The following is a 70,815-nucleotide window of genomic DNA, read 5'->3' on the forward strand; positions in this document are numbered from 1 at the left end:
TGTTCATCATATAGTTTAGTTAGTGTGACTGCAGATATTTGTTTTCATCATTGTTCGTCACAAATAAATTGTCTTCACAATTTCAAGTACAATAGGAGGAAAAAGCAAACTGTGTCTTTACATTTAGAAAACAAAAGACCAGTTGAGACATGTGGAGCACACAGTGGAGATCAATAGAGCCTCCACCGTTTGTTCTGCAATCCTTACATTGACACCTCATGTAAAGGGGCTCATGCTGGGTGGGGACATTAAATATAAACTGGTGTAAGTAACTTTCCATTAACAGATTGGATTAATCAAACCTTAGTGTATTAACATGTATTTTAGTCCACTAGAATCAGCAGATTTCTGACTTTGCTCCCCCAGTGGTAATGTGACAAGAGACTCTCTGCAGACAGCAGTACACACCACCAGACTTCCCTTCACAAATATGTTATTAGCTGCTAAGTTGAACAAAGACTTCTGTCAAAACCTCAAAGCAGAAGTCCACCGAAGACCAACGCAGCAAACACACCATCTAACACCAGCGACACTTTGCAGCTTGAGACTTTCCTTAAAACCGTCACACAGGACTGAAACAGGATTTTAAACATTTGTTCAAGATGAACAGAAAACCACTGAAGGCAACTGGCACTTTAAACAATTCTACTGTTCAACTATCTGCAGGTAAGATATTTTCTACTACTAAGTATTTTTGTGGTGTTTTTCTACCATGTATTATGCTTCTGGTTGTTGACAACAGCTGAGCACCAGATGGTTTTAAAATGGTCAAATTCATTTCCAGTTGCATCTTTTGCATTATGATTATTCCACTCTGCTCAACACATTAGAAATATTAACATTTAATATTTTTTTCTCTGAGAAAAATTGAGGAAGAAGCTGCCTCCCGTAACAGCACTGTAAAAAGAATGACAGCCAACTGAAGTACATTGCAAATGACTTATTATTATTAACAGAATTATTTTTAATGACTTATTAAAGAAAAGGCAAGTTGTGTATTTTTAAAAGGATTTCTGTTTGTTTATTGGGTCTTCTGTTTTCAGGAAAGATATTTGATTATGATAAAAAGTCAGTGTTGAGAAGCTGCTGATGAAAGGTGAACTTCAGTGTTAGAAGAAGCTGCAGACAAACAGGGCGGCTTAAAACTTATGAGGTGAAGGCTTCCTTGTAAATTCCTTGAGAACCTTGAAAATTTTCAATTTATTAGAGAGCACCTTGCCTATAAACATTACATTTTCAAAGGTAACAGGCAGATACTTTCTGGATTATGGATGGAATCTTTTACATCCAGGGTGCTCAACATATTAGTGAATCTGTAAAAACATTCAGTTTAAACATTTAACATTTGTGTTTGATCTGTATAACTTTCAGATGTAATCGAGGAAGAAGCTGACTATGTTAATGCAGCAGTAGGTGCTGTGGATAGAATGGCCGTCACTTCAGGTGCATTATGAACACAACACATTTCACAAATATTATGTTGTTAAGCATGAAATTTATTTCTCAACCATGATGTAAGAAAATGTGATGAAGGTTAAAAATGTGGAAGCTTAATGGTTCCATTTTAAAAGTATTCAAAGCACCTTTGACTGTTAAATCATGTTTTTGTGTTTCAACTAAATTCTTATTTTTCTGTCAGATCAGAAGTTTCTCTCCTTCACTCCGTCTTTTCCAGCAGTGGCAGTGTGCTGGGTGATTCTGTCAGTGATCATGGCCCTTCGTATCTACTGTGAGTACCTTCTATTAAAATGTCAGTTAGAATCTAAGTTTTTTTTTTCTTCTTAGCTTGTTGTTTGAGTCCTTATTTAAAATGTTTTTAGTCCATTTTAAAACAATAATCAGGCGCCCATTATGTACACCGAAGCAGATTCTGGTTGGTGTCATTCTTCCTCTTTTTCATACTGGACTTGTGTAAAAATGGATTCCAATGTTAATTTGTAGCTGATATGAGGCTTCAGCAGTGTGAGTTAGAGAAATAAAGTGTGTATCAGCCTTTCGCTTCACTGCTGGGGAGGGAGGGGCACGAGGGGTTGGGGGTGGCGAGCTGGCCTGGGCTGGGTGGCCTTGCTTCCTTGGTGTGGGTGGGGCTGCCGGTCTGGGCCATAGGGGCCGTTAGGCCTTTCTGTCCCCTGGGGGGGTCCTCGCCCCTCTGGGGCCTATAACCTCTTTTACCTCCCCCCTTTCGGTCATGTCTCACTACATACACCCTTAGGACTCTGGGGGGCAGGCAGGCTGCAGGGCGTTTGGTGGGTGGGGCTGCTTTATTGTGGCCTCACCCTCCTTCTTCCTCCTCCACTGGCTGCCCCTTAATTTTAATTGCACATTAGACACAGAGGGCTTGGGGGGTGGGAGGGGTACATTGGGGGGCTCCTACCTGTCAGTTGTGGGGTGCCTGCGTCGCAACTACCCTCCATTTTTAATTGCACCTTAGTTACCACACACCTTATCTTCACTCCATCATACATACTTCACCGTCCATGACATGCATCCAACACAATACATTTACAGAGGCAGGCGGGGGGTGTTGAAGGTGTGTGGGGGGTCTCATTGGCCTCATGTGGGTGTCGGGGGGGCGCCGTGGGGTAGGTGTCTGCCTTTCCTGGCCTGGGGTGTGTTGAGGGGGGACGTGGCTCCCCTGGTGTGGGGGCCCACTCTGGTCCCGGGAGTCCAGAGCCTCTGGCTCTTGCTCATGTCTGGGACGGGTGGCGTGTCACTGAGATTTTTGATCCATTGCCGGTGCCCTCTTCGGTAGGGGTGGGGCTCCCGCTGCTTCCCCCTGCTGGCTCCTTCACAATGAGGGCGTGCGGTTGTCTCGGGGGCACATGGCCGGTGTTGTCGGGGGGGATTTTGGCCCTCTTCCTTGGGGGTGGCTGCCTTGGGAGGCTGGGCCCCCATCCGGGGTCATGCCGGCTGGGCTGGGGGATTGTCCGCCCTGCTTCTCCCACATTCTCTCTCTCTGGCAGCGGGGAGCTCCCCGGCATGGCTCTCTGCTGTTCTCCCTTGGGGCGAGCCGTGACTTTCCCCGGGACACGTGATCTCGGGTCCTTTGCACTGTGGGGGGTCGCGAGGTGCCCTGGCTGCTGGGGGTTTTGCCTGCCTGACGCTGGGGTCGGTGCGCCGTGGTTGTGGTGTCCCACTCTCACTAACAACTACATTCTGTAACAGGCTTATACACACAAACACATATACACACACACGCTATCACATGTAGACACACACACATACAGACAGACACATAGGCACAGAAACACATTTAGGCTGACCCTGGTTATCACAGGAAGAACTTTTCTTTATGCTGTTTATTGCTGCTGTTCGGCTGGTTGTCTTTGTTTTTGTTTTTTTTATAAACATGTGACCCTGTCTTTTTAATATTATTTATGGTCATATAAGCACTTCTTTAATAGTGATTTTGTATAAAATGTATTATTATAAGTATGTGTATGTCTCACAGTCCAACACCTTCCTCTGTCTGTCACTGTAGTTACTTCTGTCATTTCTGAACATAACGCAAAGCTGACTACAGAAAACCAGATCCTGACATCACAAAACCAGGAGCTGAAGACAAAGTGGAATGAGCTCAACGTCAGTCGAGCTCAGTGGAGCATTGATGCCTACTGCCCAAAAGAAAACCAAAGTATGTTCAGATCCCATTAATAAAGTTCAAAAATAACCGACAATGATAAGAACTATATCACAATGCAGTAATGTTGTTTATTGGTTTGTCTCTGTTGTTTCAGACAGAACGTGTAAAGCTTGTCAGAAAGGTTGGATACTCTCAGAATCCAGCTGCTATATGATTAATAACCCTGATGTTCCTGGTCAGAAAACCTGGGAAGAAGCTCGAGAAGACTGCAGAGGAAAGATTTCAGATCTGGTTGTTAAACTTGATCAAAAGGAGAAGGTAATGAGAACACTGAACATTTTTATTACAGCCTATATGAAATGAAAATGTATTTTCTGTCTGAACACACTGAGTCTGTAGGCCACAGTGTGTTTAAGTACAGAGTTTAAATATCTGATAACTGTCTCTCTGTTAATAAACAAACAAAACGGGCAAATCTATTTGATTATGATAAAAATGACTGTCTGTTGATGAAAGGTGAAATGCAGCAGTGTGAGAACAAACAGTGTGGCTTAAAACCACTAAAGTAGAAAACTTACCATCAACTCAGCATTCACCACTAACTAAACAACAACTGTCAAATCTTCAAAGCAGAACTAAAAACCATTCTCTTCTCTGTGAAATATAACATTGGTACACTGTAAACCTTGTTCTTTTGGTCAGAGTGATTTTTAAAAGTTTAAACTTTTATTTCTCCCCCTGAGATGCAATCTAATTAATTATAATTGAAAATGATATATATTATAAAAAAAATGAAAACACTAAATAAAAATGTATGTATTTCTTAACACAGCTGGAATGTACTTGAAATTTTCATGCATGATAAATGTGAACTCTACTGATCAAAACTATAGGGTGATAATCCTGCACAGGAGAACCTCAGACAAACCTTGATAACACTAGAGATATACAGTACATGTGTCAAATGTATTTTCTGTGTATATGATGAAAAAAGGATGGAGATCAATGTGTGGATTATTTAGCTGATTTAGAGGGTTTAGAAAAGAAGCTGCATGAAGTCAGAAACAGTTAAAGACACAGAGTGTTTTGTCAGTACAGTGGTTAAACATGATAAACTGATATTGTCTTTCTGTGAATATCAGAAATATGTCAACTTTAACTGGGGCAGTTATGGCTACTGGATTGGCCAGAGAGCTGAAGCTGGAAATTGGACGTGGATCAATGGAACTTTTCTAAAGACTCAAGAGTAAGATGATTTTCTAAACACCATGAATAATAAAATGTGTCAGCTGGGATCTAACCATCACGTTCTTTCCTCAGCTACTTGACAGGACACCTTCTGGTGAAGCTCATTGTGTGATTTCTGTCGGAGGGACACCTTCCAAGAGCTGGAAAGCTGTGAAGTGTGATGAGAAACATCGATGGATCTGTGAGAAGAAAGCTTTATCTGTTTAAGATCTGTAATCAGAACTGAAGAGATTACTGGATAGTCATCAGCTGGCTTGTAAAAAAGAAAATGTGTAAAAATTTCTACTTCAGAATTTGTTGAATTTAATTTCAAATCTGAATGTATAAGGGGTTTTATTTTTCAAATATACTTGCATATAATAAATAAATAAATAAATAATAAAGTAATGTATTTGTGTCTGCATGTGTGTGTATCAAAAAAAAGACAAACAGATTTAAATGTGTATATATGTGTAATACAGTTTTGGATTATTGATACTGGGAGTCTGACTATTGACCAGTACTTAGTAACATACAGTGCTAATAACATCAAATATGGATTCCTTCTACTTTGATGAAGCCACAGTAATGAAATGTTGAATATCAGGATATGATGAGATCCAACAGAGGAACCTACAAACTTTTCAAAGTCTCCATAAAGCCTGTATTTTGTAATTGTAACATCTGAATTGTTGCTATTGATCAGCCAACAGGGAGTGATGTCAAACTCTACAAAATGTTTCCAGGTCTGTTTTCATAATCATCTGTATTTTGATGATGACAGTATATGTGTATGTAGAGGTGACAGGTTTGATGTTCTCTATCTATCTTGTGTTTTTATCTTAAAGCAGCTTTTTATTTAGTGAATAAATTTGTTACGCTGTGACCTGTTTAAGAAGCAGATCTTACCTCAGTGTGTTTGCTCCATTCGAGTGTTAATCTCATTAATCTGTTACACTATCATCATCAGCACAGCACAGCAAGTCTCAGTAATTAAGGAAGAATCATATTGTGGGTTTTAGAAAGAGGAATTCTATAGGTTTTCTTCTCCCTCATGTTTCTGGTCTGTTTAAAAGAACTGAAATAAAGTAGACAAAAGTCACCATGAGAAGTGTCAGTGCTCAGGGAGTGCAGGAGAAATGATTTGTTGATAGATCTAATCTAATCTAGATCTGAATTCATCACATTCTGTACCTGGTTCACTCTCTAACACTGCAGCTGCTCTCAGAGCTTCTCCCGCTGAAGCTCTCTGAAGCAAGAGAGGCCATTTTTCGTTAACTTACAGTCAGTAATCATCCAGACACAGTTTATGTGTAGACCTATTTACATTGACTGTAAGATTCAGAATCAATTAACAAATGTCAAAAAATCGATTATTTAAATGTTAACTGATTACGTAATGTTGACCAACGAAGGTTGAGGTCAAGGGCAACTGGACTTGGTTGAAGAAACTAGAAGACATTTCGTCCCTCATCCAAGGGACTTCTTCAGTTCTGACTGACTGGTGAGGAAACTCAGCTATTTAACTTCTGTGGGATCGTTAGCTAGGATCGTCGATACCGCTGGTTCGTTAGTGCTCCTGGCTGTGGTAACGACAGTCGTCATGGTCGTTAGAGCCACCCGTTGTCATGAGTTGTAGTTTTTGCCATTTGTTTCTGGTGTCCTTCTGTTTACCTGTTCTTCTTGTTTCCTTGTCCTTAGTGTTTATGTCTTGTCTGGTGTTCTAGCTCGTAGTCCTGTGTTGATTTGATTTTGGTTTGGTAGTCTACTTGTTATATTGTTTCTTAGTCACTGCCTTAACTCTTGTTCCTGCGTTTTAGTTCTTTGTCCTTGTTCCCAGTCCTGTACCTTAGTTCATGTTAAGTGTTCACTCTGGTCTGTTTTGTGTTCAGTAACCTGTGTTCCGTCTGTTCCCCCGGTTGTCACTCTGCCTGCATGTCAGTCTCTCTCTCTCTCTCTCTCTCTCCTTGTGAGATTTCGGCAGTGTAGACGTTTATGAGCGTATTACTGCCCTCCACAGGTCAAAGTTTGAACTAAATTCTTACATACAGTCCTGTGTCATGCAAGAATTGAAGGACTGCCTTGGAGATCAGTTTATGCTCGTCACTGTGCCCAAACAAAGATAAAACAGAAAAAGTCTCAACTCCATACCTGACAGTTTATTAACGAGTACATTTCTTTCTGCCCTATACTTTCTGCATTCCAGGAAAACATGCCCTATTGTCTCAGGACTCCCACATTCACACAAGCCTGAAACATGCTTCCCTACAATGCACAAAGAATAATTTAATCCACATTGCCCCAACCTCAATCTGCAGGACAAAATGTTACATAAACATCTCTTCCTAACTTTGGGTTGTATAGAAAAGTAGTGTCTGCCTCTAATTTAGTTTTCCCACCCTCTCTGCCATTCTTTTATTAAGCCCTCTTTAATTATTTCTCTCAATTCCACTCTCCCTAATGATACATGGACATCTACTTCTCTTCCTAAGCTCTCTTTTGCAATATTATCCACTCGTTCGTTCCCCCTCACCCCAACGTGCCCGGGAACCCACCCAAAAACTGATGTTGCAGATAAACCTAGTTCTAAAAACCACATTCAAGATGTCCTTTACAATGTCAGGTCGGGCTTTAGATTTTCCTACTTTCAAATTTTCTAGAGCACCTGTAGAATCAGAGCAGATAATGACTTCTCTAGGTTTGACTTCCTCAATAGAGCCCATAAAATTGCCATTAATTCAGCAGTGAGGACAGAGCTTCCATTAGAAATACGCCGACCAATTTCCAACCCTAACTGCTCCACATACACCCCAAATCCAGCTCTCCCACTAACTGGATCTCTGGATTCCTCTATTTTTGGTGCCACTTCCCACTTATCTTTTCCCTGAAGAAAACCAAGCTCGATATTTATTTCAGGCATCACCCAATATGGTATTGGTGACCAACTTATATGCTCTACAGTACCTCCCTGATCCATGCACATCTTACCTGCCCACTGATTTACTATGTCAAAAAATGTTTTGTATCTATTAGCTCCTGCAACCTCTTGCAAGAGACACCTTGCTGGGAAGGTACGATTACACCCACTAAGTTTGACCCAGTATTGTAACCCTAACTTAATGCGTCTTAACCATAAGGGCATTTCTCCCATTTCAATGAGTAGGGCAGGGACTGCGGAGGTTCTAAAGGCCCCACAGCAAAGCCTCAAAGCCCTTGCCTGCACCACATCTAACCTATCCAGAACAGTTTTGGAAGCAGATCCATACACAAAGCTGCCATAATCTAGAGCAGATCTAATCATGGCCTGAAAAATTAGCAGCATCGTCTCCCTATTAGCCCCCCACTCACACCCAGCCAGACTTCTCATTACATTTACATTCAGGACATTTAACCCCTAGTTGCTCCAGAGGCGTGCAACCTCTGTCATGTATAGCAATTGGAAGTCGCTTTGGATAAAAGCGTCAGATAAATGTAATGTAAATGTACAGAAGCTAGTTAGCTAATGCCAGCTGCAACAATTGTGTTCCCAGCTGTCTAGGGCACAAGCGATTTCGGAGCTGGCTCATAGGAGGCGATTTAATAAGACACCAGTCAATCACTCACAGTCCATATCAGTCGCGGACAAAATGTAGCCGATAGAAATGTTGAGGGAGGGAAAAAAAGTTGCTGGAGGCCGGAGCAGAAAAGTGCCTCAATATTACAGACTTTTCTTTGTGCTGCTGTTACTTGAGATAGAGAGAGAGAAAATATGGTGGATAAAATAGTTCTGTTTGGGTTTTACACATGACGCACAGCTTCCTCTGTATGTAGATTTACCTGCTTCAACAACGTGCTGCTCTCGTGTTACTGCCACAATATTTCTTTGCGTTGTGAAAATTATTTAGATGCTTCAGGAATAATCAGATTGTTTTGGCAGCCTGTGCTACTGCAAAGCAAGCGGTTTGGTTGGCTACATCTCCATAATAAAAGGCACAGGTACCAAAAGTTGGCTGGGCAGCAAAAGTGATATTTTAAAGTGATCTTATCAACTCCTTCATGGAGATTTAAAAAGGAAAATAATTGTATAAATAGCTAAATTAGAGATAATCATCTTCTTCACTGCATTTGCAGCAATATTTTAATGGGCTACTTAAAAAAATAAACTCATCAAGTTGCCTAGTCTAGACATTTTTACTCTGAAAGCCTATCTTGACCTTTCCTCATGTGGACACATAGGGGCTGTGATCCTGCACAACAAAACATGAAAGAATTAAATCACCACACTACCATGGATAGTGGTGGTGCAACGGGTTGCAGAATCCGCGATATGGATCCCTTCCACACGGTGCGGCACGCAGGTGGACCGCGGATTGATTACGAAGTTTATGATGATTTATCCTGTTTGACCTCTCAAAATATTCCTTTATTCTGGAAATGTCAGAGAACCCAGATAGATTCTGAATGTGCAGAACTTTGAACATGAGCAGAAAACCTGGTGAAACACAGGAGCTATTAAGTCCAGGAGTTTATAACTGAATTAAAATGATTTAATTTATTATTGATGAGGTATAAAGGTACCACATGGACATTTAAAGAGGTTACCGCAATCAGTCACGCCTGTCTGTGTGTTGATTCAGCAGTGATGATATTAAAAGTTGATCTACAGGAGAAACATATCTGAAAGCTAAGAGCTGCTCTGCATTATATTCTGTTACAGTTTTAGATTTTAGATTGTTTTATGTTCTGAAATATTCACCATAATTGACCAACACCTGAATTTCGTGTGTCCATTTACATAAATAATTTCCACAATAAATTGATGCAGAAAAGGCAGAAATTGGTGCAGATGATCAGTAATATTGTTTTCTATTTCTTTTACAGCCTTCATCTTACCTGAAGACAAGAACCCCCCCGCCCCAATCCCTGTTCCACTGACAAAACCCTTGCACATTTTCCAATAATTTATTCAGTTGATGTGATTGTTGTAATGTGGCATGAATTAGCAGACTGGGAACAATTTAGAGATGACAAATTATAATACTTTTCCCTTTTGTGTTTTTTTCCTTTATGTTTTAGTTTTCATGGAATTGTTGTAGATCTATAATTAAATAAAAAACATTTTTTAAATCACACAAGATTTGTTTGGATTGTTTTCAGAAGAGTTATTATAGATACACAAACAGAAAAGTAACTTTTCTATTTGCTGTATATTGACTTAATCCATCTGTTTTATTTTTACTGTAGGAAAACCAAAAATGAACAGAAAAGTTTCATTTTTTAATTACGGGACAAAGTCTGGGTAATGAGCTGCCAGTCCATTTTCTGTTATTTTACAGATTTATTTCTTAGAGTGTAGTGTTGTAACACTTCTGCAGTTTCGCTTTTAGAAGAAAATGTAAAGATTCTGAAAAAACTAATAAGCAGCTTAAGTATAAGACTATTGGCAGCAGATTTCCATAACACACAAGAGAGAAAGTATACATGACATTCCATCAAACTCATTTTTGACAGCTATTTCCGGTCCCACCACCCCCACCGGATGTCTGTATGTAACTGATAAGAGGGGGTGCATCCTGTCCCACCCCAACCGGAAATATGTCTGTATGTAACTGATAAGAGGGGGTGCATCCGGTCCCGCCCCAACCGGAAATATGTCTGTATGTAACTGATAAGAGGGTTGCGTACATCCTTCCATTGTGTGTGTTTTTCATTGATTTAAAGACTTTATTAAGTAATACAACTTGAATGAATTAACTAGGAGGTGTTTGTGACAATAAATTTATCATTAAAAAAGTATAGCAGTGAGTTATAAGTAAAGGAGGAATCTCCGGGGCCAGCAAAGGATCACTAGGAGGTTTCTTTGGAATCAAGTCAGTCTTTATTATTAAACAAGTGAAGAATAAATTGAAATAATGACAGTAAAGCAGTAAAATGGTATAACGGTGAGTAAAAATTAAACAGCATTATAAATTACCTTCAACAGCATGCAGCAAAATAAGAGTGAGTTCCAAAATTAAACTTTGTAAAATCTTTGCTAAAGCTTTGTGTGACAAACTTACCATCATTAAAGAACTAAAGAATAAGATGAAATAATTACAGTAAAATAGTATAACAGTGAGTTAAAATTAAACAGCATTTTTTAATTACCTTCAAAATCTTTGCTAAAGCTTTGTGTGACAAACTTACCATCATTAAACAAGTGAAGAATAAATTGAAATAATGACAGTAAAGCAGTAAAATGGTATAACGGTGAGTAAAAATTAAACAGCATTACAAATTACCTTCAACAGCATGCAGCAAAATAAGAGAGTGTTCCAAATTACTTTGCTATTGCTTTGTCTTACAAACTTGCCATCATTATCACTCCAAAGCTGTAGCCTAGAGTTTCCATGAGCCAATGACAAGAGACTAGGAGGGGTTACCATAGGCCAATGATGGGAGTCTGTGAAAATAAAAGGAGTCCATTTAGTCATTCAGAAACATATAACGAAACTATTCCAAAACAACCTAAACATGAGCAAGAGAGCAGTCAATTCGAAGATGATCAGCCAGACACCTGTAACGAGTTATCAAAACTCAACCCCAGGAGGAGCCCCAAAGAAACGAGTGTTGTACTTGAGTCGGATCCAGACGCCGCCACCCGATACACTTCATGAGGAATGGAATTTAGATTCAGGACGTGTCTGGGGGTATGCATTCAATTATGATGTAAACGAACTTTGTTTTTACCAGTTGGAGAAAGGTGAAACATTTGGACCCCTCACAGCAAAAGCAACGCTCACATCAACGGACTGGGCTGTGCTGACTCTGTTGGTTTTAAACAATCTGAAAGCCGCGACGTCCGAGGAACCTGCTACAAAAGACAAGGAGACTCAAACAACTGTGAGAATCAAGCAGGAAGTTCCACCCGTGTTTGTTCCTAAAAAAATTGTTTCCTGTAGTGTTTGGGAGACAAAAAGCTCAGCTTCTGGTAGATGGTTCTACCGTGCAAGCCATCAGAAGAGTGAAGGAGATGAAGCCTTGGATGAATTTGTCTTGCAGTATTTCAATACTGAATGTGGCGTGTTTCAGACGTCATTAAGGATACCTGTCGAGGTTTGGATGGAAATGATGTTTGAAAAAGCAGAAAAGCTAAAAGATCTCTTCAAAAAAAGTCAGACCTCCTGGGAGATTCTGCAAATGAAAAAGACTCTAACGTTCACAGAAGACTCCTCCTCCAACAACGCCCCCTAAGCCTGCCCGTAAGAAAACACAATTTAAAGGAGGACTAAATCTGAAATACCATGTCTTCGAGCCAGCAGACTCATAGAAAAAGCAACTCTCTACCTCTTCTACCACATCCAGGGTCAGAGGAGACAGCTACCCCTTCTACAACACATCTGGTGATGACCCATTTTAGCATGAGCAATATGCCTACTTGGTGGTGTACGGATTGAGAGCATGAGAGCCTCGATACTAATCCTGCATCAGCAGCAGCAACACAGCAGGCCCGGGGCACCACTTCTAGTCCCTCTGCTTCACCACCACCACTAGCAGGGCTGCCAGGGACCCCTTTCATGCTAGACACGGACTCTGGTTGCATCTCCCCTCTTTCACCACCTCCATCACCCTTCTGGCCCTCTTCTCCTTCTTCGACATCCTCGCCTCCGAGCGCATCACCACCTGACTCTCCCAAAAGAGCAGATGAGCCTGACGGGGTGCTCTCCGCCGTGTTTGTGAACACAGTGAAAACTGTGGTGCTTCGACTGCTGAAGAAAGTTCTATTTAGATATAGAAGTTCCATTTGTAACCGTTGTAAAACGGGCCACCCGAGCCAGATGCAACACGAGTGTCTGTTTGACATGCCTGACTACTTCCTCCGGCGGCATTATGATGAGGTGTTAAAGCGGCTCTGGACGGATCGTTTCATTGCTACCATTCAACGGGCGCTTCATGCGCGAAACATCCAAGTGTCTGTATACAGGGTCCATGGTGCTACCGAGGCCTTTCTTCACAACCTCAAAATGACACGACGCATCGGTGAGAAAATTGACAAATTGTACGACATGTTGATCGGAGAAGATGAGGCCAAGATCAAGGAGATGAATGAAGTTGCGGACTTTTGGAAGGGAAAATTAATTCATAATGGGTAATTATTGTAGAAAATATGTTACATATTGTTGATTTTGTGAGTTATTGTGTAAAAAAAAAAATTAAAAAATGAATAAAAATTACCTTGACTGAAGTGATAAGATTGCATAATAATATTTACCATATTGTAGGAGGGAGTTTATTGAAATTAACATTGACTGTGTTGAGAGGATGATGTTTGTGAAAACTAATAATAATAAAAAATCATAAAGACCCTTGTATCCCGTTGTTGTTTTCAAATACCCTCAAAGAGAGCAGCAGGAAACATGTCTGAAAAACGAATTATGAAAAAAGTGTATTATAATCCATCACATCCGGCTAGTTTTGGCGGAGTAGACAGACTCCATAGAGCGTTACAGGATGAAATGGGAAAAAAAGTAAATGTAGAATGCGTCAAAGATTTTTTATCTGAGCAGGATTCATATACTTTGCATAAACCTGCCAGGATACATTTTGTAAGAAATAGAGTTTTTGTACCACGACCCCTAAATCAGTTTCAGGCGGATCTTTGCGATATGCAGGCTTTGGCTGAACACAATGATGGCTTTAATTATTTATTAACAGTAATTGATGTTTTTTCCAAACGGGCATATGCTAGACCCTTGAAGAAAAAAACAGGGGTGGAGGTCTCTAAGGCATTTGAGTCTATTTTAAAAGACAGCCGGATCCCTGAAAAGTTACAAACGGATGCGGGTAAAGAATTCTTTAACAAGATTTTTGAAAGATTAATGACAAAACAAGGTATTAATCATTTTGCAACGGCCAGTGACTTAAAAGCGTCAGTGGTTGAAAGGTTTAACCGTACGCTAAAAACGCGAATGTGGAGGTTTTTTACAGCTACAAACACCCGTAGATACTTGGATGTCTTACAGAAATTGCTTGAAAGCTATAATAATAGCTATCATAAAAGTATAAAAATGACGTGAAAATGAAGTGTTTGAAAACCTGTACGGTACATTTCCTATTCGGCGCAAAAATGATTTAAAGATGAAATTTAATGTAGGGGATTTGGTAAGAATATCAAAACTGAGAGGAGTGTTTGATAAAAAATATCAACAGAGTTATACAGATGAACTTTTTACAGTGACAGAATGCATTCCTCGTCAACCCCCCGTTTATAAACTGAATGATTATGACGGAGAGCCTATACAGGGTACATTCTATGAAGCGGAATTGCAGAAAGTTTTGATTTCTAAGGACAAAGCATTTCCGGTTGCAGAAATCTTAGAGGAACGTAGTATCAGGGGGAGAAAAGAAATGCTGGTGCGCTGGAAAAACTGGCCTGAGAAGTTTAACAGCTGGGTCAAAGCAAGAGACCTAAAAAATATATAAAAAACAGATACATTGGATTTGTAGTCATTACAACATGGATCAAGCCTCCGGAGAGGGGTTTTACGTGACTTTACCTTCCAACGCCAGTCTCGAAGTATTTAAAAATAATACGAGCTCTAGCTACCATGTAGATTTAGCACAGCATCTTAATTTACAGGGATGGTGGCAAGTGGCCTTGACAGAGATTTCATATCCGCATACCTGGTTTAACATATCTAATGGGGATGCCTACTTTGATTGGAGGAATAAACCCTCAGAAGGAGAGTCAGACAGTGAGGTCCACCGTCAGAGGTTTAGGGGAGGATATTATCACAACATAGAACAGCTCAGGCTCGAGCTGCATGCATTTCTTAGAAAAATTGGCTCTGATATTTATTTTCTCTTTAGTACCATTCAAAAGAGATTTGAATTTCAGGCAGGGGGGCAATTTCACCTCCGTTTTTATCCTCCTGTTGCTTACATGTTGGGGTTTGAACCGGGGAAATGGTTACAGTTCAATCAGAGGATGGCACCCTACCCAGCAGATATAAAAGCTGGTATGTCCCATCTATATGTCTACAGTGATCTGGTTCGACATCAGCTGGTTGGCGATACATACGCTCCGCTCTTGAGAACGATCGATATACAAGGAACATACGGGGACGTCATCACACAATATTTTAATCCCCCCTGCTACCTTCCAGTGATCAAGAATCACATTGAAAACATTCACATAGAGATTAAAACGGATCAAAATACACCGGTGAAGTTTACTTTTGGAAAGACTATTGTGAAACTCCATTTTAGACCTTCAAAAAGCTTTGCATCTTCTGTGACAAAATGATACATCATACCCGCGATCCTCACCGTTTTGTGAGCTATTATGAAAATCAAGTAGGGGGTGCTCTCCCTGGTTTTAGCGGGGCTCCCGTGATGTACGGGAGAGGCATAGGGTCTATATTCTCAAAATTATTTCGTTTTGTTGCACCGCTGATGAAAAGAGGTTTTGCCATTGCTAAGCCTCATCTTAAATCAGCCGCTAAAAACATAGCCTCAGAGGTGATAACCCACGCCGTTGGTAAATTAGGTGATCGCTCGGCCCAAGGTGTTCAAGAAGGGTCAGGCAGCATGATGGTGTTGGCTCGAAGAGCAAGGAAGAGACCGCCAGGGCGGCGTGTAAAAGCAGGGCATACAAAAAGAAAAAGATCAGTTGAAAAAAGTAAGACCAAGAGGAAGCACACTAGCAGAAGGGCCTCTGATATATTTTAGAAAAGATGGCTCTTTTACATCACAAATCGGCCGAATGCACTATGGGGGAATTGGATTTATTTTCAGCTCCTATGACACAGCTCTCCATCGATGAAAAGATTTACACAGAAGTCATGCCTCTGTCAGCCATTACTGATGGAGGTCCCGTTGAATTCTTTATCCCCGGTGACGGGGAAAAATATTTGGATTTGAACGACACCCTGTTACACCTGCGTTTGAAAATTACGAATGCGGATGGATCAGACCTGGCTGATGATGCCTCTGTGGGTCTCATCAATTATCCCCTAAATACAATCTTCAGCCAATGCGACGTTATTTTGGGAGATAGACTGATTTCACAGTCCAGCGCTACGCACCCCTACAGAGCAATGATCGAAACCCTGCTCAACTATTCTGAAGATACTCTAAAAAGCCAGTTCACTGCCGGATTATTTTACAAAGACACAGCGGGGTCTATGGACTCAGTGGTGATAGATGATGGGCCAAACAAAGGATTAGTACAGAGAGCTCAATTCAGTGAAGAATCGAAGGAGGTACACTGTTGGGCCCTCTTCATAGTGACATTTTTTTCAGCGAGAGGCTTCTCCTGAACTCTGTGGATTTAAGAATTAAGCTAACCAGGGCTAGCGATGCCTTTTCTCTCATGGCTGGGGCTGCCAGTACTTACAGATTAAAAATACTGGGGGCCTCTCTGTTTGTTAAGAAAGTCACTGTATCCCCAGCAGTGCGATTAGGTCATGCATCGGCCTTAATGAGGGGCAACGCCCTCTACCCCTTATCCCGTGTGAATGTCAAAACCTATTCTATACCCGCGAATTCACGGATATGCAACCAAGAAAATCTCTTCCTAGGAACGTTACCTAAATATCTAGTTATTGCCATGGTAAACCACGAAGCCTTCACAGGAAAGAGAGACCTGTCACCCTTCAATTTTATACACAATGATGTAGAATACATGGCATTGTGTCAGGACGGGAGACAAGTCCCAGCCAAAGCTTTCCAGCCTCAATTTAACCACGGGTTGTCTGTCCGAGAATTTTATAATATGTTTACCGCCACAGGGAGACATCTAAAAGATTTACCTCTGAGCATCAACCGGGAAGAATTTCAGCAAGGTTACTCTTTGTTTGTTTTCAACCTCAATGCCAGTGAAGACAGCGACGCTTTGTCAACCATTTCCAACGGGAGTTTAAGACTTGAAATGAGATTCCGAGTGCCCTTACCTCATACCACAACTCTCATTGTTTACGCGTGTTACGAATCTATTCTGGAAATAAATTCAAAACGACAAGTGTTGGTGGACTATTACTAAAGCAATATGAACAACCATGAATTGGAAGGAATATTGCGACATTTACTTGGAGATTCCTTTTGTGGCGTGTGGGCTTCGGATCAGTTACCTTTACTGAGACAGTCCTTTAGACTACCTGCTTATATGATAGTTAACACCCACCCTGCACACGAGCCTGGGGAGCACTGGTTGGCGCTCACTCTTGAGGAAGGTCAGAAAGCTAGCTTTTTTGATTCTTTTGGATTCTCACCAGAGTTTTCACATTACCCCAAAAGTATCTTGGAATTTTTAAAAAACGCTGTGAAACCATTTCATATCATACACACAGTTTCAGCATACACTGTCTACCACATGTGGTCAGCATTGTGTGTTCTATTTGTGTCATCGAGCCTGCGGTCTATCTTTTGAGAATGTGCTGTCTTTGTATCATGATGATTTTACAAGAAATGATTCTATGGTATCCAATTTTGTGAAAAAATATCAACGTTGTATGAGGCAACAAAGAGCCGCATCTTTTCACCACACAGTTTGTTCTTTACAAATGTTCAAAGACTGTTATAAGTTATAAATAAAGATGAATCTTGAGACAAATAACTTTAGCTTGAATTGTTTTTATTATGGGTTAAAATTAAGCCATCGTGGAGCAAGGGGGGTGAGTTTCTTTCTTTTTTCTCTTCTTGAGGGTGGCGAGGCGTCCACCTCTTCCCACTGGGAAGATGCTCGTCTGTGTTTTCTTCCCTTCTTAAATAGTAAGGGCGGCGTCTCATCATCCTCTCCATCCCTGCGAGGGGCACGGGGTGTCTGCTTTTTCCTTCTTCCCCTCTTTATCGGCAGGGACATCACCTCCTCCTCATCTTCCCGGGGTCCTACCGTTTGAAGTTGCCTATATTGCTCTCGAGCTTGAGGGTTGCTCATCATTGATAAAGGGATGTTGAGTTCTGACAAAGTATTCAAAAAACCTGTCCAACCCTTAGGAGGCTGGGATTTTTTAAGGGACACGGTCAGACTTTTAAACAAGTCAAGCAGGTGTGAACCTTTCACAACATCTCCGTTATACACAAACTCTCCCCTGGGAGTCCACCCACCTCGGCTCTTGGTTAATTTCTTTATGATGTACTGTGCATTGTTACGATAGCGAGCCGGCAAGTTTTGTACAACCTCCCTTGCTGTTTCATCCAGTTTCTTGTCTTCTTCTTCTTCTTCTCCTCCTTCTACTCGCTGCTTCAGTGCCTCAGAATCTTTAGCTACTGTCAGAGTAATGTGCGTTCTTCCTTCTCTCCTTGTTTGACCAGAGCTAGGTATCTTTGCAGCAGGGCATTGTATTTCTTAATTTTTTCATAAGCGTTCATACCATCCTCGTTTAGTATAGCCCTCATTTTTTCATCCAAATCATTTTCTACCGTATGTCTCATTGTTTCAGCGTTGGATGCAGATGGTACAGAATGATTCAGCCGGTTTTCTGACTCATGATTTATCTATTAATTAGCCCTCCCAAAATGACAGGAAGGATTGTTGAAAGAAGAGGTAACAGAAAGCCTCCAGACTGTTTTGTCAGAGCCTTATGTTTGGTTTTAAGACTTGTTTTTTTATTAGCCAGCAACCTTATAATTTAGTTTTTTGAGTTTGTTATATTGAGCTGAGGTCATAGGAATGTTTCCTTTTAAAAGATTCAAAGAGAGTTCACACAAAGACTGAAGAAAGTCCGATGAGCAATTGAGGCGTGGCGTGACATGAAGCCCTCAGTAAAGGCGCATTCCTTTTTAAACGTGCTGACATGTTGGATCAGGACTTTGATTTGGGAAGATAGACAACAGGCCACTGGTGGGGTAGTACTCCTGATCTTAGTCTGTAAGTTTCTGGGCAACTAGGTGTGAGGTCCAAGATTAAATAGCCGTGACGATCTTTGGTAGCATCTTCAAAACTTTCTAAGAAAAAGGCTTTTCATCCGGGAAATATTTGTTGAGCTAATATACTCATCTGTAATCTATCTCAAGGGTTTTTAAACAAAACCAAATAGTTACTATTTAAACTAATTGTCCTACTGTGCTTTCCACGGTGAAATACATTTTGAGTCAACATGATGACACTCATTTTTTTGTGATGCCTGTACTGTTTTCACAACTTCAGGGTGATCAGAGGCCTGGAAAATGACATCATCCAAAATTATAAGATGATCTTGATCAGGTGGGAATAGAATTTCATCGTCAAAAGAATCAGGCAATCCCTCGACAAATTTGATCTTTTTATTCTTCTGTTGCAGTTCAGTGTACATCGGTTGATAAGAAGTAAAAATCCAAACAATATTACTAGGCATGTTGTCGATGACATGATTACAGGATTTCAACACAGACTTTACAAAATAAGTTTTACCGGACCCGCTTGGCCCCACAATTTGACAGGAGAAAGGTGTTCTTAGTCTAGGGTCAAACTCAATTTCATTGGATGAAAACATTTTTTTCTTCAATAGCCAAAAGGCAGGGTTTGACCTTGGCTCAGTAACCGTCTCTTGTCATACACCACTCTAAACTTTTTCTGGAATAATGAGTTTCTAAAGAAAAAAACCCTTTTATCTCGTACAATATTGTGCTGAGGTGTTTCAATGACACCCCCATCATCAGAGTTTAGCACATAATTCTCCACCAACTGTTTGACACTGTTAAAGTTAACTTGTTCACAACAATCATTGAGTGATTCCCTTTACACGAAGTACTACTTTGTTGTTTCGAGTCTGGTATGCAGAACTTTTAGGACCCAGCGGCCGCAAATTCTTTTCGTCTCTCCCCCTCTTTTGTGACATAGATAATACTGTCTGTATCATAATACAAGACCCTCTCCTGCAGCTGCTCCAAATAACTGTACAACTTTAGACGCCCATAAGCTGTGGTGAAAGCAGCTATGAAGACGTTGTCTACCTTGTTTGGAGGGGCAATACACTGCTCACCATAACTCCACTGCAACAATGCTGTTATTTAACTTTATATTTTCCAGAAAACATAAAGTTAAAAAACTCTTCAGGGTCAGTGATTAGTTTAGTCTGTGTCTGATTCGAGCGTTGTGCAAATTTCCCCCAGAATGTGTTGAGACATAATTTGGAGACTTGTCTTTTTGCAGGATTCGGATGAATTTTAGACGCATCCAGCAAAACACCCTGATTGGTCTGATAGTCTTGATGTACTTTTCTCGGGCTGCCTGATCTTTGGCTTCAGGGGGGTAACCTGAAGCTTCCTGTTTACCCTTCAGAAAAGTGTGCATGTACTGAACAAAAATCGAGTCACTCTGTCTATCAAATTGCCATACCTCTGTGATCTCAGCTACCCGATACCCCATCTCCAAGGCCTTGTTAAATTCAGGAGTGACCCAGACCCCTGTCATCACTCTGTCCTCATCACTGTGTTGACATGGACCCTCCTGAAAATTAAGTTCAGCGCACGTTCGGCAGAGTGTGAAGACAAGTTTACCAGCTGCAGTTCTATATGGCAAAACAGGAAAAAATAAACCCTGTGGTGGACAGATTTTGGCTCTGATTATTCCAAAGTAGCTTTGGGTTCTTTGAAATCTTTGTAGATTATTTTTGGGTGCCCCAAAGGATAGGGAAAGTACAGTTGACATAGGGATACAGCGATGTCACATCAAAGTAGTCTACCGTTTCATTAGCACCCGCAGTGTGTCTCAACTTTACTGCACAGGTTCGACCCCCATACAAAGCTTCGCGGGGTGAGAGAGGTTGAGGAGCTTTATACTGATTGAGAAAATATTTTAACACCTGATGTGATTTTTTTCATCTCTGTCCATGTGTGCTCTCTCATGACAATTACTTTAGCATTGTGGATGGCCTGTAACTCAAGTAATTTCTCCTCGCACCTCGCATGCAACTCCTCAAAAGGGTGGCCGGTCAAAGGATTGGTCTCATGAGCTTTGAAACAACTCGGACAGCCATGGAAAAAACATCCTAGAAACTCCCATACATATTTCACACCTTGGATCTCTATTTTCCCAGTTGTTTTTCCCCCTCATTTAAAGCATGTTGAATGAAGATGTTTTCGGTGCTAGCCACCCATTGCAACCACTGAATGCCTGCGTTTGAATACGTTTTGAACTGGCATGTGTAGTTATCGGGGTCGGGGATGGCCAAACTTTTAGGAGGAAGGAAGTTGGTCACAAACACTTTCATGCATGCAGATGCTATAGTCGCACGGCTAAACGGGTCAACCGCTGTTTCATCAATATACTGTTTTCTGAACAGCTTGCATCCCTCTGCGAGAATCTCAACATCGTTTTCACAATAGAGGCGGGCCTCTCTCATGAAATCAAATGTACCGCAGCGCGCCATCTCGTACCAGGTGTTAAAGTCTTTCAGCTGTACCGTAGTCATGCGTTCTGTACCGTACATTTTTGGCTCCGGGTAGGGACCTATGTAGGTCAAATGGGCAGGTGAGCTAAAATTATGGGGAAAATAGCCTTTAATTCTGTCATCGAAACCGAGAGCTTTTGGCATATCGGCTAAACGCATGGAAAGAAAGGACAGTGAGTCAATGTATTTTTGATTAAAATCAGGATCTGTCATACAGATGACTTTTGAACCTTGCAAAATCAAAGAGGGTTTTAATGCTTGTTCAAGCATGGCGTTGAGGAGTAGGTAGGAGTCAAAACCTCGAGCATTGTGAGCAATAAACACAGCATTTTTGTACAGAGGGCGTCTGAAATGCATGAGAAACTCATTGGCACAATTTCTCCCCTTGAGAGCTCCATGTTTTGCCATCTAACGTTTTTGTACACACCAAAAAGGGTATGTGAACGCCATTTTCATTGACGTATGTTTCAAAATCATAAAACACCAATTTTCTGTGTGTTTTGTTTCAGGTGGTAGTGTCTGGATGTAGCATTGGTGCATCTCACTCTTATCTGTAACGTCAGAGGTCAAATTCTCACCACAGATTTTACACTTCACCGCAGGACATGTGTGTGGTTTACCTTCACCCCTCATCGCTGTGTAGTAAAGCTGTGCACATTTGTTACATTTTTTGTACAACAAGCACGTGCTGGCGAATTTTTTGGCTCTGGGCCTCTCTGTAGGCTCTTTGTGCTTTGTCAGGCAGAATTCTGAACGACATGTCCTGTTACACTCTTTACACACAACAGGTTGAAACCCCTTCTGAATACAGGTAGGGTCATAGCAAACGGAACAATGAGCAGGGCATCTGTGACTCAGCACACAGTTGTACCCTGTGTAACAGTACTCACACAGATATGGGGAACCCAGAAAGGCCTTTAGATTTTTTATACCATAGTAGTGGTTCTGAAAGAGAAACAAAAATAGGGTTTTACTCTGTCTTGGGCTTTTGGTCATGAATTTACAGAGGGCCCTATCATCGTCTCCTCTATAAAACACTACAATTTTGCAGTCCAAAGCACGTTCAAATCACGTGATCTTGCTTAAGGCTACAGGTGTCTGATCATCCATTCCCACTTTGTTTTGAATCTCTCTACCACATTCAAGAGCCTGTCTATCGTTGAGGAGGGGATGTAGAAGATGAGCCAGACAGACGGCGAAACACAACTGATTCCCCTCGTTTTCTACAATGTACAGAAAGCGTTTTTTTTTAAGATTTCGCTATGTAACATTTTATCCACCATTGCTCTTTTGATCACTTGGAGAACCAGTTCTAGATCACCGTCTGTCATAATGGTCCAATTGGATTGTACAATGCGAAGCAAAAGTCTTTCAAAACCTGCTAAATTGTCAACATCACCATCCTGTAAGATAACTGATACATTATTACGGAGATTTTCCCCTCTTAGCTCCAACTGCACCACATCTTGGGGTCTCCTGTGTGACAAGGCTTGTTGTAAAATCGCATCTACCTGCTCCAGTGTACCATTGTAAAACTGAGCATAATCCACTACACCCTCTGCACCTGGCGTATTTCATAATTATAGAATCTATGTCGTGATATGACTCTTGCTTGAGGTGCCACAGGGTCATATTTTGAGTCGTGCTACCCCCTTGCTGTTGCAAGGGAGGAGTGTTGGCTACCTGCTCCATGAGGGGGGAGTTAATGGGGGTCTGGTAGGCCGAGGATGTGGAGGGGATTAAGGCAGGGATTGCATTATTTTCAAGCTCCGAGAGAGCATTTTGTATTTGAATCAAGGGGTCTGGAGACACAGATGAGTTTAAGACAGGAATATGCTCGGGCTCGGGTAAAGAGGGGATGTTGTTTTGGTGAAAGGGTTCATTCATTTGGTTGATTTCATCTAATAAAGCAGTTGGCATTTCATTTTCTAAGCGTTCCAGATCAAAAAGAGCTTGATTTATAGTGTGTAACGGATCTAAGAACTGACTGGAGGAGGTCTCGTTTTCAATTACACTCTTTTCAGTCACCATTTTGAAAGTTTGACTCATTCTGATAATGTTGATCTACCTCGTCTGAAGCCCTAACGGTTTGTTTCATCCATTATCATAAAATCAAAACACACTTAAACCTTAAAAAATATCAACGTCATAAATTAAAATGAATAACACGTTTATCTAACTGTTGCAAGTGAAAATCAACAATAAAAACAATTACCCAATGAAACAAATAAAAAATCATTTGAAACAATTTCAGATAAATCACCCTACTAATTATGATCACTGTAGACAGCCAGCATTTCACCCATTAGTCGGAAAGCATTACTCATTAAAACTAGTTGTCATGGGCAGTCCGACAGCAATTCTGCTTCTCACGGATCGTCGGGGTCTGTTTGCTGGAGGGAGACAAAAACAAAGACACTTTAACCTCTTTTGTGTATTTTAATACTGAAAGTCAGGCTTCACCCTTAAAAATCACTACATTAATACTTTATAGCAAACAAGCAAACTAGTTTTTTAAAAATTATTTGCATGGCATCATTAAAGTTTTTTAAAACTCTTACATTATCTTGTAACTAAATACCCTGAATGTCAGACATCAGTACCAAAACACTGTAGTGCAAAGTGCAAAACAACAAACACCACAGTAATAGCCTACTTTATGAAAAGAAGCAAAATAGCTTTTAAAGTCAGGTTAAATAACTCATAAGACTACTTGGTGCATAGAACATTTGACATGGTGTTGTATTTGAGAAATTAGTGTGGATTACTTTTAACTCATTAATTGTATAGCCTAATAATCAGCAACATTGTATCACGGGAAACTGTGTATATAGGCTATACTTTTTTATTATGACTGCATATTTGCTGGGTTAATGGTTTTAGAGCGACGTCTGTTGGCTGGTTAATGATATTACATGAGCTAAATAAAATGCGCAGCCCCTGAGCGTTATAATAAACAATTTCACTTACTGCTTGTGGTTGGCCTGCTGCTCCTACTACTGCTACTGCTGGTTGAAATGAGCCTTCTACGGTGTTCTGAGTCTGATTCAGCGGCGTACACGGTTCTGCTGGATCTGGATGAATGATTTCCTCCGCTATCAGTCCCCGCGCTTCTACCGGTGATCCGTTACGTGACCTCCCATCTGCGGCCTGACTGGAGCGCTCTACATCATCAACATCCGGCTCATCGTGTTCCGGGGACCCCGGTGTTATGTACGCTTGCGGTACTGAAACCAATGGCTGATCCGATTCCGGAACCGGACCGTTCTCCTCGTAAAAGCTAGGGGAGAGACCCTGCATAAAGTACCGTTCACAATCGCTCGCACCATCTGCGGGTGTAATGAAAGAAAAGAGTACTGTTACCACATCTGCGTAAAAGTTTGTAAATAAATAAATAAAACCTACACACTGATTAAAAGTTAAGGTAAAATTACTTACCGACTTCTCCTGTGAGATCTACAACCTGCGCTGATGGAATGCCATTCTCCCTTGTAGAACCTATTTGCTCCTCTGAGTAGAAATCTGTAAAAACAATATACAAAATAGACATCAGGATAGGACACTTTAAAATTTAGAACATTTCTGTTTCACTGTACTACATAGAAGGCCCTCTTACCTTCAAGGTGATATTCGGTTGAATGAAGCTCATTGCCGATTAAGTCAAAAACTGTTAATTGAAAACACGCAGGAATGAAAATACAAAGTGTCGATTTTTGCTATTTCTTAAGTTAAGGAGGAAAGGCTGAATGCGTACCGTGTTCTCTTTGAAGGGTCATTGCTCTGGTTTCAGGTCACTAGTGTGAAGACCTCTGGATTTCTGGTAGGGTACTTACAGAAGTAAGAAAAAAAAAGAAGAAAAAAACACCCGAGTGCTGCTCTGCATGTGGGAAATAACTGGTGAGGGGTTGGGGCCGTTACTTCTGGTACAACCAGATTATTATATAGTCTGTAGTTCCAAACTCTTGTCTCCGGCTGATAAAAATAGGTTCCTGTTTCAAAAACGAACTCTGTCTGATAAAACCAGACCGTTTTTAACATCCGGAGTCTGGGTTATAGATAACCATAGTTAATAACTGGTCTACAAGATTACCTGAGGATGACAGTTAAACACACAACACGCCTCATTGAGAAAACAGAGGGAGGTGCGGGGGGTGGAGCACATTCCTCAATTCACCCTGCACAGCCTATGCTACACCAGAAAGAGAGAGGACAGAGAAGAGGAGACACAGACTCTAGAAGGATTAAAGTTTTAAGACTCACAAGTTTAAGACTAGGCTACAGCTTTGGAGTGATAATGATGGCAAGTTTGTAAGACAAAGCACTAGCAAAGTAATTTGGAACACTCTTATTTTGCTGCATGCTGTTGAAGGTAATTTAAAAATCTGTTTAATTTTAACTCACTGTTATACTATTTTACTGTAATTATTTCATTTTATTCTTTAGTTCTTTAATGATGGTAAGTTTGTCACACAAAGCTTTAGCAAAGATTTTACAAAGTTTAATTTTGGAACTGACTCTTATTTTGCTGCATGCTGTTGAAGGTAATTTATAATGCTGTTTAATTTTTACTCACCGTTATACCATTTTACTGCTTTACTGTCATTATTTCAATTTATCCTTCACTTGTTTAATAATAAAGACTGACTTGATTCCAAAGAAACCTCCTAGTGATCCTTTGCTGGCCCCGGAGATTCCTCCTTTACTTATAACTCACTGCTATACTTTTTTAATGATAAATTTATTGTCACAATCACCTCCTAGTTAATTCATTCAAGTTGTATTACTTAATAAAGTCTTTAAATCAATGAAAAACCTCCTCCAATTATCAGTCAAAAACACACAATGGAAGGATGTACGCACCCCTCTTATCAGTTACATACAGACATCCGGTGTGGGGGGTGGACCGGAAATAGCTGTCAAAAATGAGTTTGATGGAATGTCATGTATATTTCTCTCTCTGGTGTCAAATAGCCTGAAAATAACTTTCTGGTATCTTAGAGTGGGAGTGGGAGCAGATAGACATCACTAGTTGCCACAAAGTCCTACACATTGATCATTTAAAGACCATAACTAGTCACAGAAACATCCTATGCCATCAGCCATATATGAACAGATAAAAACATATGCAGTCTGCATAGAATAGAAAACACTGTGTTGTAACACAATATTAGTTTGACAATAAAATACAGTTAAAACTGCTGAGACAGTACTGAATGCTTTAACACCATCTCCAGACAGTGTTTTACTTCAGCATAAAGTGCAAAACCTTAAATTATGAAAATCCAAACAGATGAGTCATCAGAGCACAACCTTACATGTTTTTTGCAGTCTATTTTCTTAAACCATGCACAAGTAAGGAACACTATCCTCCACCAATGTTCATGAGGACCTTTAGGTGTGGCTTCAAAAGGTGTTCCTCAGCTCAAATTTAACACCCTGAGAAGAGCAAGGACAACCAGTTGGCATCAAGTGGAGTGTAGTGACTATGCCCTATATTTAGCCGCTACAGGTAGTTAATTGATTTATTGTTCTTAACGTTAACGTGTAAATTGATGTCCAGTCTTTTCCGTAAAGTTTGCAGTTTGGCGTTTATTACCTGCGTCCACTTACTTTAAATAATACGTAATATAAAGTAGAACAAACAACATAATCTGAGCACAATAAACCTAGCACAGTTAAAAACTGTTTGCTCCTCTTCTTCCATTAATCACACCTGTTTGTAACAATACAGGAAATTAAATAGGCTAAGGCCAGCATCGGCTACCACACAACACAACATCATGCCCCCTGTGGCTTGGAGGAAAACAGGCAGTATGGCTCCTACATGGAGTTAGTGGAGGGACAGAAGAGAAGTCACAATGAACATCAGGACATTTGAACAAAGACAAGGTAACCATTTTACTGATGGATATAATTGTCTATTATCATAAGCACATAGATTATGTAAAGTGAGTTCCACTCACTGATTAAGCTCTAACCTGGGGTAGGGATGGGTATCATTACTCGGTACCTTTATGTTACCGACCGAAACAGCCCGAAACGTCTCCAGTCAAACCAATACTTCAATGATAGACCTACGTTTTGTAACCAGATTGCGGCAAAAAATGACTATTTGCATGGTTTTGCTTGCAGCCAAACACACAAGCAACACACCGAAAGAAAGAGAACCACACACTTTTTTTTCCTTTATGTGCCTGCACCATAAACTGTATTAAAAAATAAATAAAAAAAAATCTCAGGCTCGGTCTCAGGCATGTTTGTCACTGTTGCAAGTTTATCACCACAAGTTTCAATTTCTGTTGGTTTCATTTTCTGATCATTTAACACTTCTCTGTACATTTTTATTTGCTGTTCACATCACTGATCCATCACTGCGTTCCATCACATCAATTAAACGCTTTTGTGGCGCAGCAGTGATCAGCTGATTTTACTCAGGGAGCCTCCGGCTGAAGCTGCGGGTGTTTCAGGTGTAGTTTGGTCGGCTGGACGTACAGCCTCTCTATTCCTCTGTATGTTTAGTGTAGTGAGGATGACCTAATTAGGATGAGGAGCGATGATGCAATTCCCCAATACTTTTTATGTAGCAGTTTTTTGAAAAACCTAGATAACCTTGCTTGTCAATAAAAATAATAATAAGCTACTAATCAGGTGGCATGTCAGCAGGTGACATTTTATGCAAGGTATCGAATGAAGTACTCAATTGGTATTGGTATCACTTTAAGGGTACTGAGTTTGGTACTGGTATCGTAAAATTTTAAACGATACCCAACTCTAACCTGGGGTAATATAAATCAGTTGTATTCAGGCTGGACTTATAGTTTTGACTAAATAGAAATAACTTAAGTAGAAGAACATACATCCTTGTTCACTAGGTATGTTTGAAGTATTACTACAAGCCTTTTTTAAATGTGTTGTCTATTTGATAACTGTAATAAATACAACAACCAATGCTTACGTCTACAGTCTTCAACAAACACGAGGGATTTTTGAGGAAATGAGGAAGGCCCTGCAGAACGGTCCTCTTCTTGTGTGTTGAGCTCTGATAAATTCTGATAAATTCTTTAAACTGCTGCATATTATTACAATGTCCAGTGTGTAATTTAGTGGCACCTAGAAATGTAGTTTCAGACTGCAACTCACTTCACCCTCCCCTTCCAAGTGCAAAGCCAGTGAAACCCTTAACTGACATCAAATGTTTTGTGTTGTTGATTTTCAGTAGACAGTAGAAAGAGGTCGGAACACCAGTATGGGCACAACACAGAAGCTTCAGCAATGCGCTCCTGTAGTAGAGGCAGGAATATTTTTTTCCCCTTTGCCTTGCTGTCATGACTCGCTCTATAAGGGTGAAGTGAAGGCATTACTACTGTACGCTCTTTTCAAAGCCACCAGATTCATTTCACAAAAAACTATAAGAACTATTGTGTTACCTTGATTGTAAAAGACAAGACAGTAGTTAGTGTTACTTCTGTGGTTGGCTCACAGGTATCTGTGGAAGTTTGCCCAGGTGATGAAATCAGTTGATGTCAAACACAAGCAATAGAACTTACCATCATAACAAAATACATCTGTCTCACATATCAGTATCTATGGGTAAAATGATGAGCCCCAGAGATTTAGCAAGTAGCATACCAACATAAGCTGGTGCCTGAGAGACAGCAGTAGAATGTGTTTAAAATTGACATCATGAACCACTTTCTTAATAAAGCTGTGTTTAGCTTTGGAACGTATAGTCAAATAAAATCTACCAGCGGCCCAAAGCAGCAGATCAAATGAGGGCAGTGTTCCAGAAAGGGGTGTTTAGGCTTGAGTCTCAGGTCTAGAAACACAGTCTGTAACAGTTTCAGTCAGTAACATTAAAGGTGGATGAAAAGTTCCACAATGTCACAAGCAGGGCTGGAAATTAACACACGCTAAGCGCCAAATGTGGGTAGATTTATAGTGTAACACTTCTGCAGTTTCGCTTTTAGAAGAAAATGTAAAGATTCTGAAAAAACTAATAAGCAGCTTAAGTATAAGACTATTGGCAGCAGATTTCCATAACACACAATACTGACACCAGAAATATACATGAGTTGAACCCAACTACTCAAGCAGTGAATAGATATTCACCAGCTGTGTAATACTTCTGTTCAAATATCTGCTCTACTGTTAATCTAACTAAATGGAAAATTAAATTTTCATATTGTCACATTATAAGATTTTATTATTTGGTGCAAACCGCACCAGCAGCCATATTTCAGGGATAAAAAACTAGCGAAGACAAAGAAATATTACTGAGTTCAGGATCTGCATATTTTGCTTCCTCTTTCGAAGCAGCTTTACTCATGAAGTTACCTTAAAATGAATTTGTGTTGTAGTAACTGTAGTGGACAACGGTGTGGATTTGTGCATTTTATATTGAATGAACACACACACACACACACACGTAACCATGGCAATTGTCCTTGCTCTGTGTTTCATTACCCCATCAAAGGGATACTCCTTGTCTCACCTAAGTGTGACATAACCCAGGAAGCCGAACTTTAAATAACCAAAGACTGCAGTCTCCAAAGACTCAAAGCATTTAATTAAGTTTGCCTCTATTTGAGTAGTTATGTTACCATGTTGTTGCTATCTGTTGGTGATATTAGTGCTGAAAAGAATCTAAATAAGTTACTTTTGCAGTGTTTTTATTTTCAGCAAGACACTCCCTCATCTAATGTAATCAATGCTTGTTCATAATACTTTCCTACAAAATTCCTTTAGAATTGATGATAAAGAAATGTTTTACTATACTCTTAATCGCCAGCTTGAATTGAAGGATGAATAACTAAATTCCCCGGTTCCTAAGGAGAGATGATCTTGGATTAATCTAAGCTTTCCTCCCCCAAGTGGACGAAATAAGTATTACATGCGCTCGCTGGAAATGCTGTTAAATGTATAAATATCCCGACCAATAATGTGACATCTGTTTTCCTGTTACCAAATGCTTAACTTAGAACGGTACAACCGTTTGACCATTGAGGTTCGATTGTGGAAAATATTTGATTATAATACGCGCAGATTGATCTTCTTTTCTTTTAGACATTAAGTTTAGAAAGGCAGTCCCTCGGGAAACCCGAAACGCCCTCTGGGGAACCACGCAGGCAACAAAAGAGCGACACGCGACGTCGCTCGCTCTTCTCTCTCGGCTCGTTCTGCCCTCTGGACGCTTCGGCACGTGTCCGGCGTGCCTCGCCAGGCAACGCCCAAAGAGTCGACCAGCAACAGGCCTTCGTTTGCTTGAAGCTACACACGCGAATTGCCGCGACATCAATCTGCCTCTCAGTTTCTTTTATTTTAAGTTATCAGTCCCTTAAGTTACACTGGTCTAATTCAGGAACGACCAAGTTCCATTTTTAAGCTTTTTCGTCGAGCCAACTTCACCGAGGTCAGAACAAGCCACGTGGTCCCGCCAGCGGCAACGAAGGAAACCTGAAAACAGCCGAATTGCCAGACAGAGGACGGCGTTTTCTTCAGACACGGAGAACCCCGGAGAATCCCTAGCAAAAAGCCAGGATCGGGCAGCTAGCATGGGACCCGTGCAACAGGCCAAAGCAGGCCGTCGACAAGCCGTGAGACCTAGAGATGTACCGAAATGTTAATATTTCCTTTTAACTCCTAAATTCATAGCTTACTTTCATTAGTTCTCCTCTGCCGTATGAGTCAAATGCTTCCCACAATCGAACCTCCAGACTCATTGTGCCGCCATTGTTTATTTACCCTTTTATATCATATTAGTTAGAGAATAAATTCACTGTAATATAATCAAGAACTCTGTGTGTTGCCTATTTCTACGTCCCTGCCAAGAGAATTGACCCTTTAGATATGAGACTGACTGACTGATTTAAGATAATTGAGCGATTATTAACTAACTGATCACTAGTAATAATTGTATAATTATTAAAAACTACCTAGAGGTCCGGAGACTCTAGGATTATAACAACTCCTGTGGTGCCCTGGAACGAGGAATATTGTTGATTTTATGAATATTAAAATTCATAATTGGGTATTAATGCTCATACATCCAAACTGGAAATCCAACCTTTCATTTGGGAGATACTTAATAAAAAGGAAAACTGTTCATTAAGGGGAAATGTTGGCCTATAAAAATGCTCTATATGAAAAAGGGTCACCAAAAGCATTAAGATTCATCATCTGGAGACTATGAAAATCCATTTTAGTAGCACTGGAGACAGCAGCTGCTGAGATATCTTGCCCTGGACCAGGATGCCGGGTGGATTTTCTTTCCTTATGTTCTCGTATGCAAAGTTATACTAACAACTTTCAGCTAGTAAAAGTGTGAGCGGATGTTGGAGACACTAATTGCCACACAGAGAAGTTGCATCAGTCAAGTGTCAAAATGAGGATGCTCTGTGGTTTAATGACAGGGGCTGAAGTCAGTGGGAACTAAACAGAAGGACTGTAGCGATGGCGGAGGAGGAGGTCAACTATGCTTCAGTTGTTTTCAAAACTAAGAAGCATTCCCCATCTGAAGGTAAGTTCAGTTGTTTGAATTCATTTTATTTTTTAAATCAAGAAAAGATCTTGAAACGCATCATGTCATTGATATGGATCAAATACTGTTTCCTTGTTTACACATCAATCTGCCTGGGCCCCCACACAGCCCAGTCGTCAATTGTATGGCTGGATCTGTATGTGATCATCCTCTTCATGTGATTTCTTGCACTGGTATTTTCTTCAGTAAACTAGTAAATACATTTGAAAATTGGACTGATCAGAACATGAAATAATATTAAAGCCATTGCCCTGTAAGTTTGTTGAGCAACAAATGAACACATCTGCCTCTCGTGTTATGTGGGCAAAATAAAAAATTCAGCAGCATGACATCATGGAAATGCTGTTTTGTAAACTGTGGCTGATTGTGGTGTCTGTTCTCTTTTTCTGATCTGAATTGAGAAATTTGTTTTAACATCTGAAACCTTTGACTATCTGCAATCCACTGGGCTGTCTCTAAACTTAGTTGTTGTAATCTGCTACTCCAAAACATGCATTTGTCATATCCATATTGGAAATACATGGAAAGGTTTTGGTTTGCTTTTGTTTGATAGCGCCCATTTATGTAACAACACTGGAGATTCCACAGACCACAGCTATCAAAAACCAGTCAGGCGCATGTGTAATGAAGTGGTTATTTTAAAAGTGTTTCTCTATAAAATGCATAATTTCCCTTTCATGATCCGCTAACTGTGAGAGAACTGGATCATCTTACGTTTTAGTTGCCCTGTGAGGGTCTACAGAATACAGTTCTGGGAAAAACACTGAATTACTTTTAATTCTAAAACAAGATACTGGGACAGTCACAATAATTTCAAATGTTAAAATAAGCCTCCAAAAGCCTTTACAATTTAGACACTATACAGTAATTAACCACAAGATTGTGTTCTTCAACCTTTCAGCTAATAATGAGGAGGAAACTGTGTACAGTGATGTGAAGGTGCGAAGCAAAACAACCGAAAAGACTGCTGACACAAACGGTAAGTTCATTCAGTAGAGTATATCTATTAATACTACTATTACTGCTACAAATACTACCTCAGATTTATCGTTATTACAACCATTAAAAGGGAACTAATAGGGGGGTCATGAGGAGTACTGCTCAGCCTGTGAAAACAGTAGGAGCTTTGTTAATAACTTAGAGACTGCTAATTTTAACAAAGACTTACAAACTGGGGGTGTGGAGTTCAAAAAGATGTTGCTGTTTCACAGGCAGGGAAGCTCTAGTGAAAAGATAAAATCACCTTGAATTATGGGAAGTGTAGGATCCATTGTTTCTGGGGTTTAAGCCATACTAGGGAATTTCTATTTAGAGAATTTCTGATTTGTATTTCAACTTTCAAGTGCTTCAACTGCAACATTTATTTTACAGCCACCAATTCTTCTATTACTGCTTCTAATGCTCCTCTTAGCACAATGGCAAAAAGCACTTTTCTTAAAGAACAGGTTCACACATTTTAATATCCATCATGAAGCAAAAGTCAGGTGCCCATATGAATATTGAAACATGTTTTGCTGCCTGTAATCATTCCTCCTGTTTGTACTGACCATTAAGAGATCTTTTGTAATGTGCTTCGAATATAAGAGATGGGAGAGAAAATGTCTTTGTTCTGTGTAGAAATGTATTCCCAGGTTTATCTGAAGCTAATATGAGCCTAGCAGTCTGAGTTAGTCAAATGAAGTGGGTACCTTTACTGTCTTCTACTTACTGACTTTTTAGTGTAAAAAAGATTTTTTGTTGTAAAATTACTGTAACTTTGAAAGTTACCCTCTTGATATCGTTAACTTGGACTGCTAAAGCCTTCTATTTATATTTAGCCCCTTTTCCACTGCAAGGTACCAGCTCGACTCGCCTTTTTTGGTTTTCCATTGGGGAAAAGTTGTACCTGTACTTGCAACCAGGTACTTTGTTCTTATCACCACCGTCGAGGTTCCAAGCGAGCTGAGGTGATACTAAAATGTGACATGAAAACACAGCAGATTGCTGATTGGTCAGAGAGAATCGTCACCATTCGCTGCGTCATCATTGCGCGTGCCTGACAGAGGCCAGCAACAGACGGTTTTATATTTTACAATTTTCATGTGTAATTTCATCACTAAATCCACTTCTGAGAAGTTTTGAGGTGAGAAATCAGCTGTGTAGATTTCAAATATTGACAGTTTAGCAAAAAGTGATGGTGGAACAAAAATGTGCTTGAAAGTTTTCGGAGTTGAGTGGCGGCGGGGGCCCTGTGCCAGCCGCCCGCTCACAGAGCCCTCTGCTCCCGCCGTCACACAGACCGCTGCAGCAACAATGGCAGAGGAAAACACAGCTGGAAGGTTTTCATACCGCTTATCTGTCTTTACATTCTGAGGAATATTGAAATGTTTTAACATAAATCAAGAGACAGCTGTGTGTGGGTCGCTGGTGTGTGGCGTTGCTATGACAACTAGCTAGACTGAAGAGTACTATTGCTGCGTTCCAGCCAACTCGGAACTGGGAAATTTCCGACCTCCAACTAGAAAAAGTACTGTGGAACGCCACTTGAAGTCGGATTTCCTACTTGTGAACTCGGAGAAAAAATATGGCCCCCCGACTTCACGAGTAGCAGCTGAATGATGTCACAAAACAATGTCAGCGCCCACGGAAGCACACACTGTAAATGGTAAACCATAAACTAAAAGGCAACAAAACGTATATTTGTATGTATTTAAATTAAACTTGGAAATTTCCCAGTTCTGAACCGTCTGGAACGCGGCATATTTCTGGGTACTATCTGCAATGGAAGACGGAGGACGTCGGGACAAAACCGATTTGAGTCGCGGCAAGTTGAGCTGGTTCTGGTAATGGAAAAAACGGCATTTCTTGTTTATCCTCAGCAGGACTTTTGCCAGACAAGAAAACAAACAGCAGAGGTCACTGCTATCAGCAGGTGGCTTGTTGTTTGGGGATTCTTTGTGTCATTTTGCTGTTGGGCATCATAGCAGTCTGTGTCTACGGTAAGTATACAAAACAGGTAGTCTATGCAGTACCTCAGACTCAGACATGAGACACACCTCGAAGAATAACAGCACCAGTTTTCCTCTGTAACATTACTATAACCATAACCAAAGTATTGTAGCTTTCCTCAACCAGAAGCTATGAGATGATAGCTGGTTTTGTTCACTGTTTATTACAGAAGAAAATACAGGCTAATGTGGGCCGTAGCCAATGCCAAAAAGACAAATCTGTCTGTCACAGAGCACTACGTGCTAACATCCCTCTTTTTCAACTCTCTCTTTTCTCCTCGGTTTCTAAGCGTATCATATAGTCACAGACAGGCATAACACATTCAGTGACATCCTGGAAACTTGGAAAACATGGTGATTACGATAAACAGCCTAACAATTAAAACAAACATATCAGCTGGTCGGTTACAGTATTTCTAAACAGGTTGTTTAACCTATAGATTTCTTCCTCTATTCTAAATCATGTTACGAACAAACTTGTTTATGTGATTTTTATTTTCAACAATTTGCAACCAATTTTTACAGCCTGTTCTCATCTCAGGGCGTCAAATACCAACGCGTTCAGAAAGGTTGACAAAGTGTAGGTATTTGATGCAAAAGGTACCCTTCGGCTTTTGTAAGAGACGCCAACGTCCGCATGAGACACCCACAACAATGAACACAGCCACTGTCGAAGTTAGTACCACAGACACCGTCCTGCTGCCATAAGGCCCTGCTAGTGCACACACACACAAAAAATCCCCAACAAATACACTATTCACTGTTTAATTACTTATTACTTAAAATTATAGTTCCTAGCTGTTTTAGGCAATGTCAAATATTTAAGGGTCCAGTAGGAACCAAAGGGCTTAGGAAGTCAGAAAACATTTATTCTTTTTAGGGGATTTGTTGATCTCATAAATTAAAGACAAATAAGAGCCTACAACTCCCATAAGTCTAGAAAACCTGAAGTAAAACAGTGAAGTGACAAAGACAAAATCGTATCATTACTATCACTCAATAAGCTAATTTCCCATTTGCAGTTGCACAATGTGACACAAGCCTATACTGTCTTAAAAGCAAGATCACAAACCTGTCTGCAGAAAACCAGAACCTGACAACACAAAACCAGGAGCTGGAGACACAGAACCAGGATCTGGAGTCACAGAGGAACAACTTAACAGAACAAATACAAAACATGGAGAAAAAGTGGAATGAGCTCAACGTCAGTCGAGCTCAGTGGAGCATTGATGCCTACTGCCCAAAACCAAAGAACCAAAGTATGTTCAGATCCCATTAATAAAGTTAAAAAATAACCGACAATGATAAGAACTATATCACAATGCAGTAATGTTGTTTATTGGTTTGTCTCTGTTGTTTCAGACAGACAGTGTAAAGCTTGTCAGAAAGGTTGGATACTCTCCGAATCCAGCTGCTATGCGATTAATGACGCTGATGATTCTGGTCAGAAAACCTGGGAAGAAGCTCGAGAAGACTGCAGAGGAAAGATTTCAGATCTGGTTGTTAAACTTGATCAAAAGGAGAAGGTACAGCCTATATGAAATGAAAATGTATTTTCTGAACACACTGAGTCTGTAGGCCACAGTGTGTTTATTAAAGCAAAGAGTTTAAATATCTGATAACTGTCTCTCTGTTGTCAGACATTCATCAATAAACCAACAAAAAACGGGTAAATCTTTTGGATTATGATAAAAGTTACTGTCGGTTGATGAAAGGTGAAATGCAGCAGTGTGAGAAGATGTTGCAGATGAAGAGTGTGATTTAAATCCACTAAAGAAGAAAACTTCCCACCCAGTTCAGCGTTCACCGCTAACTAAACAACTGTCACAACTTCAAAGCAGAAATAAAAACCATTCTCTTCTCTGTGAAATATAAAATTTCGCCCACTGAGATGCAATCTAATTAATTATAATTGAAAATGATATATATTATAAAAAATTAAAACGTGTAAATGTGCTTGTATAACACAGCTGGAATGTACTTGAAATTTTCATGCATGATAAATGTGAACTCTACTGATCAAAACCTATAGTGTGATAATCCTGCACAGGAGAACCTCAGACAAACCTTGATAACACTAGAGATATACAGTACATGTGTCAAATGTATTTTCTGTGTATATGATGAAAAAAGGATGGAGATCAATGTGTGGATTATTTAGCTGATTTAGAGGGTTTAGAAAAGAAGCTGCATGAAGTCAGAAACAGTTAAAGCCACAGAGTGTTTTGTCAGTACAGTGGTTAAACATGATAAACTGATATTGTCTTTCTGTGAATATCAGAAATATGTCGACTTTAACTGGGGCAGTTATGGCTACTGGATTGGCCTGAGAGCTGAAGCTGGAAATTGGACGTGGATCAATGGAACTTTTCTAAAGACTCAAGAGTAAGATGATTTTCTAAACATCATGAATAATAAAATGTGTCAGCTGGGATCTAACCATCACGTTCTTTCCTCAGCTACTGGACAGAAACACCTTCTGGTGAAGCTCATTGTGTGATTTCTGTCGGAGGGACACCTTCCAAGAGATGGAAAGCTGTGAAGTGTGATGAGAAACATCGATGGATCTGTGAGAAGAAAGCTTTATCCGTTTAAGATCTGTAATCAGAACTGAAGAGATTACTGGATAGTCTGCACAGATGAATGACGCGTACAATAACATCAGCTGGCTTGTAAAAAAGAAAATGTATAAAAATTTCTACTACAGAATATCCTGTATTTAATTTCAAATATTGTGTATAAAGGGTTTTATTTTTCCAAGATGCTTGTGTATGGTGTGTGTGTATCACAAAAAAGACATAAACAGATCTTTGTATGTATATATGTGTAATACAGTTTTGGATTATTGATACTGTGAGTCTGACTATTGACCAGTATTTAGAAAAATACAGTGACGACTCTGCAGGGGGAGCTGAAGTGCTAATAACATCAGATATACATTTCTTCTACTTTGATGAAGCCACAATAATGAAATGTTGAATATCAGGATATGATGAGATCCATGAGAGGAATCCATAAAACCTGTCTTTTGTAATTGCAGGATTAAAATTGTTAATACTGATTAGTCCACAGGGAGTGATGTCAAACTCTACAAAATGTTTCCCGGTCTGTTTTCATGATCATCTGTATTTTCGTAATATTCTGGTATTTAAACAATAAATGTATATGTAGAGGTGACAGGTTTGATGTTAGCCATCTATCTATATAGTTTAGTTAGTGTGACTGCAGATATTTGTTTTTTATCACTGTTGGTCACAAATAAATTATCTTCACAATTTCAAGTACATTTGGAGGAAAAAGCAAACTGTGTATTTTACATTTAGACAAACTAAAGACCCAGTTGATACATTAACACCTCATGTAAAGGGGCTCATTCTAAATATAAGCTGGTAACAGATTGGATTAATCAAACCTTTGTGTATTAACATGTATTTTAGGCAACTAGATTCTGCAGATTTCTGACTTTGCTCCCCCAGTGGTACTGTGACAAGAGACTCTCTGCAGACAGCAGTACACACCACCAGACTTCCCTTCACAATATGTTATTAGCGTCCAAGATATAAAAAAAAAACACCGTCAAAACTTCAAAGCAGAAGTCCACCGAAGACCAACGCAGCAAACACACCATCTAACACCAGCGACACTTTGCAGCTTGAGACTTTCCTTAAAACCGTCACACAGGACTGAAACAGGATTTGAAACATTTGTTCAAGATGAACAGAAAACCACTGAAGGCAACTGGCACTTTAAACAATTCTACTGTTCAACTATCTGCAGGTAAGATATTTTCTACTACTAAGTATTTTTGTGGTGTTTTTCTACCATGTATTATGCTTCTGGTTGTTGACAACAGCTGAGCACCAGATGGTTTTAAAATGGTCAAATTCATTTCCAGTTGCATCTTTTGCATTATGATTATTCCACTCTGCTCAACACATTGGAAATATTAACATTTAATATTTTTTTCTCTGAGAAAAATTGAGGAAGAAGCTGCCTCCCGTAACAGCACTGTAAAAAGAATGACAGCCAACTGAAGTACATTGCAAACGACTTATTATTATTAACAGAATTATTTTTAATGACTTATTAAAGAAAAAGCAAGTTGTGTATTTTTAAAAGGATTTCTGTTTGTTTATTGGGTCTTCAGTTTTCAGGAAAGATATCTGATTGTGATAAAAAGTCAGTGTTGAGAAGCTGCTGATGAAAGGTGAACTTCAGTGTTAGAAGAAGCTGCAGACAAACAGGGCAGCTTAAAACTTATGAGGTGAAGGCTTCCTTGTAAATTCCTTGAGAACCTTGAAAATTTTCAATTTATTAGAGAGCACCTTGCCTATAAACATTACATTTTCAAAGGTAACAGGCAGATACTTTCTGGATTATGGATGGAATCTTTTACATCCAGGGTGCTCAACATATTAGTGAATCTGTAAAAACATTCAGTTTAAACATTTAACATTTGTGTTTGATCTGTATAACTTTCAGATGTAATCGAGGAAGAAGCTGACTATGTTAATGCAGCAGTAGGTGCTGTGGATAGAATGGCCGTCACTTCAGGTGCATTATGAACACAACACATTTCACAAATATTATGTTGTTAAGCATGAAATTTATTTCTCAACCATGATGTAAGAAAATGTGATGAAGGTTAAAAATGTGAAAGCTTAATGGTTCCATTTTAAAAGTATTCAAAGCACCTTTGACTGTTAAATCATGTTTTTGTGTTTCAACTAAATTCTTATTTTTCTGTCAGATCAGAAGTTTCTCTCCTTCACTCCGTCTTTTCCAGCAGTGGCAGTGTGCTGGGTGATTCTGTCAGTGATCATGGCCCTTCGTATCTACTGTGAGTACCTTCTATTAAAATGTCAGTTAGAATCTAAGTTTTTTTTTTCTTCTTAGCTTGTTGTTTGAGTCCTTATTTAAAAAGACTATCTAATGTTTTTAGTCCATTTTAAAACAATAATCAGGCGCCCATTATGTACACTGAAGCAGATTGTGGTTGGTGTCATTCTTCCTCTTTTTCATACTGGACTTGTGTAAAAATGGATTCCACTGTTAATTTGTAGCTGATATGAGGCTTCAGCAGTGTGAGTTAGAGAAATAAAGTGTGTATCAGCCTTTCGCTTCACTGCTGGGGAGGGAGGGGCACGAGGGGTTGGCGGTGGCGAGCTGGCCTGGGCTGGGTGGCCTTGCTTCCTTGGTGTGGGTGGGGCTGCCGGTCTGGCCCATAGGGGCCGTTAGGCCTTTCTGTCCCAGGACCACTCTAGCCTACCTATAACCTCTTTTACCTCCCCCCTTTCGGTCATGTCTCACTACATACACCATTAGGACTCTGGGAGGCAGGCAGGCTGCAGGGCGTTTGGTGGGTGGGGCTGCTTTATTGTGGCCTCACCCTCCTTCTTCCTCCTCCACTGGCTGCCCCTCAATTTTAATTGCACATTAGACACAGAGGGCTTGGGGGGTGGGAGGGGTACATCGGGGGGCTCCTACCTGTCAGTTGTGGGGTGCCTGCGTCGCAACTACCCTCCATTTTTAACTGCACCTTAGTTACCACACACCTTATCTTCACCATACAGCACTTCACCGTCCATGACATGCATCCAACACAATACATTTACAGAGGCAGGCGGGGGGTGTTGAAGGTGTGTGGGGGGCCACATTGGCCTCACGTGGGTGTCGGGGGGCGCCATGGGATAGGTGTCTGCCTTTCCTGGCCTGGGTTGGGTCGAGGGGGGGCGTGGCTCCCCTGGTGTGGGGGCCCACTCTGGACCCGGGAGTCCAGAGCCTCTGGCTCTTGCTCATGTCTGGGACGGGTGGTGTGTCACATGTAGACACACACCCATACAGACAGACACATAGGCACAGAAACACATTTAGGCTGACCCTGGTTATCACAGGAAGAACTTTTCTTTATGCTGTTTATTGCTGCTGTTCGGCTGGTTGTCTTTGTTTTTGTTTTTTTTATAAACATGTGACCCTGTCTTTTTAATATTATTTATGGTCATATAAGCACTTCTTTAATAGTGATTTGTATAAAATGTATTATTATAATTATGTGTATGTCTCACAGTCCAACACCTTCCTCTGTCTGTCACTGTAGTTACTTCTGTCATTTCTGAACACAACGCAAAGCTGACTGCAGAAAACCAGATCCTGACAACACAAAACCAGGATCTGGAGTCACAGAGGAACAACTTAACAGAACAAATACAAAACATGGAGACAAAGTGGAATGAGCTCAACGTCAGTCGAGCTCAGTGGAGCATTGATGCCTACTGCCCAAAACCAAAGAACCAAAGTATGTTCAGATCCCATTAATAAAGTTAAAATATAACTGACAATGATAAGAACTATATCACAATGCAGTAATGTTGTTTATTGGTTTGTCTCTGTTGTTTCAGACAGACAGTGTAAAGCTTGTCAGAAAGGTTGGATACTCTCAGAATCCAGCTGCTATGCGATTAATAACCCTGGTGTTTCTGGTCAGAAAACCTGGGAAGAAGCTCGAGAAAACTGCAGAAGAAAGATTTCAGATCTGGTTGTTAAACTTGATCAAAAGGAGAAGGTAATGAGAACACTGAACATTTTTATGACAGCCTATATGAAATGAAAATGTATTTTCTGTCTGAACACACTGAGTCTGTAGGCCACAGTGTGTTTAAGTACAGAGTTTAAATATTTGATAACTGTCTCTCTGTTAATAAACAAACAAAACGGGCAAATCTATTTGATTATGATAAAAATGACTGTCCGTTGATGAAAGGTGAAATGCAGCAGTGTGAGAACAAACAGTGTAGCTTAAAACCACTAAAGTAGAAAACTTCCCACCATCAACTCAGCATTCACCACTAACCAAACAACAACTGTCACAACTTCTAAGCAGAACTAAAAACCATTCTCTTCTCTGTGAAATATAACATTGGTACACTGTAAACCTTGTTCTTTTGATTTTTAAAAGTTTAAACTTTTATTTCTCCCCCTGAGATGATCTAACTAATTGTAATTGAAAATGATATATATTATACAAAAATGAAAACACTAAATAAAAATGTATGTATTTCTTAACACAGCTGGAATGTACTTGAAATTTTCATGCATGATAAATGTGAACTCTACTGATCAAAACCTATAATGTGATATTCCTGCACAGGAGAACCTCAGACAAACTTTCATAACACTAGAGATTCTGTGTATATGATGAAAAAAGGATGGAGATCAATGTGTGGATTATTTAGCTGATTTAGAGGGTTTAGAAAAGAAGCTGCATGAAGTCAGAAACAGTTAAAGCCACAGAGTGTTTTGTCAGTACAGTGGTTAAACATGATAAACTGATATTGTCTTTCTGTGAATATCAGGAATATATTGATTTTCCCTGGGGCAGTTATGACTACTGGATTGGCCTGAGAGTTGAAGCTGGAAATTGGACGTGGATCAATGGAACTTTTCTAAAGACTCAAGAGTAAGATGATTTTCTAAACACCATGAATAATAAAATGTGTCAGCTGGGATCTAACCATCACGTTCTTTCCTCAGCTACTGGACAGAAGCACCTTCTGGTGAAGCTCATTGTGTGATTTCTGTCGGAGGGACACCTTCCAAGAAATGGAAAGCTGTGAAGTGTGATAAGAAACATCGATGGATCTGTGAGAAGAAAGCTTTATCTGTTTAAGATCTGTAATCAGAATTGAAGAGATTACTGGATAGTCTGCACAGATGAATGACGCGTACAATAACATCAGCTGGCTTGTAAAAAAGAAAATTCGTAAAATTCTACTTCAGAATTTGTTGAATTTAATTTCAAGTATGAATGTATAAGGGGTTTTATTTTTCAAATATACTTGCATATAATAAATAAATAAATAAATAATAAAGTAATGTATTTGTGTCTGCATGTGTGTGTATCAAAAAAAAGACAAACAGATTTAAATGTGTATATATGTGTAATACAGTTTTGGATTATTGATACTGGGAGTCTGACTATTGACCAGTATTTAGTAAAATACAGTGCTAATAACATCAAATATGGATTTCTTCTACTTTGATGAAGCCACAATAATGAAATATTGAATATCAGGATATGATGAGATCCAACAGAGGAACCTACAAACTGTTCAAAGTCTCCATAAAGCCTGTATTTTGTAATTGTAACATCTGAATTGTTGCTATTGATCAGCCAACAGGGAGTGATGTCAAACTCTACAAAATGTTTCCAGGTCTGTTTTAATAATCATCTGTATTTTGATGATGACAGTATATGTGTATGTAGAGGTGACAGGTTTGATGTTCTCTATCTATCTTGTGTTTTTATCTTAAAGCAGCTTTTTATTTAGTGAATAAATTTGTTACGCTGTGACCTGTTTAAGAAGCAGATCTTACCTCAGTGTGTTTGCTCCATTCGAGTGTTAATCTCATTAATCTGTTACACTATCATCATCAGCACAGGACAGCAAGTCTCAGTAATTAAGGAAGAATCATATTGTGGGTTTTAGAAAGAGGAATTCTATAGGTTTTCTTCTCCCTCATGTTTCTGGTCTGTTTAAAAGAACTGAAATAAAGTAGACAAAAGTCACCATGAGAAGTGTCAGTGCTCAGGGAGTGCAGGAGAAATGATTTGTTGATAGATCTAATCTAATCTAGATCTGAATTCATCACATTCTGTACCTGGTTCACTCTCTAACACTGCAGCTGCTCTCAGAGCTTCTCCCGCTGAAGCTCTCTGAAGCAAGAGAGGCCATTTTCCTTTAGGCCAGTTTTTACCTTCTCAAAAACATGTCCAATAATGTTAACTTACAGTCAGTAATCATCCAGACACAGTTTATGTGTAGACCTATTTACATTGACTGTAAGATTCAGAATCAATTAACAAATGTCAAATAATCGATTATTTAAATGTTAACTGATTGCATAATGTTGACCAATGAAGGTTGAGGTCAAGGGCAACTGGACTTGGTTGAAGAAACTAGAAGACATTTCGTCCCTCATCCAAGGGACTTCTTCATTTCTGACTGACTGGTGAGGAAACTCAGCTATTTAACTTCTGTGGGATCGTTAGCTAGGATCGTCGATACCGCTGGTTCGTTAGTGCTCCTGGCTGTGGTAACGACAGTCGTCATGGTCGTTAGAGCCACCCGTGGCCAAGTCTGATCGACCATCGTTGGTGTCTTCACCTGAGACCAAGAGGAAATGTTTGTTCAGTTTCCTTAAGGAAGCCATTTACACCCGGGTTGAGAAGCCGTTGTTGAACAGAGGAGGGGTCTACGCCACCACTTGTCACCCACTTACAATGCTGTCCTTTCATCGCTTCCCAGGAAACTCAACAAGCATTTCCTGTGTGTATGTTTTGCACCAGGCATTTCCTTAGAACTCTGACTGGACATGTTTATCATCATGAAATCATGACGCTTTATTTTCCAGATTATTTCTCTACATACGCATCTCCTGCTTTCCTACACAGCATGATTACTTTTATTAAAACATAGAATCAGCTCTGGAAAGGTTGGTGTGATATGCCCACTAGAAGGCCTATGTTTTGTCTTCTTTAAATACCAACCATGTCCCTTAGTCATGAGTATTTAGCGACACTTTCCTCCCGGTTTTTCTCTTTTTAACTCTTTCACCACTGGCACTTCTGATGGACAGAAGGCGAAGGCTTTTACATAGAGAAATTCAAACGTTAATGTTCTTTGTCAGTCATGTGTAAAAACCTCTCCATTGTGATGTATAACATATGTGCATTTGACCATTACAGTTTAAAATAACACTCTAGCAGCTGGAGAGAGGCTCAGTGAACTTTTAAGGGGAAGTAATGATTGATGGGTGTGTAAAGAGTGCACCCTCCTATGGAATTTGACCTCTGACCCAGTGTTAGGGGGAGTAGAGAGTAGTGTGTATGAAGGGACTGAACCCTTCTATGGTGTCTGACACCACACCATCTCTACTGTGGGTGAGTTCATTTAGTCATCGTGAGACATTAATTGTGTTTTCTGACACTACACCAAGCAAAGTAAAAATATTAGCTAACCTTTTACAGCATACGTGCATTTTATTTCTTAATATTGTCTTTTGTTCATCTTTAATACAAAAACATGGTTTGAACAATATGGTTTGAAGTTCATATTCAGCCAGTAATGGATGCAAATTCCTTTCTCAACCAAAAGCACACGTTTGTCATTTCAAGGTCATGAGTGACAGACTCAGCTGACCAGAGGAAGCAACCAGTTCTCCTATGAAGATCCTCTGTAGTGTAATAACAGTGGCACTTCTCTGTCTACAAGTCAGATAGAACTCAACAGGGGGACTGAAGGGATGGTGGAGGAGGACGTCAAATATGCTTCAGTTGCATTCAGAACTAACAAGCTTTCCCCACCTGAAGGTAAGTTTTGTTTTTAACACATTGTTTTTTTATATCAAGAAAATATCTCTTAAAATGCATTGACATGGCTCAGATACTGTATTTTTTTCTGTATTACACATTTCTGCACATGGTGCTTAGGGGCATTACAAGGCAGCGCCACTTTCACTATACGTCATAGAGGGGAATATAATTTCAGCCGAGCCAGCCAAGATCTCCCTGGGCCCCGACATGGCCCAGCTGCCAATTCTAGAGTGTTTGTTTAAAAATGTAAAATGATGTGATGTTGAAGGTATCTGATACTGCCAACATTACATTCTTAGAGGAGTTGTATATCCAATTGTTGAAATATATATCTGTCATATACATATTAAACATATTGGACATACTCATGTGTTTTGTTTTGCTTTTATTTAGTATTTCCCTTTTATGTAACCCACACTAGAGATTCCCCTCTGACCACAGCTAACTAAAACCAGCAGAATGTGTAAAGAACTAGTTTCCCCATAAAATGCAGAGTTTCCCCTTTCATGATCCGCTAAGTGTGAGAGATTTGGATCATCTTGTGTTTTAGCGGCACTGTGAGGGTCTACAGAATACAGTTCTGGAAAAAAAATATTTTCATTCTAAGAGAAAATACTGGTTCAAATGCAATCAGTAATTAACCACAACATTGTGTTTTTCAACCTTTCAGCTAAAAAGGAGGGGGAAACTGTGTACGAAGAAGTGAAGCCTGCTGGCACAAGCGGTAAATTGGAAAGAAAAATGTAGTATTATTGCAAGTGGGAATATTTCTTGTAATATTACTGCTAAAACAACTACCACTACTTGAAAGTTATTACTACCATTAAAAAGGAACTAGTTCAGGAGCTTTGTCAACAACCTGATGATGCCATCGTTTTTGTCTTAGAGGCTGCACAGTTATAACAATGTAAAGCTTGTCAGGGTGGCTGGTTACCCTCCCTCTCTGGTAACTCTTGTTTTACAAAAACAATTTATTTAAAATATATTTTTTTACGTTTTCATAGAAAAAAGCAAACAATTTATTAGTATGGCTCCTACATGGAGTTAGTGGAGGGACAGAAGAGAAGTCACAATGAACATCAGGACATTTGAACAAAGACAAGGTAACCATTTTATTGATGGATATAATTGTCTATTATCATAAGCACATAGATTATGTAAAGTGAGTTCCACTTGCTGATTAAGCTCTAACCTGGGGTAGGGATGGGTATCATTACTCAGTACCTTTATGTTACCGACCGAAACAGCCCGGTGTCGAGTAGAACCCAAAACGTCTCCAGTCAAACCAATACTTCAATGATAGACCTACTTTTTGTAACCAGATTACTATGGGGTTCCGTTTGTGCCAAAAATAAGTCGGCATGCTTACTGTCTATGTCGATGCTTCACATGACTGTGTCAACTCAACTTGTTTATTTCGTCTGTTGCCGTCCTTGTCATTTGACTGTGATGTCTTGCTCTGTCTTTGCTAACTGTGAATGTTACTACATGTCGTCTCCCCCTGTCGTTGCAATGTGTCGTTACTACATGTAATCTCCCCCTGTCATTGCAATGTGTCGTTACTACATGTCGTCTCCCCCTGTCGTTGCAATGTGTCGTTACTACATGTCGTCTCCCCCTGTCGTTGCAATGTGTCGTTACTACGTGTCGTCTCCCCCTGTCGTTGCTATGTGTCGTTACTACGTGTCGTCTCCCCCTGTCGTTGCTATGTGTCGTTACTATGTGTCGTCTCCCCCTGTCGTTGCAATGTGTCGTTACTACATGTCGTCTCCCCCTGTCGTTGCTATGTGTCGTTACTACATGTCGTCTCCCCCTGTCGTTGCTATGTGTCGTTACTACATGTCGTCTCCCCGTCGTTTCTATGTGTCGTTACTACATGTCGTCTCCCCGTCGTTGCTATGTGTCGTTACTACATGTCATTACTACATGTCATTACTACATGTCGTCTCCCCGTCGTTGCTATGTGTCGTTACTACATGTCGTCTCCCCGTCGTTTCTATGTGTCGTTACTACATGTCGTCTCCCCTGTCGTTGCTATGTGTCGTTACTACATGTCGTCTCCCCCTGTCGTTGCTATGTGTCGTCTCCCCCTGTCGTTGCAATGTGTCGTTACTACATGTCGTCTCCCCCTGTCGTTGCTATGTGTCGTCTCCCCCTGTCGTTGCAATGTGTCATTACTACATGTCATTACTACATGTCGTCTCCCCCTGTCGTTGCAATGTGTCGTTACTACATGTCGTTACTACATGTCGTCTCCCCCTGTCGTTGCTATGTGTTGTCTCCCCGTCGTTGCTATGTGTCGTTACTACATGTCGTCTCCCCCTGTCGTTGCAATGTGTCGTTACTACATGTCGTCTCCCCCTGTCGTTGCAATGTGTTGTTACTACATGTCGTCTCCCCCTGTCGTTGCAATGTGTCGTTGCTACATGTCGTCTCCCCGTCGTTGCAATGTGTCGTTGCTACATGTCGTCTCCCCGTCATTGCTAAGTGTCGTTACTATGTGTCGTCTCCCCCTGTCGTCTCCCCGTCGTTGCTAAGTGTCGTTACTATGTGTCGTCTCCCCCTGTGTAGTGTGTCGTTACTACTACGTATTGTTACTACGTGTTGTTACTACGTGTTGTTACTACGTATTGTTACTACGTGTTGTTACTACGTGTTGTTACTACGTGTTGTCTCCCTATGTCGTTGCTATGTGTCGTTACTACGTGTCGTTGCTATGTGTCGTTACTACGTGTCGTTGCTATGTGTCGTTACATGTCTCCCCATCGTTGCTATGTGTCGTTGCTATGTGTCGTTACATGTCTCCCCGTCGTTGCTATGTGTCGTTGCTATGTGTAGTTACATGTCTCCCTCTGTCGTTGCTATGTGTCGTTGCTATGTGTAGTTACATGTCTCCCTCTGTCGTTGCTATGTGTCGTTGCTATGTGTAGTTACATGTCTCCCTCTGTCGTTGCTATGTGTCGTTGCTATGTGTCGTTGCTATGTGTAGTTACATGTCTCCGTCTGTCGTTGCTATGTGTCGTTGCTATGTGTAGTTACATGTCTCCCTCTGTCGTTGCTATGTGTCGTTGCTATGTGTCGTTGCTATGTGTAGTTACACGTCTCCCTCTGTCGTTGCTATGTGTCGTTACATGTCTCCCCGTCGTTGCTATGTGTAGTTACATGTCTCCCTCTGTCGTTGCTATGTGTCGTTGCTATGTGTAGTTACATGTCTCCGTCTGTCGTTGCTATGTGTCGTTACTACGTGTCGTCTCCCTCTGTCGTTGCTATGTGTAGTTACATGTCTCCCTCTGTCGTTGCTATGTGTAGTTACATGTCTCCCCATCGTTGCTATGTGTCGTTGCTATGTGTCGTTACATGTCTCCCCGTCGTTGCTATGTGTCGTTGCTATGTGTAGTTACATGTCTCCCTCTGTCGTTGCTATGTGTCGTTGCTATGTGTAGTTACATGTCTCCCTCTGTCGTTGCTATGTGTCGTTGCTATGTGTAGTTACATGTCTCCCTATGTCGTTGCTATGTGTCGTTGCTATGTGTCGTTGCTATGTGTAGTTACATGTCTCCGTCTGTCGTTGCTATGTGTCGTTGCTATGTGTAGTTACATGTCTCCCTCTGTCGTTGCTATGTGTCGTTGCTATGTGTCGTTGCTATGTGTAGTTACACGTCTCCCTCTGTCGTTGCTATGTGTCGTTACATGTCTCCCTGTCGTTGCTATGTGTAGTTACATGTCTCCCTCTGTCGTTGCTATGTGTCGTTGCTATGTGTAGTTACATGTCTCCGTCTGTCGTTGCTATGTGTCGTTACTACGTGTCGTCTCCCTCTGTCGTTGCTATGTGTAGTTACATGTCTCCCTCTGTCATTGCTATGTGTAGTTACATGTCTCCGTCTGTCGTTGCTATGTGTCGTTACTACGTGTCGTCTCCCTCTGTCGTTGCTATGTGTCGTTGCTATGTGTAGTTACATGTCTCCGTCTGTTGTTGCTATGTGTCGTTACTACGTGTCGTCTCCCTCTGTCGTTGCTATGTGTAGTTACATGTCTCCCTCTGTCGTTGCTATGTGTCGTTGCTATGTGTAGTTACATGTCTCCCTCTGTCATTGCTATGTGTCGTTACTACGTGTCGTCACCCTCTGTCGTTGCTATGTGTAGTTACATGTCTCCCTCTGTCGTTGCTATGTGTCGTTACATGTCTCCCTCTGTCATTGCTATGTGTCGTTACATGTCTCCCCGTCGTTGCTATGTGTCGTTGCTATGTGTCGTTACATGTCTCCCTCTGTCATTGCTATGTGTCGTTACTACGTGTTGTCTCCCTCTGTCGTTGCTATGTGTCGTTACATGTCTCCCCGTCGTTGGTATGTGTCGTTGCTATGTGTAGTTACATGTCTCCGTCTGTCGTTGCTATGTGTCGTTACTACGTGTCGTCTCCCTCTGTCGTTGCTATGTGTAGTTACATGTCTCCCTCTGTCGTTGCTATGTGTAGTTACATGTCTCCCTCTGTCGTTGCTATGTGTCGTTGCTATGTGTAGTTACATGTCTCCGTCTGTCGTTGCTATGTGTCGTTACTACGTGTCGTCTCCCTCTGTCGTTGCTATGTGTAGTTACATGTCTCCCTCTGTCGTTGCTATGTGTCGTTGCTATGTGTAGTTACATGTCTCCCTCTGTCATTGCTATGTGTCGTTACTACGTGTCGTCACCCTCTGTCGTTGCTATGTGTAGTTACATGTCTCCCTCTGTCGTTGCTATGTGTCGTTACATGTCTCCCTCTGTCATTGCTATGTGTCGTTACATGTCTCCCCGTCGTTGCTATGTGTCGTTGCTATGTGTCGTTACATGTCTCCCTCTGTCATTGCTATGTGTCGTTACTACGTGTTGTCTCCCTCTGTCGTTGCTATGTGTCGTTACATGTCTCCCTCTGTCGTTGCTATGTGTCGTTGCTATGTGTAGTTACATGTCTCCGTCTGTCGTTGCTATGTGTCGTTACTACGTGTCGTCTCCCTCTGTCGTTGCTATGTGTAGTTACATGTCTCCCTCTGTCGTTGCTATGTGTAGTTACATGTCTCCCTCTGTCATTGCTATGTGTAGTTACATGTCTCCGTCTGTCGTTGCTATGTGTCGTTACTACGTGTCGTCTCCCTCTGTCGTTGCTATGTGTAGTTACATGTCTCCCTCTGTCGTTGCTATGTGTAGTTACATGTCTCCCTCTGTCATTGCTATGTGTAGTTACATGTCTCCCTCTGTCGTTGCTATGTGTCGTTGCTATGTGTCGTTACATGTCTCCCCGTCGTTGCTATGTGTAGTTACATGTCTCCCTCTGTCGTTGCTATGTGTCGTTGCTATGTGTAGTTACATGTCTCCGTCTGTCGTTGCTATGTGTCGTTACTACGTGTCGTCTCCCTCTGTCGTTGCTATGTGTAGTTACATGTCTCCCTCTGTCGTTGCTATGTGTCGTTGCTATGTGTAGTTACATGTCTCCCTCTGTCATTGCTATGTGTCGTTACTACGTGTCGTCACCCTCTGTCGTTGCTATGTGTAGTTACATGTCTCCCTCTGTCGTTGCTATGTGTCGTTACATGTCTCCCTCTGTCATTGCTATGTGTCGTTACATGTCTCCCCGTCGTTGCTATGTGTCGTTGCTATGTGTCGTTACATGTCTCCCTCTGTCATTGCTATGTGTCGTTACTACGTGTTGTCTCCCTCTGTCGTTGCTATGTGTCGTTACATGTCTCCCCGTCGTTGGTATGTGTCGTTGCTATGTGTAGTTACATGTCTCCCTCTGTCATTGCTATGTGTCGTTACTACGTGTCGTCTCCCTCTGTCGTTGCTATGTGTCGTTACATGTCTCCCCGTCGTTGCTATGTGTCGTTGCTATGTGTAGTTACATGTCTCCCTCTGTCATTGCTATGTGTCGTTACTACATGTCATCTCCCTGTGTTGTTATGTGTCCTTTATTCATCAATGTGATGCGTCGTTTGACTGCACTATGATTGTCCTCCTGATGTGTGGACTTGATGTGTTATCAAGTTGACCAAATTTCCCAGCTAAATGAGACGAAAGCGGCACACACCCTGGCCCTGCTGCAGTGGCAACGGGGGCTGCCAGTATGGTCCCATCTAAGGCAGTTATTGAAGATTACACCTTGCCACATTAATACAACCAATGAAGATTAGCTGGCTAAAGGTGATTTAAATTTATTGAAACAAACTCAGCATTATGTTTTAATGGGCTACATTATAGGCTAATTATAAAATATTAACCCTCGCGCTACCCTTCCGGGTCCGTGTGACCCCGCAGGAGGCCGCTGTTTCTCTCGCTTACGTGTCATGAACGAATACGAGTTGTTGGGGAAATGTACAGATTGGAGAGCGTAGAGTGGTCCGTGAGCGAGCGAGAGAGGCAGAGAGAGGTAGAGAGAAGTAGAGAGAATAGTAAAGACAATAGTAAAGAGAATAGTAAAGAGAATAGTAAAGAGAGCGGTAGCTGATGTTGTAGGCCTGCCTCGGAGGGTCAGGGTGACCCGGAGAGAGAGCCAAACGCGTGTCCGTCTGGGTCACCGTGACCCGCAGCAGCAACAACAGAGAGACACGGGGGTCAATCTGACCCGCGGAGTACAAGACCAGCGAGTAACAAAAAAAAAAAACAAAACAAAAACAAAACCACCTCTTCTATCGGGTCAGATAGACCCGCGAGCACCCTTTCCCTCTCGCGTACGCTACGAGAGGATACGCTCATACGGTTTACCGTAACCTGGCCTGCCATGGGTCACCCTGACCCGGCCGCACTAAAAAAAAAAAAACCGTTCACAGGATACGATCATACGGTTTACTGTAACCTGGCCTGCCATGTGGGGTCATCCTGACCCGGCCGCACTACAAACCGTTCGCATTACATTTGATGACATTATTACGAGCGCTCGGGGTTGAGGGTCAGGCTGACCCGCGTGATATAAAGCGAACGAAGCCCTTTAGGGTCAGGCTGACCCGCGTGATATAAAGCGAACAAAGCCCACGCGGGTCAGACTGACCCAACCCCGAGCGCGTAACCCTATTATTAACGGACACGCGGGTTCACGCAAAGGTCATCGAAGCCACAGACCGTAACCATGGAGAATCCCGCGCAGGCGCGCAACGAGGCTAGCGGTAACGGATCCCACTCGGACAGCGAGTACGATTACGAGGACCGCGAAGAGTGCGAACTGCAGCAAATAGGTGGTGGTGAAGAAGACAACGAAGAAGAAGAAGACAACGAAGAAGAAGAAGAAGAAGAAGAAGAACAACACCCATCGCGCACGCAACCACTACCCAGGAGCGACCTCGCGTCCAAAAACGGAGCTTTCATCTGGACGCGCACCGCTCCGCGCGATGTCTCTTCAGCGACCGCTGCCCCTCATATTCCTCATCATCATAATAATAATAATAATCATGCTTCTCGTACTCGCACCCCCAATCCCCCGCCGCCCGGACCCACCCCGTACGCGCTTTCCCTGGTGAGCGACATACCTTCCGCGTTCGAGCTCTTCTTTACGCGCGCGATCCGTGCGCTCGTCTTGGAGATGACGAACCTGCATGCCGAGCGCACGAGCTACGGTCTGCGCAACCCGTGGTGGAAAGCGGGCATGGGCGAAGCGAGCTGCGCGCTTACGCGGCCTCCTCATCCTCGCGGGCGTGTACAGGTCCCGGGGAGAGGCCGCGGCGAGCCTGTGGGACGCGGAGAGCGGACGCTCGATATTCCGAGCGACCATGCCACTGAAAGCGTTCTACGCGTACTCTACGCTGCTGCGCTTCGACGACCGCGAGACGAGGGCGCAGAGGAGATCCTCGGATAAGCTCGCCGCGGTGAGAGAACTCTGGGACAGGTGGGCCGACAGGCTGCCCTACATGTACAACCCCGGACCCGATGTCACCGTGGACGAACAGCTGGTCCCCTTCAGAGGTACGTGGTGGTATCGCGCTAATCGCGTGGCCCGTTTATTAGCTTGTATCGGTTGTTTAGGTGTTTTTTTTCTTTTTATGTGTGTGTTACGAGAAAGAAGGAACGCGAAATGCATAAACGCACAGCACCGTTCACAAGTCTAATATAATATTATAGAGAGCGTTGGCAGTTACATTTACGAGCGTGGGTGCGTGCGTGCGTGCGTGTGTCAGCTTCTCTATTATTTGTCCTAAGATAAAAATCTCCTCTCCTCTCCTCTCCTCTCCTCTCCTCTCTTCTCCTCTCCAGGTCGCTGCCCCTTCAGACAATACATGCCCAGCAAACCGGCCAAATACGGGATCAAGTCTTGGGTTCTGTGCGATGCCAAATCCAGCTACGCGTGGAAGATGCAGGTCTACCTGGGGAAAGATAATAAACCCTGTAACACTACTACCACCGCCGGAGAGTCTACTAGTCTATCGTCTTCAGCAGCGACCCGCGCGCGTCCCGAAAAAAACCAAGGCACGCGCGTGGTACTGGATCTAACGGCCGACCTCCTCGGACCGCGCAACGTGACCTGCGACAACTTCTTCACGTCCTACGAGCTCGGCCAGCGGCTCCTAGACGCGAACCTGACCATGCTCGGAACCGTTAGGAAGAACAGACCCGAGCTCCCTACCGCGCTCATCTCCGCTAAAGGTAGAGCCGCATTCTCATCCGAGTTCGCGTTCGCTACCGGACCGGGACCGGGAGGAAACAGAACCACCACGCTGGTCTCGTACGTACCGAAGAAAAACAAGAACGTGCTGGTGATGACTACGCTACCGTGGCGCTCTCGAACCGCAGGACCATCATCCTCAGCGGCAACTTCATCGTTCACCGCGAGCGGACTCAGCGAGCGCCCCGATCGCAAACCCGAGCTGGTGCTCAAGTACAACGCGACCAAGGGAGGAGTCGACAACCTGGACAAGCTGGTGGCCACCTACAGTTGCAGGAGGATGACCTCCCGCTGGCCCGTGGCCGTGTTCCACAACATACTCGACGTGTCCGCGTACAACGCTTACGTGATATGGCGAGAAACGAACCCGGGCTGGCTGTCCGGGCATCGCAACAAGCGCAGGTTCTTCCTCGAGCAGCTGGGTAAAGCGCTCGTGGCCCCTCTTATAGAGAAAAGACGCGGGCTGCCCCGCTCCGAGGCCTCGCTCGCGCTGGTCCGATGCGTGAGAACCGCTGCGAGCGCGAACGCGAACGCGAGCGGGGCTCGGTGCGAGTCTCGTCCGCATTCTCGTGCTCATCCTCATCCACAACCGCCTTCGCGAGAGGACCCCTCTGAAACTGGGTCACGTGACAGAACCGAACCGCTCCAGCAGCAGCAGCAGCAGCAGCAGCAGCAGAAACCCCAAGCCAGCAAGAGGAAGCGGTGTCAGATATGCCCCGCTAAAAAAGACAGCAAAACCTTCACCACGTGCCGAGGCTGCAGCAAGTACGTGTGCAGGAGCTGCGCGCTTCCGTACTGCCCTTCGTGCGTGTGAGCGCGTGCGCGTGGTACACACGGAGGAGATGAACGAAGATCGAGATAGCGGGAGGGTTAATGACATTATTATGAATTAATCTAATAGCGCATTACCGTAGTTATTCATTTTCTCAAAATTACAATATGTATACCAGATCAACAATGTTCATCATCCAATGTAACAATACCATTAGCCATCCAAAGTAGAAATTAGTTTATATTCTCTCATAACCAGACCTCAACATGTACTTTAATATAGAAGTGACTGTACACCGCATTGTAGTTTGGGGACGCCACTTCACTTAAAAGTAATGTGATTAAAAAGTCCATTTGTGTCTACGTTTTATTCTATTCCCAAAAAATCTGGTCTGTTTTGAAAAATTCTCATTACAGTAAACAAAAAGCTGGGGTTGTGCTACAAAGATGGACAGTAGATATCTGCAGAGGACAGATAGTTACAGACCGGTTGTATTCGAGTCTCTGAAGTGGAAGAGCCACCAAGTAAGAATCTCACACACTGAAAAATCTGCTTTATGAAAAAACAATTGTTTTTTGGTTCCTCTTCAAGGGCTGAGCCGACAAGCAATTAACATCAGTGTTTAGGGACAAATACACATTTTCAAATAGCGGTTCATGATCAATCATCACTACCTTTGACCAAAGACAGAAATAATGGACTATTTTCTGAGTGTTTATTTGTGTCATATTTACAAAGCACAATGGTTGGACTATTTTTGTTTCGCTCTTGGCATTGCTGATGCTAAAGTTAGTGGTTTGATGCAACAGAAAATACAACTTGTACTGACCAGCAGACCCACCAAATTCATCTGCTAAATGAAATTTGCCATCAACCTTTGTGGAAGTGTGTCCTCGTTACAAAATTTAATTCTGTAGTAATATTGGCAGTGCAGCATTTTGCAGTTCAACAAAAAGGGTGTGATGAGGTAGCACACGTCACAGGATCCGTGTACGTCGTCATGACAGTTTGGCCTTGGATCGACAAGCCACAGCAAAACCTGGAGAGGGAGAAAAAACCCAAATGAATATCATGCTTTACAAGAGCTGAAGATCAAAGAAGACACCGCTGAACAGCCAGTCAGCACCAAAGGATCCAAACTACAAGGCTTTGCCGGAAGTCCACCAGCAGTGTGTGCGCCGTCAAATGGCTACGCCGTGGTTTTATTCCATTTTGGGCTCGTGCCAGAACCCACCAGGTGTCTCGCAGAGCACTACAGACCACAGCCCAGGCAGCTGCTTTCCCTAGTTCACCAGATGACAAATACTTCACACCAAAGTCTATTTTGGCCAGTTCAACATTGTCCTGCTTTCATTTGGATATTTTTGTGCTTCTACCATGGGTGAGTAGGCTACATAGTTAAAGGGTGTCTTTTTTTAATTGTTTAATGTTATGTCTTAATTTCTGCCCTGTAACCTGTAGAAAAGGTTAATACAGTTAAGTCTAGTTCAAGTCTAGTTATGAACGACATGGATTAAAGATTTATCGCTGTGCTTTAGTTGTAATGTTGATATAGTGATGTGATTTACAATTTGGAGTCTGCCCGGTGTTTTATTTTGAAATTTAAAGGATGTGCTGTGCCTGTTCTGTGTGTGACTTCCTGGCTAGCTAAATCTGCTCTATGCTGGACAAGTCTTTCATCTGCAGAGCAGTGCAGAGAGTTAAATGTTAGTGTTGGAGAGATGGCTGCTATGAATATTTGTACAAGTAAAAGATCTATATGCTTCTTTCAACAGGGCTCAACAGGCTAGCGCAGTCAGAGGGTCTCAATCTGCAGCTGCAACAACAAGAAAACATTTTTAATCAACCTAATTATCAAACTACATAATCCAGTGAGCAAAAAATAAACATACATACATACATACCTACATGTAAAAAAAGGCATAATAATAAGCTTCTGACGGCAAATCGCTTGAGTCTCACATCCTAGGGCCAGTTTAGTCCACACCCTAAACTGTGCAGCCCAATTAATCGTTACTTATTTATTTGTGTTCACGTGCATCCATGTTCAAGTAAGTGCTGAACAATTGTCACCTTCATGGACCCGTGATGAAGGAGTGACATTGTAATACCGTCCTGATTTCCCCCGGACAAGTTCCAGCTACAAGACCGCGCCTTCGACCGTCTAAACTTCGGGAGTATTTTAGACACACTCAACGTGCTCCTCCGTGAGCTCTGTGAACTGGAACTAGCTTCACTGCAGCACAACTGCTGCCCATGAATACGTGAAGCAGCACAAACATGTGAAGCGAAAGTATCCTGGAGCACCGACTGCAGCACCGCAAATCGTGTTTACTTTCTGTCTCCACACAAGCACAACACATTATCTGCACACATCTGTTAAAATGTATTTCTTCATCGCCTTCATGTTCAAGGTAATTTCTGCCCTGCTGCTGTCATAATAGACATGTTTTTGATATTTATTTGGGATAAATTGGTATGTTAATCAAGTAATAGGCAACTTTGTTCCCTTTAGAATACACAAAAATATTCGTTAGATTAATCAACTTTAAAAAATAAACATTATGTACAGCCCTACATCCTGGTGACATCCATCCTATCCCACACAAGTTAGTATTTACTAGGCCTGAAACGATTCATCGATAAAATCGATTCATAAATGCTTCGACACAAATTCTTTGCATCGATGCTTCGTTTAATCCATGTAACTATACAGCACAGTATTATATAGCTATTATATATACTATATAGCACGGACATTTATTACTGTCGCACATCGCGTTTACGCTGTGAACACGACGTGATTATGATGGAGCTGTTTGCAAAGTGGAGGAAGAGAGAGAAAACAGAGAGGGACAAAGAAGAAAGTGTCCAAAGTATGGGATTATTTCAAGCTAAAGAAAACAACAACTATGTAATATTACAGTCCGTCCACCGTAAAACAAAACTTTTCTCGCCTCGGCAACAGCACGACGGCGCCTTATCAGAAAGCAGCCGGTGTTCTGCCAGTGGACACAGACAAGGTAACAGTAACAGCTACTTTAGCATTTAACTGAAATCATGACTGATTGTTGAGTTGAGGCCAAAGTAGCCGCAGTCCTCAGCTGAAAATGTGCACATGTGCGTTTGTTGTTCTCCTTTTTGGGCCATGAGTTGTAACCTCACAGTCGGAGTTAACTGGGTGTCGGGGAGCTGCACCTTTTAACTCCCCTGCAGCTCTCTCTGTGGCTCAGACAATCCCTGCTGCCTGCATGTGCTAATCCATCCTTTCACCCAGATTCTTTGTCTTTATAATTGCCATCTTATAATAACAAACCACATCTGTTTCGTGTGCAGGATCGCTCATTTCCCATGTGTGTTTCACATGTGTTTTCTTGATAAAAGTGGTTTGGAAACCAGCGCGGGTGCCATAGCTGTTGTCAGCTCCTGTATGTGTGCGACCCCGTCATCGATCAGTCAGCAGTGTGAACACCACAATGACTTCAAGACTGCCATCACATTGTGTGTGTGTGAACTGCACGCCTATCGGCCGACGCTAAGGGTCATGTGTTCTGCATGAGCCTGTAACAACTTGTATAGCACCCGGGTGATGTTTGTGTTTGTAAAGCAGCTGTCTGGTTGTTGTCTGATGTTGCTGTGAGGGGGGGGGTTTAAGTACTTCTTAAACGAAGCATTGATGAATCGCTGAAATAATCTATAGAAGCTTCGAATACTAAAATCATCGTTAACTGCAGCCATAGTATTTACCTATCAAATCTTGTACGGAGCAGTTGGTTTTTGAGCCGTGACCCTTTGTGTTGAACTGTGACAGCAGATCTGCCTGAAAGAAGAGCAAATGAGGTCATCTTACAAGGTGTAAATCATTAAATCAGACCTCTTATGATTTTAAAGAGCTGGGGTGGGATGAGATAGGGGGGAAAAGACAACTGCCTCTCTGGTTGGTTCATCCTGCTGCAGGCTCTCATCGATCAGCCTCGCACTCAAACTCTCGGCCAATCACAGACCTGTGGCAGGAGACAAGGAAAATGCATGAGCACTTTTGGAGGTAAAGACATTCAGTCCCAAATAATGTGACAGATACTTAATACCAGCATACATAAAAATCAATGTGCACTCATATGCTGAATGATATATCTTTGTGTGAACGTGGTGCTATACAGTGTATAACAGCAGCAGGTAACCGGCCAATGGGCTCAACACAGTAACTAGTGGCCAGATAGAGTATGTTTGCAGCGTGACATGTCTGCTCATAAAGTTCAAAGTCAAATGTTTCCCTCTGTTTCCAACAACTACATAGAAATGCAATCAGAGTAAACAGAGTGCTTAGAGACTGTCCAGTCACGGCTATACGCTGCAATAGGGGCTTTCTGTAACACAACCAGCTGAGCAGCTGCAGTTTTTCACAAGTTCCACAAAACAACAAACTCCTGTCTACCACTGTGGTTATTAAATATGCTTGAAATTGGACTTAACGTCCACACAACTTTCCTCAGTCAAAAAACGTTAGTGACCCCAGCAGTGCTCCAGCATGTCAACAATACAAGCTAGCCTGTGTGTGTAGCCTGCAGAGCCCAAAGGATACTAAAGGACAGTACCCACCCAGCCACAGCCTGTTCACCCTGCTGCCTTCTGGGAAGAGATATAGAAGTTTCTGCTGCCGCACCACCAGACTGCAGAGCAGCTTTACTCTGTCAGACTCTGCTCCATTGATGATAGTTTATTTCTGTTTACCATTTTTCATAATTGATTCTGCATTGTTATATTGTGACAATAAACCTACCTACCTGGCCACTTTAACGTGAAGTTCAACACACCAACCTGCACAATAAACACCGAATGAACAATAAAAAACTCTAAAATTGATCAACGACTTGCGCAGCCTTTAAATAAATCTTATTTTGTAACATTAACGTTTGCAGCCCTTTTTTGAGAAAGCGGTCTGAAGTTAGAGCTTAATGTTACTGTAAAAGTTTACTGCTCTTCGGGGGACACCCCCTCGCCGAGTTAGCATACACTTATGATGTTAGCTCGCTAGCTAACGTTAGCAAGACAACGCAGGACATGAACTTAAGTGAAATAAGTTACGTACATTCCTGTGCTATCCCAGCAGAATTATTACAAGTTAATACTTACAGCTCAAAGTGTTACTCTGGCCGTCGCTCTCTGCTGTGTGTCACCCGTGGACGTGAAAGGCGGGCGTGACCACAACTGGACGAGACGCTGGCGCTAGCAAGCTTGGTCAGCTACACAGTGAAGTGGATTTGATTGACAGGTCGACATGGCAGCAACTTGTCAATCACAAGTTATCCCCGCCCTAAAGCCTCACCTGCTTTCTGGGTTATTTTCCTCTAAATGGCACCATAATTTACTGAATGATCATCAGGAAAGTGTTTACAGAGGTAAGAAGTGGGCTCATTGTACCATTAGTGGATCCTCACGTTTCTGTAAGAAACAAAGAAACAATATTTATATTCCACATCATCATCATCCCTCCTCCCTTTATCACTGTGGACGAGTGTTGGAACTCCAAACTAATGGACAGCTCCAAGAAAGGCCGTGAGTACAGCAGAGGCTCTATTATTGTTACTTGCAGTTGGGAACATTTTCTTTTCCAACTACAAAAGGAATAATGATTCATTTTCTGTATTATTGAGAAGGAAATATATTGTCAGATAAAATAGTCCTATGAAAGACTCTCACCGAATCTCATTGTGATTTCCACCAATGTGACATAGAGCCATGGGGGGTGGTACTGTAGAGTTTAAAAAGTTACAGCAAAGCTGATATTTCTTACCAAAGTCATCAGTGTCCTCAGTCTTCTAAAAATGTAACCTACTGGGTTTTAGGCCAAACGATTGCATCAGAATGTTGATTATACCATTGTTTGTATACCTCTTTGTTTAGTGCCAGAAGGACTGTTTTGTTTTTAACTGTTTCATTGACACTTAAGATGGGGTGTCAACCATTTTGTAGACAAGTCCTGTTGTTCTCTATGATTAGTTTAGAGCAAAAGTTTATTCCTGGAGATTGAAGGGGGTTTCACGTCTGGGATCGGCACTCTTTTGTCTGACCAAAAGTAATGAATACAATAACGGTACACCCTTCTGAATTGGGTGACGAAGAAGCCAACAATATGGACCTTAGCCATGTGGAAGAAAAAGGACACATATCTGGAGGATATAAACAACTCATTTTGTGAGAATCGAGACTAAAAGGTGTAAATCTGAAAGGAGGAACAACTTTTCAGTCCACTGCAGTTTTTTTTTTTTTGTTTTACATTTTTGTTGCAGTGCAACGACTTCCCCGAATTCGTTGATGAGAAGGATCAGATGAGACAAGGTATCAAGTTCACACAATGTTGATTTATTCAACCCAATACAGATATATATATCCGGAGACTCTGCTGTCAGGTTGTCTAACACAGAGTCTGACAACTTCCGGCTAAACAATGATTATATGCTGGAAACTGCACCCCTGTGTGTCTCTCGTGTTTGCCATATATGGTAATTGACAGCTGGTATAGAATGTTCTAGTGTGCCTTAGGGGCTGTCATGTGAGTGTGTGTGACTGTATTAATATAAGTGTGAAGTGTGTCAGAGTGTATTATTGTCAGGGCCCGGTTTCCTGTCATTCAGCACAAGCTTCTAACTGTCTTAACTGTTGAATTCCCAAAGATAAGCATGTCACACAATATTGAGTATCATATGAGCAATCATAAGTAATAAGTAAGCATATAAGAGAATCATATCCTGCAATATCACTGTAGGGTTGTGTTGTATATCCACAGTTTGTTCTGTAATGCCATCTTTTATCCACCTATTTTTTAAATTACATTTTCTTGTTAATTTTCATTGGACCCAGCCTCTCCTTTCTCAAAATCTGAAAAAACGCAACAGTACTGAACACTCTTCATGGGATGATAATAAAAGTGAAGTGGCCTCTTTTGGCCAAAACTACAATAAGATGTAGGCCTACACAAAATTCTGAAGTTAAGTAAGCGCTCCTTAAGGCAACTTCTACTTTGGTGGCCTACTGGTATTGTTACAATGGGTGATGAACATTTTTGACACAGTATTTTCATTGTATATTTTCTTGAAAGAAAGAATAACTAATAGGCCATTAGATTAGCCTATACTGTAGCACATTAAAACATATTGCTGATTTTATTTCAATAAATCCAAATCACTTTTAGCAGACTAATCGTTATTGTTGACGTCAAGTCTTTTGTTACTGCTTTTTGTCTGATATTGTGATTGCTCTTAATAATGTTGCAAGGTGTTTGGAAATGATCTGCCTTAAATGGGACCACTGGCGGCCCTGTGTGTGGAACGTTCCCCTTGTTTAGGTGGGAAATTTGGTTAACTTGATAGCACAGAAGAAGAAGAGGGAGCCGATCTTGTATAAAGGATTTAATTGCTTGTGTAGCAAGACGAGGATGTGATTCTATTTAAATACGTCTAACCGGCAACCCGCTTAGAGCCAAGACACAGCCGGAACTGGGCCGACCAGGCAGAGGGCAATCCCACAGGGGGAGAGAGCGACACCCAAAGCCGAGGCACGAGAAAGACAGACCGAGCCGCCGTTCAAACCCCCCGCCGAGGCAGCAGTGCAGCAGATCACTGAAGGGAAGATTTAGCACCATTATATTTATATTTCACATGGTATATATTCAATCAAATGTAATACAATACGAGACATGCATACATACCCCCACGGTTCCCCAGCGCACACACATAATCAGCCACAGGCCAGATCGAGACAGCCCGCACAGCAACGATTCGCTCTTAAACAATCAAGGGAGCATTGTCTTTAACCGCGATGCACTACCTGCACACAGCAGACAGTTCCATCAGCATGCCAGCAGACAGCACACTTACCACACAGACCGAGAGCAATGTCGCGTGCATACAGGACACCGCCCGGCGACGCTGCAGGCTTAGGGGTATTAAACTTGCGCTGCAGGCCATAACAGCTGTGACAGCACTCGCATCAGCAAATCACAAGCAGCCAAAATGCCCAGTCCAGGTAAGAAAGAGACTGACACAGGTGCATCACCACCTGTACTTATAGGCCACAGCAGTGGCATCCGGTTGTCAAGACACCAGCGCAGTGCCATATAGTGGCGGGAGGGAGAAAAACCTTCAACCTGCCGCACTTGCTTTAGATACTGTTGAACTGAGGAAATGTTTTGTTTGAACCTTTTCATAAAGGCAAAATAGCAAGGCTTCTTATCTGTAAGTTAACATTTATGGATATGAAATGTATCTTTATATGATTTCTTTCTGTTTGCACTCTCTCTGTACACATTTAAAACACTTCTATTCATCATAATTATTATTTCATTATCATCTATCAGTAGCGTCAACGAGTACTAGCCAAACATAGCACAGTAGGGCAGGACTTGCTGCGTGTAAAGCTAGCATCCAATCACAAGGACCCGTGCAAGTGACGAGTAACCTATTAGCCAATCACAGCACAGTTGTGCGGGTCAAGTCGAAACTCTGCCAGGAAAAATTTAACACCGCTCAACAAAAATCAGATGTCGCGGGCTGGCTGATTCGACTTGACCACGGTTCGGCTGCTCACTCTTGTGGCGGAGTGAGACTGAAGAAGAGACGTGCCAGAGTAACACTTTGAGCAAAATCAGAGGGGAAAGGCATAGTGAAGTGTAAATCGACAATGGCAACAGAGCTGGGATAATGTAATAAAAGGGAGACATTTACACGGAATCCAATGCAAAGTAGGGAAGCAAAGAGGAAAGAGCAGGTGATAATAAGTAGGCTGAGAATTGGGCATAGCAATCTTAACAGCACACTTTTAATTATGAAAACATCCTGTGTGAACAATGTCAGGAGGCTGAAACAGCAGAACATATTCTTATAACATGCAGGAAATTTACTCAGGAAAGACAAGAAATTATAACACCGTTAAAAAAAATAGGACGGATAGATAATACAGTAAAAAGTTTATTGGAGTATGGAGAAAGTGTGGAGGGCAGGAAATGGATATTTGGTTTTCTGAGGGCGACTGGATTAGATAGGCGGATTTAGTATGAATGGAAGCAAAGTGTAAATAAAAACTGAATTTGGCAGTAATGTAACTCAATGGATGCCAGCTGCCGTAAAAACCCGAAGAAGAAGAGTAACACTTTGAGCTGTAAGTATTAAGTTGTAATAATTCTGCTGGGATAGCACAGGAATGCATGTAACATATTTGACTTAAGTTCATTACCTGCGTTCACTTGCTAACGTTAGCTAGTGAGCTAATGTCATAAGTGTATGCTAACTCGGCGAGGGGGTGTCCCCCGAAGAGCAGTAAACTTTTACAGTAACGTTAAGCTCTAACTTCAGACCGCTTTCTCAAAAAAGGGCTGCAAACGTTAATGTTACAAAATAAGATTGATTTAAAAGCTGCGCAAGTCGCAAGTTGTTGTCAATTTTATAACTCGGAATCTGCAAGTTTCGCCATATTGTTCATTCGGTGTTTATTGTGCAGGTTGGTGTGTTGAACTTCACGTTAAAGTGGCTTGGTCGGTAGGTTGATAGTCACAATATAACAAGTTAAGTTATTTTGTGAAATTGAGTTTTGAAACTCCCTTCTGCTACATAGCAGAAAATATACATTAATACAGAATCAATTATGAAAAATAGCCTGTATTGTTGACATGCTGGAGCACTGCTGGGGTCACTAACGTTTTTTGACTGAGGAAAGTTGTGTGGACGTTAAGTCCAATTTCAAGCATATTTAATAACCACAGTGGTAGACAGGAGTTTGTTGTTTTGTGGAACTTGTGAAAAACTGCAGCTGCTCAGCTGGTTGTGTTACAGAAAGCCCCTATTGCAGCGTATTGCTGTGACTGGACTAAGTACTCGTCCATGAACCTGCCCACAAATTACTGTGTTGAGCCCATTGCCCCGGTTACCTGCTGCTGTTTGTGCTGTGATACACTGTATAGCACCACGTTCACACAAAGATATATCGTTCAGCATATGAGTACACATTGATTTTTATGTATGCTGGTATTTAGTATCTGTCACATTATTTGGGACTGAATGTCTTTACCTCCAAAAGTGCTCATGCATTTTCCTTGTCTCCTGCTACAGGTCTGTGATTGGCCGAGAGTTTGAGTGCAAGGCTGATCGATGAGAGCCTGCAGCAGGATGAACCAACCAGAGAGGCAGTTGTCTTTTCCCCCCTATCTCATCCCACCCTAGCTCTTTAAAATCATAAGAGATGAGGTCTGATTTAATGATTTACACCTTGTAAGATGACCAACCAACTGCTCCGTACAAGATTTTGATAGATAAATACTAACTTGTGTCGGTTTGGATGGATGTCACAGGAATGTAAACAAAACCATTCATATTAAGCAGTGGGCTATCATAATCAGACCTTACTAGTTACTGGTGTGGGAAAACGGAACACAAAAGAGTATATTGATATGTGTACTTAAATGGATTCAGTATTCATCCTCTGCACTTTATTAATTGGATTGGAAGCACAGGACATTAACTGTGGAGTTTAATTTAGCTTGGTGAACTTAACAGAATATTCCCCATTCTGTACAAGTTCAAGTATTCTTAATAGGACAAAGTAGGTGATTTACTAATTAACGTCTAATCAAATGGTTGTGTATGTTGTGTATATATGATGCTTTGGCAATGTTGTTATTACATTCATGCCAATAAAGCTAATTTGAATTGAATGGTTGTACCTTTACAAATGCTACCACAGTAAACAAACACCAATAATATTTAAGAACACTTGTCGACCATAGGCAGTAAGATATGACCTCTTGTACAAACAGAGAAATAATGCTTCACATCAGAAAACATAAAGGGCCCCACCTAGTGGGGTAACAGGGACATACAATGCTGCGTGTCTATATTACCGTCCAATACCGAAGACTCTAATAGCAGCGCTAACTATCAAAGGCGAATACAACCAAATACTACCACATGTTGAAACTAGTAACATAACATTGACGGTATTACAATGTCACTCCTTTATCACAGGTCCATGAAGGTGACAATTATTCAGCACTTACTTGAACATGGACACACGTGAACACAAACAAGTCCACAACGATTAATTAGTCTGCACAGTTTGGGGGGGGACCAAACTAGGATGTGAGACTCAAGTGATTTGCTGTCAGAAGGTCCTGCCTTACGCTGCAGCGGTGAATCACTAAAGCTTATCATAGGTCTGCAGCTTATTATTATTATGCCTTTTTTTACATGTACGCTTTATTTTTTGCTCACTGGATTATGTAGTTTGATAATTAGGTTGATTAAAAATGTTTTCTTGTTGTTGCAGCTGCAGATTGAGACCCTCTGACTGCGCTAGCCTGTTGAGCCCTGTTGAAAGAAGCATATAGATCTTTTACTTGTACAAATATTCATAGCAGCCATCTCTCCAACACTAACATTTAACTCTCTGCACTGCTCTGCAGATGAAAGACTTGTCCAGCATAGAGCAGATTTAGCTAGCCAGGAAGTCACACACAGAACAGGCACAGCACATCCTTTAAATTTCAAAATAAAACACCGGGCAGACTCCAAATTGTAAATCACATCACTATATCAACATTACAACTAAAGCACAGCGATAAATCTTTAATCCATGTCGTTCATAACTAGACTTAACTGTATTAACTTTTTCTACAGGTTACAGGGCAGAAATTAAGACATAACATTAAACACAATTTAAAAAAAGACACCCTTTAACTATGTAGCCTACTCACCCATGGTAGAAGCACAAAAATATCCAAATGAAAGCAGGACAATGTTGAACTGGCCAAAATAGACTTTGGTGTGAAGTATTTGTCATCTGGTGAACTAGGGAAAGCAGCTGCCTGGGCTGTGCTCTGCAGCGCTCTGCGAGACACTCCTGGTGGGTTCTGGCACGAGCCCAAAATGGAATAAAACCACGGCGTAGCCATTTGACGGCGCACACACTGCTGGTGGACTTCCGGCAAAGCCTTGTAGTTTGGATCCTTTGGTGCTGACTGGCTGTTCAGCAGTGTCTTCTTTGATCTTCAGCTCTTGTAAAGCATGATATTCATTTGGGTTTTTTTCTCCCTCTCCAGGTTTTGCTGTGGCTTGTCGATCCAAGGCCAAACTGTCATGACGACGTACACGGATCCTGTGACGTGTGCTACCTCATCACACCCTTTTTGTTGAACTGCAAAATGCTGCACTGCCAATATTACTACAGAATTAAATTTTGTAACGAGGACACACTTCCACAAAGGTTGATGGCAAATTTCATTTAGCAGATGAATTTGGTGGGTCTGCTGGTCAGTACAAGTTGTATTTTCTGTTGCATCAAACCACTAACTTTAGCATCAGCAATGCCAAGAGCGAAACAAAAATAGTCCAACCATTGTGCTTTGTAAATATGACACAAATAAACACTCAGAAAATAGTCCATTATTTCTGTCTTTGGTCAAAGGTAGTGATGATTGATCATGAACCGCTATTTGAAAATGTGTTATTTGTCCCTAAACACTGATGTTAATTGCTTGTCAGCTCAGCCCTTGAAGAGGAACCAAAAAACAATTGTTTTTTCATAAAGCAGATTTTTCAGTGTGTGAGATTCTTACTTGGTGGCTCTTCCACTTCAGAGATTCGAATACAACCGGTCTGTAACTATCTGTCCTCTGCTGATATCTACTGTCCATCTTTGTAGCACAACCCCAGCTTTTTGTTTACTGTAATGAGAATTTTTCAAAACAGACCAGATTTTTTGGGAATAGAATAAAACGTAGACACAAATGGACTTTTTAATCCCATTACTTTTAAGTGAAGTGGCGTCCCCAAACTACAATGCGGTGTACAGTCAATTCTATATTAAAGTACATGTTGAGGTCTGGTTATGAGAGAATATAAACTAATTTCTACTTTGGATGGCTAATGGTATTGTTACATTGGATGATGAACATTGTTGATCTGGTATACATATTGTAATTTTGAGAAAATGAATAACTACGGTAATGCGCTATTAGATTAATTCATAATAATGTCATTAATATTTTATAATTAGCCTATAATGTAGCCCATTAAAACATAATGCTGAGTTTGTTTCAATAAATTTAAATCACCTTTAGCCAGCTAATCTTCATTGGTTGTATTAATGTAGCAAGGTGTAATCTTCAATAACTGCCTTAGATGGGACCATACTGGCAGCCCCCGTTGCCACAGCAGCAGGGCCAGGGTGTGTGCCGCTTTCGTCTTTTTAGCTGGGAAATTTGGTCAACTTGATAACACATCAAGTCCACACATCAGGAGGACAATCATAGTGCAGTCAAACGACGCATCACATTGATGAATAAAGGACACATAACAACACAGGGAGACGACACGTAGTAACGACACATAGCAATGACAGAGGGAGACATGTAACTACACATAGCAACGACACATAGCAACGACGGGGAGACATGTAACGACACATAGCAACGACAGAGGGAGACGACACGTAGTAACGACACATAGCAATGACAGAGGGAGACATGTAACTACACATAGCAACGACACATAGCAACGACGGGGAGACATGTAACGACACATAGCAACGACAGAGGGAGACGACACGTAGTAACGACACATAGCAACGACAGAGGGAGACGACACGTAGTAACGACACATAGCAACGACAGAGGGAGACGACACGTAGTAACGACACAGCAATGACAGAGGGAGACATGTAACTACACATAGCAACGACACATAGCAACGACGGGGAGACATGTAACGACACATAGCAACGACAGAGGGAGACGACACATAGCAATGACAGAGGGAGACATGTAACTACACATAGCAACGACACATAGCAACGACGGGGAGACATGTAACGACACATAGCAACGACAGAGGGAGACGACACGTAGTAACGACACATAGCAACGACAGAGGGAGACGACACGTAGTAACGACACAGCAATGACAGAGGGAGACATGTAACTACACATAGCAACGACACATAGCAACGACGGGGAGACATGTAACGACACATAGCAACGACAGAGGGAGACGACACATAGCAATGACAGAGGGAGACATGTAACTACACATAGCAACGACAGAGGGAGACATGTAACGACACATAGCAACGACAGAGGGAGACATGTAACGACACATAGCAACGACAGAGGGAGACGACACATAGCAATGACAGAGGGAGACATGTAACTACACATAGCAACGACAGAGGGAGACATGTAACGACACATAGCAACGACAGAGGGAGACGACACGTAGTAACGACACATAGCAATGACAGAGGGAGACATGTTACGACACATAGCAACGACACGTAGTAACGACGCATAGCAACGACAGAGGGAGACATGTAACGACACATAGCAACGACGGGGAGACATGTAACGACACATAGCACCGACAGAGGAGATGACATAGTAACGACACATGGTCATTCACAGTTAGCAAAGACAGAGCAAGACATCATAGTCAAATGACAAGGACGGCAACAGACGACATAAACAAGTTGAGTTGACACAGTCATGTGAAGCATCGACATAGACAGTAAGCATGCCGACTTATTTTTGGCACAAACAGAACCCCATAGAGTCTTTATTAGTAGAATGTGGATCAGGTGTGCAGGTGGAGCGCCAGGCCCAGAGTGAGAAGCCACGCCCAGACAACACAGAGAGACAGACAGACTAACAGGAGACACAGGTAGGGAAGAGAACATAAACACAAGGCTGTAGTCTTTCCCCTTATAGGCTAATCCTACCAGTGAGGATGACCTAATTAGGATGAGGAGCGATGATACAATTTCCCAATACTTTTTATGTAGCAGTTATTTGAAAAAAAATTAAATAGATAACCATGCTTGTCAATAAAAATAATAATAAGCTACTAATCAGGTGGCATGTCAGCAGGTGACATGAAGAGGAACCAAAAAACAATTGTTTTTTCATAAAGCAGATTTTTCAGTGTGTGAGATTCTTACTTGGTGGCTCTTCCACTTCAGAGATTCGAATACAACCGGTCTGTAACTATCTGTCCTCTGCTGATATCTACTGTCCATCTTTGTAGCACAACCCCAGCTTTTTGTTTACTGTAATGAGAATTTTTCAAAACAGACCAGATTTTTTGGGAATAGAATAAAACGTAGACACAAATGGACTTTTTAATCCCATTACTTTTAAGTGAAGTGGCGTCCCCAAACTACAATGCGGTGTACAGTCAATTCTATATTAAAGTACATGTTGAGGTCTGGTTATGAGAGAATATAAACTAATTTCTACTTTGGATGGCTAATGGTATTGTTACATTGGATGATGAACATTGTTGATCTGGTATACATATTGTAATTTTGAGAAAATGAATAACTACGGTAATGCGCTATTAGATTAATTCATAATAATGTCATTAATATTTTATAATTAGCCTATAATGTAGCCCATTAAAACATAATGCTGAGTTTGTTTCAATAAATTTAAATCACCTTTAGCCAGCTAATCTTCATTGGTTGTATTAATGTAGCAAGGTGTAATCTTCAATAACTGCCTTAGATGGGACCATACTGGCAGCCCCCGTTGCCACAGCAGCAGGGCCAGGGTGTGTGCCGCTTTCGTCTTTTTTAGCTGGGAAATTTGGTCAACTTGATAACACATCAAGTCCACACATCAGGAGGACAATCATAGTGCAGTCAAACGACGCATCACATTGATGAATAAAGGACACATAACAACACAGGGAGACGACACGTAGTAACGACACATAGCAATGACAGAGGGAGACATGTAACTACACATAGCAACGACACATAGCAACGACGGGGAGACATGTAACGACACATAGCAACGACAGAGGGAGACGACACGTAGTAACGACACATAGCAATGACAGAGGGAGACATGTAACTACACATAGCAACGACACATAGCAACGACGGGGAGACATGTAACGACACATAGCAACGACAGAGGGAGACGACACGTAGTAACGACACATAGCAACGACAGAGGGAGACGACACGTAGTAACGACACATAGCAACGACAGAGGGAGACGACACGTAGTAACGACACAGCAATGACAGAGGGAGACATGTAACTACACATAGCAACGACACATAGCAACGACGGGGAGACATGTAACGACACATAGCAACGACAGAGGGAGACGACACGTAGTAACGACACATAGCAATGACAGAGGGAGACATGTAACTACACATAGCAACGACACATAGCAACGACGGGGAGACATGTAACGACACATAGCAACGACAGAGGGAGACGACACGTAGTAACGACACATAGCAACGACAGAGGGAGACGACACGTAGTAACGACACAGCAATGACAGAGGGAGACATGTAACTACACATAGCAACGACACATAGCAACGAC

General features: G+C 41.6%; 5 protein-coding genes and 3 long non-coding RNA genes across 14 annotated transcripts in view; 6 read left to right on the forward strand and 2 right to left on the reverse strand.

Moving 5' to 3' along the window:
• Positions 1–103, forward strand: part of LOC119896977 (C-type lectin domain family 10 member A-like) — a 6,596-nt gene extending 6,493 nt beyond the window's left edge. For 4 of the 6 annotated variants that reach the window (XM_038710483.1, XM_038710485.1, XM_038710487.1 and 1 more), the window contains one exon: positions 1–91. This exon is cut by the window's left edge and continues 772 nt beyond it. The gene's annotated coding sequence lies outside the window, so the exon portion shown is untranslated. The other 2 variants (XM_038710486.1, XM_038710484.1) reach the window with 2 other exon arrangements.
• A 306-nt stretch (positions 104–409) lies between these two features.
• LOC119896979 (asialoglycoprotein receptor 2-like) lies at positions 410–5,652 on the forward strand. The gene is made up of 7 exons (XM_038710488.1): positions 410–666; positions 1,372–1,443; positions 1,640–1,729; positions 3,482–3,634; positions 3,738–3,901; positions 4,726–4,829; positions 4,904–5,652. The coding sequence occupies exons 1-7, from the start codon at positions 603–605 to the stop codon at positions 4,941–4,943; spliced, it is 687 nt and encodes a 228-aa protein (XP_038566416.1). The 5' UTR covers positions 410–602; the 3' UTR covers positions 4,944–5,652.
• Positions 5,653–31,568: 25,916 nt separating this feature from the next.
• LOC119896975 (C-type lectin domain family 12 member A-like) lies at positions 31,569–37,842 on the forward strand. Its single transcript, XM_038710480.1, has 7 exons — positions 31,569–31,657; positions 32,580–32,657; positions 34,537–34,656; positions 35,748–35,924; positions 36,028–36,191; positions 36,947–37,050; positions 37,125–37,842. Exons 1-7 carry the CDS (start codon positions 31,591–31,593, stop codon positions 37,258–37,260), a joined length of 846 nt encoding a protein of 281 aa, XP_038566408.1. The 5' UTR covers positions 31,569–31,590; the 3' UTR covers positions 37,261–37,842.
• A 527-nt stretch (positions 37,843–38,369) lies between these two features.
• Positions 38,370–42,865, forward strand: LOC119898074 (C-type lectin domain family 10 member A-like). Its single transcript, XM_038712222.1, has 7 exons — positions 38,370–38,442; positions 39,148–39,219; positions 39,416–39,505; positions 40,763–40,960; positions 41,064–41,257; positions 42,018–42,121; positions 42,196–42,865. Exons 1-7 carry the CDS (start codon positions 38,379–38,381, stop codon positions 42,329–42,331), a joined length of 858 nt encoding a protein of 285 aa, XP_038568150.1. The 5' UTR covers positions 38,370–38,378; the 3' UTR covers positions 42,332–42,865.
• Positions 42,866–52,130: 9,265 nt separating this feature from the next.
• Positions 52,131–54,471, forward strand: LOC119898075 (piggyBac transposable element-derived protein 4-like). Its single transcript, XM_038712223.1, has 6 exons — positions 52,131–52,242; positions 52,402–52,614; positions 52,658–52,960; positions 53,249–53,380; positions 53,432–53,768; positions 53,835–54,471. Exons 1-6 carry the CDS (start codon positions 52,131–52,133, stop codon positions 54,469–54,471), a joined length of 1,734 nt encoding a protein of 577 aa, XP_038568151.1.
• Positions 54,472–55,130: 659 nt separating this feature from the next.
• LOC119896985 lies at positions 55,131–59,708 on the reverse strand. 2 transcript variants are annotated; one of them, XR_005443329.1, is made up of 3 exons: positions 59,563–59,708; positions 58,304–58,433; positions 55,131–55,468 (listed from the first exon to the last, which is right to left on the reverse strand). It is a non-coding gene; the product is annotated as an uncharacterized LOC119896985 (long non-coding RNA). The 2 variants fall into 2 exon arrangements; XR_005443328.1 differs by lacking the exons at positions 58,304–58,433; positions 59,563–59,708 and adding an exon at positions 58,177–58,247.
• A 2,115-nt stretch (positions 59,709–61,823) lies between these two features.
• LOC119896987 lies at positions 61,824–62,436 on the reverse strand. Its single transcript, XR_005443333.1, has 3 exons — positions 62,307–62,436; positions 62,138–62,212; positions 61,824–62,048 (listed from the first exon to the last, which is right to left on the reverse strand). It is a non-coding gene; the product is annotated as an uncharacterized LOC119896987 (long non-coding RNA).
• Positions 62,437–64,481: 2,045 nt separating this feature from the next.
• LOC119896990 lies at positions 64,482–66,858 on the forward strand. Its single transcript, XR_005443336.1, has 2 exons — positions 64,482–64,667; positions 66,518–66,858. It is a non-coding gene; the product is annotated as an uncharacterized LOC119896990 (long non-coding RNA).
• Positions 66,859–70,815: the final 3,957 nt, after the last annotated feature.

This window comes from Micropterus salmoides, unplaced genomic scaffold, assembly GCF_014851395.1.
Source record: "Micropterus salmoides isolate LMB-PRFRI ecotype aquatic unplaced genomic scaffold, ASM1485139v1 Ms_hic_scaffold_11, whole genome shotgun sequence".
NCBI lineage: Eukaryota > Metazoa > Chordata > Actinopteri > Centrarchiformes > Centrarchidae > Micropterus > Micropterus salmoides.

Bases quoted from the DNA above. Each gene is read 5' to 3' on its own strand.
- LOC119898074 (XM_038712222.1), top strand. From the start codon at position 38,379: ATGAACAGAAAACCACTGAAGGCAACTGGCACTTTAAACAATTCTACT. The intron at 40,961-41,063 runs GTATGTTCAGAT...CTGTTGTTTCAG, and splicing joins CCCAAAACCAAAGAACCAAA to ACAGACAGTGTAAAGCTTGT. The intron at 41,258-42,017 runs GCCTATATGAAA...TGTGAATATCAG, and splicing joins CACTGAACATTTTTATGACA to GAATATATTGATTTTCCCTG.
- LOC119898075 (XM_038712223.1), top strand. From the start codon at position 52,131: ATGGAGAATCCCGCGCAGGCGCGCAACGAGGCTAGCGGTAACGGATCC. The intron at 52,243-52,401 runs GTGAAGAAGACA...ATGTCTCTTCAG, and splicing joins ACTGCAGCAAATAGGTGGTG to CGACCGCTGCCCCTCATATT. The intron at 52,615-52,657 runs GTCTGCGCAACC...GGGCGAAGCGAG, and splicing joins TGCCGAGCGCACGAGCTACG to CTGCGCGCTTACGCGGCCTC.
- LOC119896979 (XM_038710488.1), top strand. From the start codon at position 603: ATGAACAGAAAACCACTGAAGGCAACTGGCACTTTAAACAATTCTACT. The intron at 1,730-3,481 runs GTGAGTACCTTC...CTGTCACTGTAG, and splicing joins CATGGCCCTTCGTATCTACT to TTACTTCTGTCATTTCTGAA. The intron at 3,635-3,737 runs GTATGTTCAGAT...CTGTTGTTTCAG, and splicing joins CTGCCCAAAAGAAAACCAAA to ACAGAACGTGTAAAGCTTGT.
- LOC119896975 (XM_038710480.1), top strand. From the start codon at position 31,591: ATGGCGGAGGAGGAGGTCAACTATGCTTCAGTTGTTTTCAAAACTAAG. The intron at 31,658-32,579 runs GTAAGTTCAGTT...TCAACCTTTCAG, and splicing joins GAAGCATTCCCCATCTGAAG to CTAATAATGAGGAGGAAACT. The intron at 35,925-36,027 runs GTATGTTCAGAT...CTGTTGTTTCAG, and splicing joins CCCAAAACCAAAGAACCAAA to ACAGACAGTGTAAAGCTTGT.